Genomic DNA, 64181 nt, shown 5'->3' with positions numbered 1-64181 from the left:
AACTGATGTTTACTGCCAGCTACTAAAGGTAAAACAAGCAAATCCTTGTGGATCAACTTGATCCACTAAATTCAGTGAGTACCGGCTACCAGAGAAACCATCTCATGATTTACGGAATATGATCTGCCTACCTATCCAAATAAAATCCAAATAACCAATGCAACTATTTCTAATCTGTGCTAAATAGGTAAAACTTCTATAGTTGAACCGGCCATGAAAGGAATTATGATCGGACTGTCATCGTCTGCCACATGCATATATTAAGATATTCATAAAAAAAATAATTATATGATATTATCTAAACTGTTCAAATATCTCTAGAATTTATTCATTTCTCTTTTCTTAGTATCTTAATGTGCGTGCGTAAGTGCATACGGCCATCCATCTTTCGATGGATATTCTCGAAGTATGTTCAACCATAATTTCTTCCATAAACAATTCGATTATAGAAGTTTTATCCATGCTAAATAACGATGTTATGCAAATTCCCACTATGATTCCACTTGAAAGCTATAGCTAATGTATCATTCAAAATACTAAAGGTGAACAAGAGCAGTACCTGTGGTCTGGTCTGCATGCCCTCAAAAGTTTAAACAGCTCCAGTACAAAATGGTGAATGGAAGGGGGACGAACAATAGTTGCTAAAAGGAAAAGCTGTTCAATGCTACAAATGAAGCTGAAGTGTAGCACATCCCAAGGCACAGAATCTTCAAAGCTTCCGCTGCAAACAAAACAAATAAGTCATTCAACAGTTATGTAGTGTCTCTAGATGCATCTACTATCCAATTGGTCATCACTTCCATATGATTGATCCTATTATGTTTGCAAAGTGCATGATCACAACCACTATATACCGTTGAAAGATTGCATGAACACCGCGATTCGGTAAGTCCGCCGAAGAATAGTTCACTCCTCTGATGGAGTCTGGATGTCAAATGATGGTAGATGTTACCTGAGATCAATCAATACTGATTAATCAACTCTGAAGTTGCGTTTAGCAGGATTTCTGAAAGTTTTACACTTCCAGCATAATAATTTGCATGTTTAGCTTTATAAAAAACATAACATTTCTGCAGTTCCATGCATAACTGAAAAGCAAAAAAATGTATCTTAAATAAAGCCCCAAACCATCTCAGGCAAATGGTGGAGTATTTGCACAAGTGTGTTCCATTCTTATGCAATCCAAGAACTCAGTAATTCACCCATATAACTTATAAATACTTCTACAAGCTTCAAGCATCATTATTTATGCGTGCCATCCTTTTTTCTGTTGATAAAAAATCAAGTAGGAAATATTGAAACCAAAATTTGATCAACAATCATGAGAAAATTAATAAGGGGCACAGGCATGCTTTTTCCAGTTCTAAAGCCTGATTTAAATTGATTGGAGGGGAACAAATCTGAATTTTTTTCATGCCGGGATTATGCCAAAGAGCCACCAAAAGTTGAAGCTTTGTCCGGTTTGGGCCTGAACCAAAGTTGGGTGACGCTTGGACCAAGTACCCGTGGGCTAGCTTCATGCTTGGGCTTGATGCAGCCCATTAATATCACGAATTCCAAGTCTTCTCTGTGCCATTTTTTGGTTTCAAAATGTGATCTCTTAACCATCTGTTTAAAGATCAAAATCCAGTCTATAGTAAGTTGCGAAGATAAAAGTCATCAAAAAAAAAAAAATCTTTAAATTTCAGAAGGTAGGAAAGGCATGAGTTGAGCTTTGGATGGCATAAAACTTTGAAGACCATTTAAACAGATATCTAAGACAGAATTTAGAATTTATATCTCCAGTGGTATTCCGATCTTAATCAATCGATCCAGGAGGACTTTTCAGAGGATCATCCATCCTAGTGTTACTCTTACCCAAGCATGTTTTTAACGGTAGAGTTATAATAGGATCTGGTGAGTATGACCAGACCCTTTAATTGGCTGATTTAAATGCGGGACTTGAAGGTGCTTTAGATTGGTTGACCTACAAATTTACTAAAAAAAAAACAATTTGATACAAAGGGTCTGATGGAGAAGCACAAATCGCACATGGATATTTGGTAAACATGCCATGTGTAATTAAATGGTTGGGGGAAAGGCGGCGATCAGTTAAAGATCCATCAAATCTGAACTGTGGTGTGTATGACGTTAAAGCAAGCTCTACCTTAACATGCTAAAAATCAGAAATAGTAACGGAGGAAACGTAGGCTCATGTGCCAACGAAATGGTCAAACAAGAATTCGGTGAAGCACGATCGTGTAGGACTCATCTTGGAGAGCTTCCAGAGCAGTCAAAGCAGATTGAGCATTATTAAACAAGACAAAAAGCATAGGACACGTGAATTAAATCTGTATTGAACTCTTTCAAGATATATGAGTTTCCTAGGGAAGATGGTCGAGATGAAACTTTCAGGTACTTCAACTTTATTTGGAGATGTGATATTTAAAATGACCAGGATTGGTCATGGAACATTGCGTGTAATAAATGTATTCATTTTGGAAAAGTATGTATGGATTAAACGCATCTTTGAGATCACGCAAACCCACCTTTTGAAGAAAAACCCATCCCAGTCCATTACCACAGTCGGCAACTAATTTGATGAGTTAAGTGTACCGTCCACATGAGCTAGGGGTGTCGGCAGCAACGGAAACCCAAATGTTTTATCCATCTCCAAATTAGATGGAGCGGTTTTGACCATGAGGATAATTCCAATAATAGATTTAAAAATTAAAAATTATCTAATTTCTATTTTGATATAATTTTGATGATTTCTCAATCTGAAAAGGATCCAAATAGAACATACCCGGTATTTATTACTCTTGAAATTTTTTATATTTTGTATAAATCCAAAATATTATATTATGAATTTAGTTAGATTTTATGAATTATACTATGAAAATTACGAATGATATGTTTGATTTTGTTATTTGCATGTAAAAGTTTGGAAATGAATACAAAAAAGTTGGCAACTTTCGATTTTTTGATTTTGACTTTGCTTTTTTTTTTTTTTTTGTGACAGTTATAAATTTTTATTTTAAAAATTATTTACTTTTAATTTTGGTTCCAGAGATGGTAATGGATTTCGGTTTCAATTTCGATATTTTATACATTGCATCATGTTTGTCTTTTTGACACTCCTAATAAGGTGTTAAATTATATTCATTTTTAGTGAGACTTCAATCCCAATTTATTTTGCATTTTTGTACCCAAGTTTATCCCATAAATATTATAAATAAAGAAAAAAATTAAGAAGGTGTTTAATTGGAGGGAACGAAGGTCTAGAATCGGAATCGGAATAGGTGACTTTTATTCCAACTATTTAGTTGGGAGAGATCCTATTTCGATTCTGATTTCGGAATAAAATGAAAATAGCTCAATTTATATAGAACTCGATCTCTATTATCTTCTATGGATCCAAATTTTTATTTAAATTTCGATTTCGATTCCGGTCATGAACCAAATGCTTTGAAAGATTTGATCATTCTGATTCCAATTTCAATCCATTTCGATTTTAATTTCGATCACGAATCAAATATTTTATAAAATTATATTATATAAATATTAAAATATATTTATCTAAATACATGTGAGCTGGTACAAAGATCGTCTCATATTCCATGAATATTACCCTCCATAGCCGACATTTTGCTGCAACAAATAGAACCGGGTTGCAGCATCCGAAAATGAGTCTTTTGATTGGACGAGGTAATAATAGAAAAAAAATTACTTGATTGGTAGAATCCGAGCCCTTTCTTCTTTTTCATCACATGCGAATCATGTGCTCTGGAAAATTCCTAAAAGCCCACAATGGTGGCACCCTTGGTGGACGGTATAATTTTCTAGTTTACGGCAGTGATGATAGGATCAAAATTTCTACACGTATCGTTATCATGTCAGGAGGTGACGGGGATCCGAGACTTTCGTCCTAGACATGACTTCTAAAATTCAATATAATGTAAGATGATTGGAATGTGGATTGAAGTGGAGTAAAGCACAAGAAATGATTCGCGAAGTCCGTGGAAACAGAGTGATCATAGACTTTGGCCAAGGCTGCAGTTTCTCTGATGTGATTCGTACTGTGTCAGTACTTGATCATCTTTTTTTCTTTTTGATGGGAAAAAGAAAAAGGAAAAGGAGAACGCTTTCGGAGCAGAGATGATGAATGGGGAAAGTAGAACATGACAATAGTCACATCTTTCTCAGAGCATGGTGAACATTTTCTGATGACTTTCCTGTGATCGGTGTCCATTCCATCCCCGCACATGTCCCTGTCTTGTCAAAAAATAAAATTGAAGCGAATCCTCTGAACTACTAGAAAATATATATATATTTTTTTTTTCTTTCTTCTTAATATCAACGTTAGAAGCAAGCTAGGAGCTTTGAATTATCTTGGCTTGAATCAATCGTGTGATCGAGATTGTTAAATTTAGGCTTCTCTGTTTGCTATTTTTTCAACGAGGTAGGCGTGGACTTCTTCTGCCCTATCTTTTGAGTTGGTGATCCCATGGGCTTGACTTGTTTAAACATCAAATCTTGTGAATTAAGTTTGACTTTATTTCTAGTGGAAAACAAAAACAAACTCAGAGATGAGCTGTTTATGAACTTTATTCGTTCATAACTTGTAGAATAATATTTGTTTGAAAACTCCTTTGAAATGTTCCAAGTTATTTGAATTTTGAATCGTTGCTTCCAGGTGGGTATTCTAAATCATTTGACTTCTAGCTGCAATTAGTGGTCAACAAAAGGACACGGTTTGCTTTCCCGGGACAATTTGGTGCTTTAAGCAAGAAAGCTTTGTGGTTCTAGACTACTGCTTGGCATGCCTCGATGTTCCCAAAATGGCGCCAAACTTGAGTTTTTCTGCACGGTAGGTGGTTCGTGAAGAGGTTTACCGCGTATTTTATTCTATTGTTTCTTTTTCATCCGTATTTTTGCGTGTCCTTTCGTGGTTGGATTGATCCGTCCGTAAGCTAGTGGATTGGCCCAACTAAAAATTTTTCTAAATGGAGCAGTCATGCATGTGATGCATTTTCTATATTTTTAATCACCACCATGAGAGATTAGGGAAACCATTGACTCTTATATAATATGCCAGAAATTACTTGTCATGTATCACCTCTTTACTCGCCAAACTTATTTAGAACTCTGGGCTCCACTGGAGCCACTTACTTTTCCTTGTAATCTTCGTTATCATATCTAACTGGTAAACCAAGTGACGAATAAATAAATAGCAGATTGAGAACAATAGTCAACAAAATTTGCTGAAATCCAAAAACAACAATAACACAACAGGAAATTACAACTCAAAAGTCTACATATGGTTGGATAATATATTGAATTATTTGGATAATTTTGATTTTTGATTAGAAAAGCCTGATCATTAAAGCATTTATTTTTAACTAGTTTACTATATTTTAGTTCTATATTAAAAAATAATAATGAAATAAGAGTTGGATTTAGTGTTCCTCCAATTAGTTGCTTTTAATTGGATGTATGGGCTTTGGGTTGCTCATTGGCCTGCGCATGCACGTGCATGTATCCAACTCTTGTCACCCCAAAGAAAGATCAAAAGTGTCGCTAATAATGATGTCCAGACTTCCTCACTCCAATAAAAGGTTCTGCCTTGCCACACCTTGCATCCTATGAACCATTCAATTTTATGGGGGAAAAAGGACCCTATCAATGATTTTTAGGGAAAAAAGGGCCCTAGGCCTTGCTGAAGTCAACTAATGGTGGTGTTGCACCACCTCTACCCTACAAATGGTACGTTTATGTTTTTGTCTTCAACGACCTACTGGTCTTAGATTGGCCATCAGCACTCCCTGGATTTCTTGAAGGAAGTGATCGACCAACTATGGATGTTGACTGTTAATTTTCTGCTGATGCCAAACCGACCGTTGATAAACTTCTAACCTCTCCCGAGCTCCACAACTCCCTAACTTGATTTGTACGTTTGGATTTTTATTTGACTTTGATTAGTATTAGGTAATTTTTCACTGTCTTTTTATGTCGCATTGGATGCAGAAGCTCTAGATCTCCCCCAAAGATCCTATATATTGCTCAGGAATCAATAAATATCACAAAGAAGGAGCTCAGAGCCTTTGCAAAATCACACTTCTTTAGAATTTCCCTACATTGAAGAAAGTCATGGTTCTTATACCTTTATGCATTTCTGAACGGTGTGGTGGACTCGACGAGGCTTGTAGGAGAAGGTCCGACCTAAGGCCCATCATATCAAAATAGGAGCTTTCTTCTCTTTTCTCTCACTTTTTTTTCTTTTTTATTTTGACTTTTGCTAATTTTCTATATTAAAATATTTTAGTTTAGCTTTGCATACTTTTTTTTTTTTGATTAAATAGTTTAGCTCTTGCATGCTAGCTTTCCCCTTTTCCCTTTTTGGAGTTTTAAGGGAAGGCGCGAATCTTCGGTACATCTCCCTTCTTACAAAATCTCGTGGGTTCGTATCATAGCAATTAGTTTCCTTTCAATTTCCAGTTTATTTTAAAAAAATATATTTTTATGCACTCTAAAATCCTCGGACCGGATATATCATTGTCTTAAAAATGTTGCATTTATATCAAATATCTCAAATGAAAGCAATCTTGCTACCTTGGTGGTTGAAGAAGCACTGTAATAATGAGTAGTCCATTCATAGATTGGATTGGATGGAGTATTACATAATGGCAACCCTTCATTCAAGACGAACAATGGCATAACTAGGTCCTAGCTATGACGTGTGATGCTTGTATCACGAGCTGAGCTAGACCGGCTGTGTGCATGGAAGTCTCTCTCTTGCTTTTAATTATTTTGGCTTGTGTTGTATTATTTTAGTATTTATTTTGTTTTTAAATTAAGTCTTGTTGAAGGATTTATTGGGTTACTTGTTAGAGAGGCTTTTAAGGTCATGCTAAATCTCGAGGGGTTTTTACTAGTACATAACAAAGTGTCCTTCCAAGACATTATTGCAATCTTTACGGGCTAGTAGCTAGCTATTAGAGTTATTTCTCAAATAAGCTATATATAAAGACCATATAGTTCAGGCTCTCTTTTCACTTTGCTTGCCTACCTTTTTTTTTTTTTTTTTTTCCCTATTTCGATTGCTATTTTTCCTCATATTATATACCTTCAAAGTATTAATTTTGGGCAATTGAAAGAGTTAATCAAATCAAATATTCTACATGCTCTTATTGTGGAAGGGAGAAGTTGGATGGAGCTAAAGATCATATATATATATATATATATATATATATATATATATATATATATATATATATATATATATATACATACTTAAAAAGTGCTAAAGCAATCTATCTAGCCTGGAGGGGTCGTGATACTTTTAGAGAAGTCTATAGTTCTTCTAATTTCTTATAAATTATTTCTCTCTAATTTTATTCATGATTATTTTGTCATACAAATTCTTGATATTGTGCTTTTATCAGTTTACATATTCTACATACATGCATGCATGCATACATAGAATATATACAGAGAAAGAGAGAAAATCCATGATGCTCTTAGCTAATATGCAAAAAAAAACAAAAAAAGATGCAAATTAAGGAAGATGCAAATTAAGGATGGCGGGAGACCTCATCCAGGAAAGTGCTGTTGCTCAATCGAGCAATACTCGATGTGGGCTCAAGAAATACTTCTTCAATCCACGGGATCAAATATTCGTTCTTTTTAAGCTGATCACATGCATTTTGTATCAAGAGAAAGAAAAAAAAGGAAATCATGTATTGTAAAAAGTTAATAAAACATATCAAAACTTTTGTTTATGGAAGACCACCCCGGCCAACGGCCATATCTGCTCTTCTGACCAGTGCCAAAACGCTAGTCTAAAGTCTAAAGTCTAAACAGATCCTGATTACAAAAACAAACGCGGGTCTAATAATTTACAAAGAGGCTCTGGAAACAACATGTCACCCTCTTTTGACCCATCTCACATTCTCATCCTTCGTACTGCTCCGTCTCAACCCCCACTTGACCAGAATCTCTACGCAACTCCCCTCCTCCCTTCGCTGCCTAACGCGTATACACGAACACGGAACCTGTTCCGGTGCTCCCTCGATCCCCTTGTCCTAACGTACCCCACACGCTACACGTCATCACCTGACGTCACTCCTCTTATCAACCAGTTGTCTCAGCCGCAGGGCACTAGTTTTCTAATACTATTCCCTCCAACCCCGTAAACGCAAACGCGTGGCCCGCGGTTTACTGGAACTCGCCAGTCGGCGGCCCCGCCCGCTTCCTTCTTCGCGACGCGCCACCAAACCGCGTTCACACGGCGTCGCTCCCCCAACGTATATATTATATATTACCGTCACCGTTCACATTATCCTATCGCACCCGCCCCCCTTTGATTAGCTGCTCTTTCTTCCTTTCGCCATCCAAGTTTTCCAATTCCTTTTGCAACGCCACCAAACGCACGCGTCGATCGATTTATGAAATCCCCTCCCACCCCGACCTCCACCAACCCCCTCTTCTTCCCCCCAGTTGAAGACGACTTCTCCTTTTACCTCTCCGCCTTCCAAGACGCCCCAGCTTCTTTCCCCCCTTCTTCGTCCCCCTCGGCCGACATGGCGAAGGAGCGGAGGCGACGAGACGGCGGAGATGAAGGTGGAGGCGACGACGCCGGAGGTGGTGGGGAGGAGGATGAAGAGAAGAAGAAGAAAAAGAAGAAGAAGAAGCGGACGATTGCGAGGCTATTGACGTCGATCGCCGTCCTCGATGCCCAGGAAGAGTCCGACCGGCGGGCCTCCGACGAGGCCGCCCGCCGGGACCTCTCCCTCCTCCAGGCCAACCACCGCCGCAAGTCCCAGGCCATGCTCGAGTACTACTCCCGCCTCCAGGACCACTTCTCGGATCTCGACGACTCCGAATCCCTCCGCTCGGAGAATTCCCGCCTCGCCGCCTCCGCCACCGCGGCCGCTTCCGTCGCTAGCTGCTCCTCCGCTTCCGCCGCCGACGCAGGCGGCGGCGGGGGAGTCCAGCACCACCACCGGCGGCTCTGGGTGAAGGACCGGTCCCGGGACTGGTGGGACCAGTGCAACCGCCCGGACTACCCAGAGGCGGAGTTCCGGCAGGCGTTCCGGATGGGGCGCGCGACGTTCGACATGATCTGCGAGGAGCTGAGCTCGGTGGTGGCGAAGGAGGACACGATGCTCCGGGCGGCGATCCCGGTCCAGCAGCGGGTGGCGGTGTGCATCTGGCGGCTGGCCACCGGCGAGCCGCTGCGCCTGGTGTCGAAGCGCTTCGGCCTCGGCATCTCCACCTGCCACAAGCTCGTGCTCGAGGTGTGCTCTGCCATCAAGACCGTCCTGATGCCCCGCTTCCTCCAGTGGCCCGACGACGCCGCCACCGCCGCCATCAAGGCCCGTTTCGAGGCCCTCTCCGGGATCCCCAACGTGGTGGGCTCCATGTACACCACCCACATCCCCATCATCGCCCCCAAGATCAGCGTCGCCGCCTACTTCAACCGCCGCCACACCGAGCGCAACCAGAAGACCTCCTACTCCATCACCGTCCAGGGCGTCGTCAACCCCGACGGCGTCTTCACCGACGTCTGCATAGGCTGGCCCGGTTCCATGCCCGACGACCAGGTGCTCGAGCAGTCGGCGCTCTACAAGCGCGCCTCCGCCGGCCTCCTCAAGAACTCCTGGGTAGTCGGCGGCACCGGCTACCCTCTCATGGACTGGGTCCTCGTCCCCTACACCCACCAGAACCTCACCTGGACGCAGCACGCCTTCAACGAGAAGATCGGCGAGGTGCAGCGTGTTGCGAGGGAGGCGTTTGCGAGGCTCAAGGGGCGGTGGAGCTGCCTGCAGCGGCGCACGGAGGTCAAATTGCAGGACTTGCCGGTCGTTCTCGGGGCCTGCTGCGTGCTCCACAACATTTGCGAAATTAGGAACGAGGAGATGGATCCGGCGCAGAGGTTTGAGCTGGTGGATGATGAGATGGTGCCGGAGAACGGCATCCGCTCGGCGAGTTCGATGCAGGCTAGAGACAACATTGCCCACAATTTGTTGCATCATGGCCTCGCCGGAACGGCATTCTTCTGATTTCTGGAATTTTTTTTTTTTTTTTGTCGCTGAACAGTGCAGAATTTTAGCTTAATTTGAATTGGTTGTGGGTCCGCCATCGAAAGGAATTTAATTGATTGCCCATCACTGACTGATAGATAGGTCTCTAGATTTTGTTTGGTTAGAAGAAATTAAGATTGGTCAGAGAGGTGGAGAAAGTTGATTGACATTGTATTGGGGGTTTTCTTACATGAAAATGCTGAAGAAATTTGTGTCATAATTATTCTTTTTGAATCAAGATTTCAATGATCATTGTTAACTTAAGTTGCTATGGAATCCTGTGGTTCTTGGATCCCTGCATTTCAGTTGGTATCTTGTGGCCACCGGATACGGGAACCAGGACAGGAACCTTGTCAGAGTGCAGGAGCTCTATCATATGCTTGGTGCCACTAAAAAGGTGAGCAAGCTGTGACTTTAATATCAAGGTAGACCCCTCGGTTTACTTTCTCCAGTCATACATGTTATGCATTTGAAAACTATTGAATGGTTTTTGAGCTTGTATATATGTCTAAGAACAAAACATAACATTTTTCCATGTCATTTCTATGCATAACTAGCTTTTCCATGCCTTGGGCATTGTAGATCTTGATGTTCTTTGATTCCCATCTGGAATAAATATAGGACAAACAAGAATTTGCTTGTACATGGACATTTTGCTATCAGAAGAATTGTCTGTAGTTTTAAAATGCTAAATAATGCAGGTTGCCAACCATCAGAGTCCAAGTCCAACTTGGTAGACTAGGTTGAAATTTCCATGTAGTAAAGTGCTGAAGGACGATGAAGACCAAGTTTGATGGTAAAAGCATAAAGACATTAGTGGCTGACCAGTATTGTTTTTGTTTCCCAGGGGTTGGTGGCTGAAGTGTTGTTGGGGACGGGTACATGGTCTGGAAAGCTTAAAAGAATATCAATGATGTGAAGGCAATATTTTTCATGAATTTTATCAAATTATTTGTTTGGCACCTTCTTATGTGTATATCACAATAGTTTTCAATGAGTTTTTAGAAAGCATTAAAGACTACTTAATTTGTGAACCTTGGATACAGTACGTATATAAGGAATGAGGATTTCTGATGATTTAGAAAAGAAGAATTACCATATGCTGAATCATTGTGATGTTTCTAGATGGGCAGGAGTACCAAATGATTCCACATAGCATAGGGGCTGACACCTGGTAGCTCCCAGCCATGTTTGTCAAATAGAAGGTTCTCAGCTAATTTAATATAGGAAAGGTTTAAAAGAAACCATTCATGTAGGTGAACATTATTGTGGACCTGATACCATCTTCCTCTTTTGATCTAGAAAACATCAGCTTTTGTATTTGCAATTTGTATTAAAACATGGCTGCTTTTGAGCAGCAAAGGTGGTACAAGCAATTTAGGTTTCCTCTTTTGTTGTATATTATTATAACTAAACTGCCTTACCTCTTGGCTGTCCAATGAGCAACAGGAGGTCCACCCTAACAAAGTCAATTCCTTCTAGAACTCCATGAAAGTATATGATAATATATGACGATTTTTCTGATATTCTTTGGTTTCATTTGTCTCGTTCAAAAAGAGACGTTACCTGGACGCTCCGTTTTTAAAGATTCTAGTTAAGTGTCTTTCGACGATTTCTGAACATCTGGATACTACAAGAGAGGACATAAAACAGCTAGAGATCGGACTTCCAAGTGTCCTACTAACGTCAAACTAAAAGTGCTGACGCTGGGTACTTATGATGGAGCGTTACATTAGAACACTCTTAATTTCAAGTGTTGAACACTTTAACTGAACTGTCGTTTTATTTTAGTATGAAGTTATCATGGTTCTATGGATATTTCAAGCAATGTGTCATTTTATTCTTAATAAAAAAAAGTTGTCATGATTAATTATCAATTTAAGTAACTTAATATATTTTACATTGTCTTCAAGAAACCCAATGTAAACAATTTGCAAACCCATCCATGATCTGTCATTTTATTTGTTAAGCGTCATACATGATATATCCATCTACTGTTCTTTTCAGATACTCTTTTCTGGATAAGCATTTAAACGTCATATATATGTATGCATGTATGTATCTATTCACACATATATGTTGTGTTCTTGTTTTAAATTTTGGAGGCAGTGTTTGAAACTTGCGGATGCTTACCTATTCGGTAATGCAAATAGCAAGGAACCTCGGACTAGTGTTTCTATTTCAGGATATTCCACGGATATTTCAATTTTATTTATTTAAGACTCTCAGGTTGCGTTTCCATGGATGCCAATTGCCATCATAGTCTATCCATGAAAATCAAAAAATCATCACGTAATCTTTGAGAAATTGCAAGATAAACTGAATGCAAGAGTTGCAAGTGTTCGGAATATTTGTTTCTATTTACTTTGATATTCTTATGCATCACGAGGATATACCAGATCACATGGCCGAACTCTTATGAGTATCTTTAGCTGCTTTCTTCACAAAGAGAACTGCTTTCCCCTCCCAATCTCTCATTTGTCTTTAATTATTAATAAGGGATATAATAAACATCAATGCAGGCAATTTTATTAGGAGTAACCGGAGCTATATGAGAAAAACAGAATAATGAACGGCCGGATCATTTTTTTTGCTACTGAGGGCAATTCCTATTAATCTAGTATAACTACGTCAAAAAAAAATCTGAAAGCAAAATATTTTTGAAAGTTCTACGAGTAGATTCAGAGTTAATCCACAACACCTCATCGTGGTGCTCCGTAATAAAAAAAATCATCCAACCTGCAACACTGTTTGTCTCTGATAGACATGCCTTGCGAAGAAAATCTCTTTCTCGCCAAATATTCTCTGATAAGAGGTCTATTACTGTCAAAATCCAGTCCGACCAAAACCACCAAAAGGTGCTTTTAGATCCACGATAGTGGAATATGATCTATCTTAGAGTCGTGGATTATATACAAAACGAATAAAAAATAACTCATCGGATTGGCTCTGACCGAACCTTTCGATACCTAAATCATATCAGACTTTGAAAAAATAATAATAAAGATAATATAATAAAAGATTATAGTATAAAATATTATCATGTTTTGGTCAGCTTCCTTTGGCCTTCTCGGATTGGCCTTAAAATCAATCTTTAGGAGCTTTGCCTTTGGAAGCTCGGCTTATTGGAGCTCGGCCTTCTTGACTTTTTGATGAGCTCGGTCTTTTCAATATTCTAAAGTTTATTATTTGATAAGCTCGACCTTCTCGATTTTCTGAGGTTAGTTTTTTGATGAGCTCGATTTTTTCGATTTTCTCAAACTTTTGAGATCAATTTTTTGATGAGTTCAGTTTTTTCGACCTTCTCTGCCTTCTAAGATCGATTTTCTGATGGGCTTGGCCTTCTCGGCCTTTTGAGATCGATTTTCTGATGAGGTCAATCTTCTCAGTCTTCTGAGGTCGTTTTCTGATGAGCTCGATTTTCTCGGCCTTCTTGGCCTTCTAAGGTCAGTTTTTTGATGAGCTCGATTTTTTTGACCTTCTGAGATCAATTTTCTGATGAGCTGTAGACTTGCAAGAAGGAAAAAAAAAGAGTATGATGGATGAGGGCTTATCAGCTTCTCACCATGAGAGCTTTGAGTTGTGAGAGTCTCTCTTCTCAAAGCTTTCCCTTTTTGGGTCCCCCGGCCATGTTTATATAGATATGGAGTAAGAAATTGTTATAGTTGAAGAAACCAAGGGATGAGACATAACTCCCTCATTATGAGCCATCACTCTTTTATTTATTTATATTTAAATTTATCATAATCATCCTTCCATTTCTAGATTCCTTTTAATTACAAAACTGTAACTATCCGAAATTTAAATCTTTATAGAATTGCTATCCACATGTTAATCAATGATAGAGAGGTGATTTATATGCAATATCATATGCCCTCTACTTTCGAGTCTGAGCCATTTTTTTTGGTTCAGACAAAGAAAGTAATCGGATTGCAATTGATCCTGTTCATGATTAAAAAATTAAACATTATTAGAAAAAAATTTAACGGTGCTTGTACCTTATTTATTTTACTATGTTGCATTTGAGGTTGGGTTGGAGTCCCCCCTAGTTATCAATCGAATAGGTCTATTACCACAGAACTCCAGTGAGGTACTCAGTTTGATGCCGAGTAAGTTACCTTGTCTGTAGTAGAGGAAGAACCTGCAAAATTAAGTCTTCTTATCAAAAGTTATTCGTTGGAGAATTCTCTGATACTTAAGTCAGTTAGAGTTAAAGGAACAGTAGAAAACCATAGGAGCGTTCACTTAATTAGTTAGAAAAAAGCTTATCTTGGTCCTCTCTTACCTTCCTTTATATAAGGGTGGAGTTTGCCGTTGCTCTGTAACTTCCATCTCTTGAAGTACAAAAACATGAGAGTTACTGAATTCCATGTGGGTTTAGTAGGTAATTACTCTGGTCCATGATTTTGTAGTTATGATCAATTAATGTTCATGTTAAGCACTATAATTATTTTCTAATCCCTAATTTTTTGGGGCTATACGTTACTATTTTTTTGCAAACACTCATAAATACTCGGCTAATATCCGAGTAACATAGTCGGTCGGCTACCAAGTTAATGACCTGGATATCCTTGGTAAGGTATTGAGTAGATTACTGAATAAGATTGTTGGGTTTCTATTGAAGTTGGGTGTTTGAGTATATATCCAACAAGGTCCATATTTTGATCTTCAGCTTGAGTGATCACATGATTTTGTCTGAATACAACTTTTCGCTAAATCTTCTCATTGATTCGAGGGTCAGCATTTTAGAAATTTCAGACGAAGCTGAGGTGTCTCTAATAGATCATTTTCATCGATTTGGAGGTCCCAAATTGGGTTGAAGTATCCGCTTGTAGTTGGTTGGTTAGAGCCAGAGCTGGAGCTCGCACCCTTCATTAGGTCGGTTCTCATTCGACCAAATCAAATCATCCAAAACTGGAGCTCATATCTTTCATTAGGTCGGTACTCAGCCAACTAAGTCAAATTATCTTGAGCTGAAGCTCATACTTGTCATTAGATCGATTCTCATCATTTGACTAAGTTGAATCATCTTGAGCTAGAGCTCGTACCTGTCGTTAGATCGGTTCTCATCTGACCAACTCGAATCATCTCGAGCTAGAGCTCGTACTTCTCGTTAGGTCGGTTCTCATCCGACCAAATCAAATCATTTTGTGCTAGAACTCATAGTTGTTGTTAGATTGGTTCTTGTTCGACCAAATCGAATCATCTCAAGCTAGAGCTTATGCTTGTCGTTAGATCGGTTCTTATCCAACCAAATTGAATAGCAATTCATAGAGGTCATTTTCGATTGGCTAAGATCAGCTTCAATTGAGTTGCTTCGAGTTCATTGTAGCTCGATGTGGTCCGAGGTGGATCTTTTTATTGCTTTACATTGAACGTCGATCCCATAATAGAAAAATACAAGTAAAAATATGTAGAAAACTACAGAGTTGAAGATTCAGTCCCTCAACCTAGTGCGCCAATTTGTTGCTGCTAAGCTCCGATGGAGACCTTGGTCTGGAACCTAGTAAGTGCACCTTGTTCTCGATGGAGAATGTACCTGCAAAAATTTCTTTTGTTAAAATTTGTCTAGCAGAAGATCCTTCGATGCTTAATTTAGTCGAAGTTCAGAGAATAGATGGAAAACCACATAAGCAAGAGCTTGCTAAATCAAAAAAAAAAAAAAGCTTACACTGGTCCCTCTCTTGCCTCTCTCCATGCAGAGATGGGATGTGTCGTTGGTTTGTAATTTTCATCCCTTAAAAATATGAAAATATGAAAGTTACTGAATTAGTAGACAGTTAATTTGATATATGATTTTTTAGTTACGAATAGTTAATGTCCTCGTCATGCGTTATAACTGTTTTGTCGATTTCTGATTTTCTGGACCGTAGGTTTCGGTTCTTAGTAAATATTTGGTTGGCATCCGGATTTGACAATTGATTCGGTACCGATGTAGTTATTGGTCTACGAGCAGTCTCGCTGTCCAACTAGTCTTCAAGTATTATCAATAGTTGTCCGAATAAATTTGATAATATAGATGATAATCGGTCCCCAAATAGAAAAGTCGGACCTCTATTAAGGTCGTAATCCGAGCAAGTGCTCCTGCAGAATGCATGCCAACCCAATCGCCAGCCGCCTCTTGTTCTCAAGATGTGACACACGGTCGGACCCAAAACGGATATCGGAACCGGGCCGCTTCCGATCTGAACCGGAAGAAGACGGGATAACCGACATGATGATATCGGCCGAGTTCGACATATATATACGTATAGATAGATAGGCAATCCAAGGGCAAGAGTGGGATTAGCAAGGAGAAGAGGAGAGGGGCATCGGCGATGTCGTCGGTGTACGTGTTGGAGCCGCCGACAAAGGGGAAGGTCGTGGTGAACACGACGATGGGGCCCCTCGACATCGAGCTGTGGCCGAAGGAAGCCCCCAAGGCCGTCCGCAACTTCGTCCAGCTCTGCCTCGAGGGCTACTACGACCGCACTATTTTCCATCGCGTCGTCAAATCCTTCATCGTCCAGGGCGGCGATCCCACCGGCACCGGCTCCGGTACCACTTCTTTCCTTTCCCTCTTTCCCTTCCTCTCGCTCTCTTTTCCTTGTCGAACACCAAATTGATCCTTCACCCTTCTTTTCTCTTGTTTTGTATCGGTGAGATTAGGGCTGTGGGAATTAGGGTTGATGTAAGCTTCGTTGAAAATCACACATGTAACGCGGTCCTAGTTTTTTGCCCTCTTCTTGGACAAAAATAATCCAAGAATTGTTTAGCGCTGATTAGTTGGGTTTGTAGATAACGTCAACGAAGATTAGGTTCTTGTTTCTTTGACAGTGTAAGATCAGATTCTTGAAACTTAAGTGTTTCTTTCTTTTGTTAGTTAGTTAGTTGTGAGATTAGGGTTGATGCTTACTCTATCAGGTATTTGGGTTTTAACCTTCATTAAGAATCTCAGACCACGTAGACCAATGCAACATTTTCTTGTTTTTCCGAGAAAAATGAGTTTCATCAAAGAAGATTGCCTACAGTTTGCAATGATGGTTATAGTTTATCACTATGAGAGCCATTTTCTTGTTTTCTGTTTGTGAGATCAGTACTCTGTTGCAAATCAAGAGTATAGGCTTCGTTTTAGACGATCCAAGAATTAGTTGCAACAATCTCGACTTAGGACATGATATTTAGTAGACAATAAGGAATGGGGCTAGCCATGAGAAATGACTGAGTCTTTAGGGTATGATATTTTTCATTGCTTTGCTTCACAATGGGAACAGCATCACCGATATATTAGAAGAGTCAGGAAAAAGGGGGTGCTTTATCTTAGAGGCTTGCTAAAATTGTGGGACTTCATCACAAATTCCTTTTTATTTGTGAATTGGGGTTTCGATCTATTGGGTGATGATCTTGGACTATTTTTTGGATTCTATCTTGGTATTCTGGTAAACCTTTATATTGCTGTTTCTTGGTTTTCTAATGTTAACATGGTCTTTTATTAATCACAGAATGTAACTTTCTTTCTTTTTTTTTTTTTTTTTGCAAAAATAAAAGGATAGCAATGATCTTTCTATCGAGGCCTTGTTGGCACTCTATGTGGGCTGAAAGTCCCAGGAGACTAACTAGCGTTTAAATGCTGTTGTAGAACTTCTTTGCACATACTTTATTATTCTATTAGGTAATGTACATAATTTTGTTTATTTTTGGCAAATTTAATTAGTTTCTAAGTGTGGAATTTGGACTCTATGATTAATACAGATAGGTCATCATCAGGAGGGTTGACATGTGACATTGTTTCCAACTTTTAGGTGGCGAAAGCATATACGGAAGTACATTTGCTGATGAATTCCACTCTCGTTTGAGATTTAACCATAGGGGTTTAGTTGCATGTGCAAATGCCGGCTCACCACATTCAAATGGAAGCCAGTTTTTTATAACATTAGATCGATGTGATTGGCTTGATCGAAAGAATACAATTTTTGGAAAGGTGATGATCATTATTTTTTTCATCTCTTTCTGACTATTTAACTTATAGCTCCAACTGAAACCCCAATATCTACAGGTCACTGGGGATTCAATATATAACCTTCTTCGGTTGGGCGATGTTGAGACTGATAAGGATGATCGACCTTTATATCCACCTCCAAAGATCCTTTCTGTTGAGGTAGGTCTTTATGGATTTGGCTCTGTTATATTTGCAAATCAACATGCAACTTTATTTTACCCAAGAAATTGCAAAAAAAAAAAAAAATTTGCAATGAATTAGCTTCTTATTTAAAATATTGAGGCACTTAAATTGCATTGGGATTGACATTGTGTTATGTTGAGGAAGGTTGATGGGGGAAGGCTGAGATGTAAGATTATGAAAAAGAGAAACAAAACAACAAGAAGATTGATTGGAGAGGAGGAACTGCATGGTTATACATTGGAGTTTGTTTGTCATTGTAGTTGAAATATGATTGCTGAGCCAACTAAGGAGGAAAGCGTAAAATGTTCTTACACAGGTGGAGACCTTAGTCAAATTTAGGGCTTCTTACATCCAATCTAAAATATTAATGGCCCATTAAATAAAAGCAGGTATAAGTTGAATGGACGAAAGGAGTAGTGGGTAGAGTGAATTGGCTTATCAATGCATGCTCTTCCAAAATTCTCATTCTGAATTGTTGCAAATATATTATTATTCCTATCTTTCCAAGAAAACCTTGTAAAAGAACCTTTCTTCTAATTACTCTTTTTATATCTTTGCATATCTTGCAATTCATTCTAGCAATTTTTTGTGCTGTTCTTTTTTTTTTCCCCGAAAATGATATCAAAGGATATTTTGAACATGTCTTGTATACTATATCATGCTCGATACCTCTGGATGTTCCCTATTTTACGTTCATTAGTGTTCACATATAGTGTGAAATTTACTTACCTGTTCTAGTTCATACTAATTGTGATTTTCTCGTACTCTAAGAACTCATACGTGTGTAGATTCAGTTTGCAACCCCACTACATTAGTTCATGACTTTCTTGCTTTATGATTGTTTTTTTCTTTTTTTTGGTACAAACGGACGGCCACATTATTCTAGTGCAAGAGCAGCCCACAGAGTCAAAATACAAAATATCTTTCAGGGCCTGGAGGCAGATGTCTTTATGATTGTTTAGATAATTAGTCCCTCATATGTTAATTCCCTTAGTTAAAAATATTTGTCTTTGAAACTTGTTTAGGTACTTTGGAATCCATTTGATGATATAGTCCCAAGGAAGGTGCCTGAGAAGCCTCAGTCTCATAGCAAGGTGGATGTTGAGGGACAAGAGAAGAAGAAAGCTGTTAGGTATGTACTTTTTGCATCCCCCTACTTCAATTTTATGGACCGTAGAAGCACATACATTCTTCATGTACCATTTTATATCATCATAACTTAGTTATAAGATATCTCTGCTAATATGACTTGCATTAAATAGGCAGCTAAATGTGCTATCTTTTGGAGAAGAGGTAGAAGAGGATGAAAAAGAGGCAGTAGATGTAAAGGATAAGATTAAGAGTATTCATGATGTATTAGATGATCCTCGTTTTCTCAAGGAAGAACCGCAAAAAGAACCATTGGTGAGAAATTACTTTACTAGATTTAGAACTATTCTATGCTGAAATTTCACATTCCTTTTTCTACCTTTGTAGATTGTCAGTTATTCTTGGACGTAACATGGATGGACTTGTTATTGTGGTTCTTACTATATATTGTAATCAGAAAAATTACTATATTCTCTCTTATTTCACCAAGCAAAGCCAAACTAGAAACTATTGATTATTTTTAAACATGCAGACTTCAGCAGAGCAAGAAAAGAAAAATGATATTTATTTATCTGTCAGAGAAACTTTAAGCTCCAAGAAAGGTGATCCTAAGAATGACCTAGAAGCTATTTATCCTGACACTTATGATCATAGCGATGATGATGAGGCCAAGTTTGATGAACGGATGCGTTTGCAAATTCTGAGAAAGCGCAGGGAGCTGGGAGATATCAGCACTCGTGAAAAGTTATCCACCGGTACTGTGCACTTCCGCATTTCTTTCCACTCTGTTATACGAGGAACATGATGAAAATACATTCTTTGCCAACTCCCTAATATATATGTGTGTGTGTGCACACGTGCGCACGCATGCGTACATATATATATATATATATATGTGTGTGTGTGTGTGTGTGTATAAACAGATAATATGATACTTGTATGGACTAGCTGGTTAGTTCTCCTGACCATTTTTCTTTAATGCTGATTTTTGGTAAATGACACAAACATTTGTTAAATAGAAGTGAGTACAAGAAGAAGCATGTTGCCTTCATCTCATTTTAAGCGGATAAGTTGATGACAAAACTCCATTAGAAAGAGGGAATAATGTGGAAGACAATAAAATACTCAAGAAAAAAAAAATGTAGGTCTGCTGAGTTACTTGTTTTGGTTGGACCACTTTTGGCCTGATTCAAACTTGAATTTTCTAGGATAATCCATGCTTGACCAGACCAAGTTTGAAATTTTTGGCTATGCTTGATCAGACCAAATTTGAGTTTTTTGGGCCATACTGAAGCCTAATCCAAATTCTTTCTTTCATGGTCTGAAATAGCTATATTTATGCTCTACAATGGTAACTTGTTGCACCATTGATCCCATTTTTTGTTCACCTTTTCAATTGGCAATACTGGCTCAGCTACTCAAACCCTAATACCAAGTATGCATCTAGTAGCTGCCCTTTCACTCAAACCTTACACCATATTGCATGAGGGTTGGTGCCGGAAAAACTCGAGTAATTGCATAGGTTTGGCTTCTTATTGAATTCCTTGGTTATGCTCAAAATTTCCATTGAGGTGTCGCCTACATTGGATTCTTGTTTATAAACATTATATGAAACTAGTTGTCTAAAATGTAAATAATCTCCCAGTCAGTGTTACAATTTGTTAGTTGGCTATACTTCCTGAAAAAGATCAGGAAATGCTTGGGGTTGAAATTACCTTTAGTTGCATGATGGGTATTAAGAACACTGGTTTATAATTAGCTGTCTGGGATTCCATCATTTGATGAAAATTTTGCACATCAAACTGCCATTAGTCCAACATCTGGAATGTGGTGTATGTTTTTTTTTCATATTTAAGTATTGAAAAGTATGAGGCCTAAAAATATGTGGTTTCCGTCATAAATTCAGACATATCTTGTATGTTAGGAAGGTGATCGAGTGGTTAGGTAGATCTGGATAGTGTTTGGAACATGGTGACCCTGATTGACCTGTTATGGTGCTGGTCACCAGTACATGGTTCAACTGTGGCTCACCTGCAATTTGGCCATCCAACTCCCATTCTAGTTCTCATATATCCGGATCAATCCACGCCCCTTTGTTATTCTGCTATTCAACCTCAGTCGCCAAAAAAGAAAAAAAAAACAGAGGCTGAGGGGAGGTTGCCTCCTTTCGAAGGTTCATGCATGCAATCTCAGCTTGCTTCTCACCACTTTTCTTGCCAGATCTCCACCTTCTCTCTTGGACTTCCATCATATCCCTGCTGCCTAGCCTTGATTCCCCCACAGGCTTCTGCTTTCATTAAATTGTGTTGCTTGGCCTTGAATCAAATTCGATATGGCTGCTAGGTCTCTAAAATCCACTGATCTGGTCTCCCCACTTGGAATCCTGTTAGATGTAGCTGCATTGGCTTGAATCTCCTTGGATCATGCCACCTCAAATCCTCCTACCACCACTCTTCTTTTCCATTGCCTTCAATGAAGGGTGGGGAACCATAGAGGAGGATCGAGAACCAAAACTCAGCTATCAAAGGGAAAGGAGCCCGGTTAATTTCTTTCCTCATTCATTTTTTCTTTAGATGCATTTTTAACTTGGGGTGGATGGGAACCAGCTGAACTCGTTCCGGACTGATTGGTTCAATCATTTGGCCCGGTGGATTGAACAGATTTTTGGGAAAAGTGGGTCTCTGGATGACCCAACCTGCTCAAGGTTGTGGGTGATAGGCTGGGCAATTCAACCCATTCTTGGGTCAAACTGGTTTCTTGGAAGAGTTGGTCTCCATGACCCAACCTGCCAAAGGTTGAGGGTGATGAGTTGGGCAAGTCAACCTGTTCGCTCGGGTCTATAAACATTGATCTGGATTGATTCTGATATATTGAACACTAATTTTTTGCAGAGAAATCTACTTGGAAGGATCATGAAGTATCACCTTCAAGGTATCACTTCCAATCTAGCTATGTGCTGATATCTTAAGTTTTTCATATTCTGTGCTTTTCAAGTTTTGATTTGTTTCTTGAGTTCTCATCTCCTTATATTTAGATAATTCTGTTATCATTGTTATTTCTTACACCTTGTTTGAGTCACCACAATTATTTAAACAATATTTGTTAAAAAAAACTTGATCATGTACAAAATCTGTGAACTTTCATAAATCCTTTTCCAGTTTCTTTCTTTAATGTAGATGGTGTGTGAGACATCAAGGATTTAAGCGTCTTCTTGTAGTGTTTATGTTGGTCCGTGATGGGTTATTATACTGCACTGTGTCATGCTGACATCTGGTCTCCCTTGGAAGGAGAAATAAGAAACACGTTCACAACTCACACAAAGGCATGCTAGATACGCTAGCAATATCTATGCTTCTAACATGTTTACTTTTAATGATAGATGCATTTGGAGTGCTCTAACTGGATATTTGATTTTTCCTCTATGGCACTTTACACATTTTGCTGATGAGTAATCTGAAAATTGTATGAAACCATCTTGAGAAATCAAACCTACAGACTAATCATGGGGAATTTGATGTCAATATGTTTATTTTGACATGCGTTTACCCATCTGGTATTTTGTATATTTGGAATTTGATACAGTGCTGGTGGATGTGGATGTATGCAATACACCTTTGTTTATCATGCTGGAAATCCTATAAGTAGTATTTCTTGAATGGAACATATTGTCATGGACCACCTACCATATACATGATACGTTGCATTCATTTATACATCTGTGCCTGTCGAGATGTTGTGCTTCGCTAATGAATATTTATTCACTACATTAACTGCATTTGTTTCAGCTCAAGTTCCATGGTAAAATCATGGGTGTGTCCTTTTTGGTTTTTCACATTAACTTTTTCTGCTTTATGTTGGCGACCCTATTATTACTGTTCTATCAAGTTTTCTCTTTACCCATTGACGGTCTTGTTGTTTACATAGAATATGAGATTTCATTCTCCCTTTGCTGCTCAACCATTGAAAAATTGTCAGAATACATGGCTTTAAGTCACCAAAGTTTCTCATTAAAGTATCTCTGGATCTGTGCCTTATGTTTTCCAATGAGATTAACGTAAAAATTCCTTGTTGTGAATAGTTATGAACTTATGATGCTTACGGAATAGCCACTAGACCATCTTGTCATATTGAAAAATCCGATTAGTGTGTTTTCTACGGGCTGTTTGTTATGAACATTACATCCACTGCTAGGTGATATCTCCATTCTCAACCTCTTCATGATCTTGAAACATCTAACAGGGATTTTCTTTCCTAAATTTATTAAACTACTTTATGTGAGTTTCAGCAAAGACTTAGTAGTTGGCCTAATTGATCTTGCCTGGTTATTTGAAGTTCAAACACATTCTAAAGTCTTCCACATTTGTCAGAGAAATCTAGGTGATTGTTTGAGGTTGATCTTGACCTGAGCAAATCAATCCTGGCTTGATCTTTTAGCATATTCTGCACCGCTCCTTCTATTACCTGCATCTGAGAAATTCATCCTGTTGATTTGCATTTGCATTTTCTTTTTCATTTTTTCCTTTTAATTCCTTTTAACCCTAAGAACCTTTGGCATATTTCTGATCCATGCTACCTGGAGTTACGTGTCCACTTTAGATACTTGTTAAAATGCTTCAATTGTTGCTTCTAGGGACTGAGGGAGAATTTGCCTTTCTAACAGTGAGTTTGTGATGTAGGACATTATACACTGTAGGGGTCTCCAGGGTCTAGGAGAGCAAGGCTTAAATTTATCAGCTGCTGGGAATTCCAGCTCAGTAGTAAGTTTAGGGTTTTAAATACAGCAAAGCAATCAGCTGTGCTTTTGGCTAGGAGGGGTCAGTTGGTGGTTTATAAGGGATGGATCTAAGGAGAAATAAAAAAGATGGTAACATCAGATTTAATTCTGCAGTGCTACAGATCTGAGAAACTAGTGGTTTAGGGGCAGCAAGATGAGGGTTTGCAGGGTTCAACCACAGGTTGTGATGGAAGGCTGTTAGGCTTGCTGCAATGCCAGAACAATGTATGCTTGGACATAGCCCTGATCTGACCTGAAATAGACACTGACAGGTGATTGTTTGCCTTCCACACATGGCTATAATGGCACAATGGCAGGGGAATAATTTTCTGCATTAGGTCCGCATGCTATAAGGGTCTAGTATGGTTTTGCTGCAGATTAGTTCACAGCAGCAACAGTAGAACAACAAGGCCACAGAACATAACGAACAGAAGCGACTGAAGATAGTAAGTAGTAAAAGGAGAGGAAGCATAACACTGGACTCAGTAGGAATCACCCCTAGAGTTTGAAGGCCTCACATCTCCGATGCAGAATCACACCACAAGAGTAAAGAAAAACAAAGAGTCCATGCTTTTATTCGTAATCTGTGTAAACTCTGATTACATCAAACCTAAGAATCCCTTAAAAATAGGCCTCATTTGACTCTATTTTAAAATCCCAAAACAGCCCCTAATAAGGCATGATTACCGTTCGCTGTTACTGTAGCTTGAACAATATTGTGAACAGTATTGCTACAGTAAACTGGTCTCATCAAACTAACAATTAAAATATGAAATCTTGTAATCTCAACCTTTGATTTTAAAGTACCACTAAAAACTAAAAATAACTGGAAACAAATTAAAAAAAAAAAAAATTGACATCTACAATTAAATCTAAGAAAAAGCCCATGTTGCACCCCCTTAATGTACCATGACATGTTCTCAATCTTTATCTATTTGGATTTTTAACTACCACAATTACATTGAAGTAGGCTATTAATATTTTAGAGCTTTGTGAAGGTTGTACGTGTTAAAATTAGTAAGTAAATAAGTACACAAAATGTGATCTGTCTTGTTTCCTTAAGTTTACTTGGACCATTTATTTTTTCATTGCTCATATCTTCTGTGCAAGATTTGTGGTTATTATTTTTGGAAGGCATCATCACTAGAAGAAAATCTTGTCTTATTCTTGAGATTGCATGTTCACTTCATATCATCTTTTTTATGCCTAGACATTGGTTAAAGCTGCTTTGTCATACTTGTTCCATTGTTTAAAGAGGCTAGCCTTTTGGTTTCCTTTATATGCTGGATAAAGGTAGCAAGCCAGAACTTGGCCTTCTTTTTGTGCTGAACAAGGATAGTATGTTAAAAATTGAATAAGAACCAGTAGATTGATATGGTTAAGAAATTAGATTGAAACAAATAATTTGTGATGAACCAAATGTATTTTGCCTTTTCTGTATATTATTGAGGATCTCCCGCATATAGAGCTAATCATCATGGATCATTCCCTGGTATGCGCTAATTAATGCTATGCAGGAACAATACTGATGATACCGAGGGCCAAATTACAAACAGGAACAATACTGATGATACCGAGGGCCAAATTACAAAGGTTGAAAAACTATCTGTAAAGAAGAAGGGCATTGGCTCAGAAGCTAGGGCTGAACGTATGGCCAAAGCTGATGTGGACTTACAGCTACTTGGCCATGCGGAGCAAGAAAGACAGATGCAGAAACAGAAGAAGCGCAGGCTCCAGGGTCGTGAAGAAGATGTATGTGTGAACTTTCCTAATATCATGTTAGTTTCTTTAAATATGCTCTTCTATGATTCAATGAAGGAGATCCATCTTCTATTTTATTAGGTTACATAGACATATTTGTTTTAATGAAAATGTCATACCATCTCTGCATTTGGGATAATGAATAAGGTATTTTATGGTTTGATGTTCTTGCCTCCTCTTGCCAATCTGTTCTCACAAAATTTTGTCAAATATCTTTATCATTCTTAAAAGTCACAAGCATCTCTCTTTCTTAATACTAATGGGCTTATTTTACAAGTTAAAAGTGCATGCATTGTTTTTCTTTCTTTGGTGTAGTTTGACTTATTCAGAGAAATTGTTCATGCTAGACACTGGCGAAGCTGGAGAGGTTCAAAAAGGCTGTCTCTGCCAAGTTCTCTGGACCTAGCAACAGTGATTCTAGGGGCAATGACAAGGAAGATGAGTCAGGATGGATGACAACCAAATTGAAGTTCATACCTGAGCCTTCTGAAAAGGTACTTACACCATTCTTTTCATCTCCCATTTTATTGACCCTCCTCCTCCTCCCGTTTCTCTTTTTCTTGTCTGTCTGTTTGTTTGTTTTCTTTTTTAAATATTTTTTTTTTATATATATCCAATGTACTAAGTTTGCAAACTGCTCACAGGATAATATGGCAAGGAAAGATGATCCAAATGAATATGTAGTGGTTGATCCTCTTCTAGAGAAAGGTAAAGAAAAATTTAACAGGATGCAAGCGAAGCTTAAGCGACGAGAACGGGAGTGGGCTGGCAAATCTATCACCTAGTTGTTTAACCAGGTGGGGTTTATCATAATGGTCTCATTTTTTATCTTCTTTCTCATTTTGAATTGTTTGTTGGATTATGTACATGCTAGCAGACATGAGGATTTCTTGAAATTCACAAAGGATATAATACCTGGTGTTATAGTTCTGTCAGAACCTCCATAAGTAGATGCACGAAAACAGCTAAAGTCTACATTTAGATGTTTATCAATTCATGAGAACTGGCAAACAAGTTGAGATTATGCATCCCATGTTCAAAAATTCAGAACTGAACTTGCTGTGTACTTTTGCTGCTTGACTTGTGAGTTGATGCAATTTTTTTATGTCTTTAGACAGACCTTACCTTTGAATTAATTGGACATGAGAAAATCCTGACTAGTGGTTAGCAGATTCATTGATATATTAGTTGTAGATACATTAACTTGACATTTAATTCATTTAAAGATGGAGTTTCGATGGAAACAGCTAATTTGGCAGGTGACTGTACTTGCACGACCATATTACCAGAATTGTAGGCATTACTGTGTCCCTAGTATTGGATGTTTGTTTTATGCATGTCATTGTATACGTTTTATGCATGTCGTTGTATTCGTTCCTATTGGAAGAGAGTTTTCATCAATGATAGGTTTTTGAATCCTTTTGAAAGCGTTCATCTGTGTTATCTTAGGCCTACCTTTCCCAACTTTCAGATACAAATCTGAGCTACTTAGTTTGGTCTTTGGTCATAACTTATCCTTTTTGAACATGATTGTATATTTTGAGCCAGTTCTTCACCACATCTTCCTGACCTTAGGTATTTACATCTTTCTAATACTCATCTTATTCTTATATTCTCTCTATTGCTCAACAGTCTATTGAACATTTTCTGCTTTATTTGTCCTGGAAAGTTTCCAATTGGCATTCCATGTGGCAATCATGATAAGTGCAATAGTACCTACCTACTTTACCATTGTTCTTATTCAATTGCATGTCTTGTCAATACATTAGATCCAGGATGGAGAAAAATGTTTGTTAATGAGAAATTGCGTTGTTATTTCATATTTCATGCAAATGTTCACAAGGACATTGTTTTTGTCTCCCAAAGTATGTGGAAATACAAATGTCTAAGCACATCATTTTAAAGCGAGGGATTTGACAATTACCACATTTGTTTCCCTCGTTATTACATGCACATTGTCAAAAGAACTTGAGAGCCTTAATTGATCTGAGGGAAGTCCTTTTTTGACAGATCTGGCGGTTGAGCTTAGGCGCGTATTTACTTTGTGATCTCATTTGAATTTTTTTTTTTGTACCGTTGGAATCAGGAGATACAAGTCACCCATTGTGACGAGCATTTTGGTTGATGGCCATCTACTAGCTTTAACTTGCTCAGTGAACGCAATTTAGTACAGTTTATATTTGAATTTATTTCCTTGGTATATTGATTACAGACTGTATGATTATAAACCTTTAAGGGCCTAAGCTGTGGAGTTAGACCACATCTGTTCTTTGGTGATTGAAGTTCAATCTATGCCAGTAAATCCTTCATTTAATATTTTTAATTTATCCTTGTTGACAGAGGGACTTCGCTTTGGGCTGCGTTACCATCTATGCAGGAATTTGCTGTCCGTTAACACTTTTTGAGCCTCGGTATATCTTTTGAGGTGTATGCTTTGGAAGATTTATTTCATTTTGACCTCCGGCATACCACAGCTCTAGTACGACAGCAGCGACTCTCCCATGAGCTTGTGATGTATATGAAGTGCCAATGGCAATCCACCTGCTCAACCGTAGGGGAGTTCAGAGCTCTCTCTTGGCGTCATGTGGTGCCAGTATAGAGGGTTTTGAACTTGTGCAGTTAAAAAAAAAAAATTTGCAATGGTTATGTTATTTATATGATGGATGGGATTGTCTTTTTTCTTTCTTTAGCAAAGTACAGAGCATTTAATAATCATGAGATGAAAATTTTGTAATCAAAGGAGGATCCTTTCTATGAAAAATCTTCAAACTCTACAGAATATCATGCTTCTACCAAGATTAAGCTCTCAATATCTCAGGGGATCAACTCATGCTGTCATAACTCGCACAAAATCCTATATGCCTGAGAAGAAACCCAAATCAAAATCTAAGAAGTCCCTTTGAGCTCTCTTAGATGCTCTTCTTACCGCATGTATCCGGAAAAAGAGAGAGAAAGAAAAAAAAGTGTAGAGGGGGAGAAAAAATCAGTCTATGTAGGAAGAGATTTGGTCTATCAATTTTTTTAGTTTTTTCATTATTTTTATTGATTTTTTTATATTTTTTCTTATATTTTTTTTATTTTTCTATTCTTAGAAGCCTTAATTAGGTGGGAGGCTTGGAGCTTCCGAATAGGGAAGTGAAGCTTAGATGGTAGTCAGGGTTTGCAAGGGAAGTTATATATATATATATATATATATATATATATATATATATATATATATATATATAAAATAGAGTTTAAAGGGTATTAATAAATTTAAAAATAAAAAATAGATGAGCTATGCTTGGTAAATTTTAAATCTATCTTAAATTTGAATGAATTTTAATTTTAAATTTTAAATCCATCCTAAATTTTATAGAGTATTGTTAAATAGATTTTATTATTATTAAGGTTCGTGATGGGTTAGATATTCAAAAAAATTAGTGGTCATTGTACTATTGGATGTGACATTAGCTCATTATATTTTTGAGCCCATATGTTTATATTTTAACTTGAGTTTTTGATTTTTTAAATAGATTTTAAAAATTTATGTCCAAATATGTAAAATATTTGAATTTATTATATTTATGTTAAAAAATATTGAAAGATTGAAAAAATAAAGTTGATTGTATTAATTGGATAATAATAATTTTTTTTTTGAGATTTTTGGAGATTAATTTTAAGGTTCTATACGGAAATATATAAAAATATTTAAATTTATTATATGTGATTCGAAAAATATCTAAAGATTAGTATAAAGAAAGTTGATAGTTTTAGTTGTATGAAATTATAATATATATGTACATACATATTTAGTTTAGAAAATTGATAATTAAAAAATAAATTTAAAATTATAGATTATATTTGCTGATTCACTTGGGGTGTTTGGTTTGGGAAAGTTGAGATGGCCGAGAATGGAAATGGATACTCTCATTCTAATCGTTTAGTTGATAGGAGTTTTATTTTGATTTTGATTTTGAGATGGAATTCATCAATTTTAGGATGGAATAGGAATGGTTTAATCCTCTTAAAATTCAATCCCGACTCTTTTTTAAAAATTAAAATCTCCATTTACATTCTAATTTTAGTTAAAAATCAAACACTTTGGGGGATATGTCCATTTCGATTTTCATTCCATTACAATTTCGATTCTGATTTTAGTCATGAATCAAACATCCCTTAAGATTTAATATTTAATGATAAATAATCTATTTATGGGCTTAAGTCTACTTGAGAAATGTTGAGTCAGATTGGTTTTAATGTTATTCTATAAATTGAGCTTGAAAAATCAGTGGCTAAGGTTGGATTAAAATATGGAGTTCGTTTATTTTTTTGAATTAAGTTTGGATATATTGTTGGTTTAATCAGAGGTCAGTTTATGATGAGGTTGATAATATTTCAGGTGCAGAATGATATTTCATTATGTCCAATAATTTGCACGTATAAAAAATCTAAATTATTTAATTATTTTTAGGGGATGAAATTAACATGCAAGATAGATTTAAAATCAATTGATATCTCTTATGGTTAGTGTTATAAAACATGTTATAGTTGTAGTGTTGTAGTAGAGATTTATTATGAAACTTTTTAATGCAATCAATACAGTAAAAATGATCAGTCTTTTATACCATGATAAAGTTGTCATACAAATTTTTGTGCCATTTTTATTTGTTAAAAAATAAGCATACTATTTTTTTATTAAAAAATAACTTGAATATATCTATTATCTTTAGGTATAATCTAAACAGAATTATTGAAGATGAAATCAGTATAATGATCTTTATAATAGGTACTATTTAATTTATAATATACTATTTCCATGTCAAGAAAATGCACATTGGTCGTGGTCTCTGTATCTGGTTCTTACATCAAATCTCCAAGAAAAAGATTCATGAATTTGAAAAATCAACAGCAATTAGCGTGAGAATATAATACTGAGAGGAAAAAAAAAAACCTTTCATCCAAAAAATCTTGCAGAAACACCCATCTCCTCTTGCATGCAGATTTTATTTATATTCAATGACAAATTACGAAAACAATCTCCAACATTTTGAAACCATTCCTTTGCACTATGAACAAAATGAACATACGCAGCATCAAACCATTTCATCTTGACAATATGATGACACACCATCATGTCAAACGCCAGAGTAACGATTAGTGGCATATGGACTTGACGGTGATGGGTGGAGGATTCGGTTTAATTAAGTTGGTAGGCACATCAGGATTTCTGAATTTCCAGCACAGTGCGAGAACATTTGCTACTTACATTCAGAGTTTCAGAGTACATGAGATTTCGCACAACATATGAGAGAGAAACTTGCTTTGTGATTGCATTGCTATTGGAGTTACCACAACAACGTTGTGGATATTGTTGGCAGTGATATAATCCATGATTGCCTTTCAGACATCGATCTTGCCTCCTTCCTCTTCACCTGAAGACAAGATATAGTAATCTATGTGAGACTGCTGCTGCTAGTGAGGTTTCTTTTTCTTTTTTCTCCGTTATTTTGCATTGGTTTAAGTGATTCATTCATGTCCGTATGCGGATTTTTACCGACCCCTACCGGTCCATTGATAGGAGTTGATATGTACATGATATACCTAATGAAATCAAGAAAAACGTCTTAGGTTCTTACTTAGCCAAATCAGGGTACTAACATTGTTTTGTTAATTGTTTGTCAATGCATTTGTACTGACATTTGTATAACCTGTCTGTCAACGGGCCTGACGTGGGGAGCTAGTTATTGTCATCGATCGGTGAAGCCTGCTGTGGTGGTGGATGAGCGTCAGTCATCATGTGCATTTCAAACCCGGACATGGATGCGGGATGGAAGCAACGGAGAGAAGGAGAAAGAGAAAGGAAGAGAGGGAACCTCCTTGTTTCTCCTCCTAACTCCTTTACGGAGGCGGATTCTTTTCCTCTCCCACTGCCAACATGAAGGCGGTCCGTCCCTACAACATGACGCGAAACCAGAACTGGAGGATATACATTGGTTGTAGGCGTAACCAGAGATAATTAAATGTTCAGACTTGGACGACGCCTGCTAAATGAACAAGGTTTCTCTACGTCCCTTTTGCCTACGCAAGCAGCTTCCTCTTAATTAATTTGGATCCACATCCAGCTCCCAACGTCCAGACCGCACTGACTTCTAAACAAACACCGGATTTAGTTCTTGCCTTGCCAATCTCGAGCAGCCTATCAGCAAGGATAGTTGCGAGCGTGAAGGTTCAGGAGCAGCATCTTAAGGAAAGATTCCGACGTGGTTCATCTCGCTGGCAAGATAGCCCTCCATGGTGCGGTTTAGGTGCATGGCGGCTGGTAATTATAGTTCCAAAGCAACCATCGCACCGGCTGCTCAAGACAAAAAAAAAAAAAAGAAAAAAAAATGTTAAAAATTACCAGCGAAATACGACATAACCCCACCCACGGTAGACAGAGCATCAGCACCTAAACGGATAGGAAAGATTAGGCCTAGCAGCAGTGGTTACCGAAGGTTGATAGCCCGATGCTCCGTGAACATGGGTCTGGGGTTAAAATAATTTGAGTCCTTAGAAAACCACGGTTCATGGCCGTACAAGAAGCTGAAAAGGTTAGCGTGATGGACTGCATTTTATCTATTGAATCCAATAGTATTTCCTTGTGATTTTATAGTTTACTAATCTGTCTCCATCCTTCCCTAATACATCCTTGTTTTGTTAACATTTGATCAACAATCAAAATATTACAGAGAAATTTTATGATGCACCATGAATTTCATTTGAAGTATCACTCAGAATTATACATTGCTATCAAATAAGATCACAATGCACCGCTTAACTATGCTGGACAAAGCTAGCAATTATATGTAATAACTGACTAATTGATCACCAAAGAATGCCTGTATAATCCTGGGCTATTGTGATTGCGAGTCTGTGGAAGCATTGCATTGATAATAAAACTCTCTGAGGCCAGATTCATAATGCTGATGACTAGATAGCACTCACCATGCCGATATCTATCATTGAAATGCATACAAAACTGAGTTCAGCAAAAGATGCCACATCAATCTCTGATGGTATACCTCAATCCCCATTGAAGATATCCAATGCAAAGGGAAACACAGGCAAAAGAACATGATTGAAAACTTCACAGCCCCATGCAGATATTAGGAGATCAAGCAGGAACAACTATACACTGCTTTGCGTTTCTGCCGGCACTGACCCTGTGTCATTTTGATCTGTATTAGCAACGCTAGAGTCTTGCCCATCGGCTGGACTTCCATTATCAAGCACCAAAGCACCACCATTTTCAGTTGTTTGCTTCACTTCTGTATTCTCTACAGAGTTTTTAACTGCTTTAACAGGGGAGATCGTCAATAGTTGGCTGACACCATCAAACATACTCCTACATTCTATGACCAAGGTTGCTCCATTAGGATAGCAGCGACCAAAGCAAGTTGCACAATAAGGATAGGCAACCTATATATAGCCCCATTCCCCCCATACACCATAAAAAGGAAGGAAAAAAAAAAAAGTCATGAGCTGGGAAAAAGTATGTAAAGATCAGAAATTAAAATCTATGTAAAGATCAGGTAACCTCGATGAATGCTTGACAGAGTGAACGGAAAAGAGTGGACTCATTCCCATGGAGCACTCGAATAGCATTGTATCTAACTAGAGAGTCAGAAACAGCCTGTAGTCCCTTGACAACCTCCCGAGCCAGAACATGCTTTAGGCTCACTGGGGCACAAGGTCGTAATTCATTCATTGCCGCTGAAACACCTGCATTAAGATGAAAGAAATGAAAAAAATATGTGGCTCGAGATCTCCAAACCAAAGAGCAAAAAATATTGATCAAATTTAAATTATGGAAAACATGCAAGATAAACTACAAGATTACAGGTCAATTTCATGTAATTTTCCGGTTTCACCCATCACAAAGAAAACCACAAGATGCTCTGCACATAAATGATTGATACACATCCAGTTTCAGACAGGTTTTTTCTTTGGAAGACACTCTAATAGGAGTACTCTTGCATCCACATTTACTTTTGTATTAAGAACTTTCACTACAGATAGTGACATGCTGAACAATTTTCTGAAAACTCTGCCAACCCCTTTTGCACCATTAATCATTATATCCACTTGGTTTAAAAGCATTAGTTTTTATTAGATGAATAGAAATGTATATGGTCATGGCAGCATTATCTACATCGCAAAAAGCCTAGAGGAAAACAACCAAAGTTACGATCAGATCAGAACTCTATGACATTTTGAGGCCAGAAGGTTAACATATACAACTTTAACCACCCCAACAGACAACCAAATGGGAAGAAACTCCACCATCTCATGTAGCAGCAGATACATGCTGATTGTCAACTCAAGAAAATACTCCCTTTACTTTTCCTTTTTCTTTTTTTTTTTTTTAAATTAAAATGTGCAGCATGTTCTTGTTTACCCCTAGAAGAAGTGAAGAAAAAGTTGAAGGGGATTCACTTCTAGAGCAGATGGATTTATTTATGACAATATTGGTTCATCAAGATGGATGAATAAGATTTCCCTTGCATATAAGCCTAGACAGACACTAATAAGGATTTGAATTAATCAAGTGATTAACATTAGTTTCACAAATAACAAATTTTTTGACATGTCCTAATTAAGACTTACACATTGTGCTCACTTATGCAAGTCATGAATGGATAATTTCGGGTAGAAAATATAAAACAAGATTCGCTGAACCGAAACCGGACTCCATGCTGGCCGGCCGGTGGTACGGTTTGGTATATGCCTCCATATCGGGTCTGAACCAATACAACAAAAAAAATGGAGAAGAGGGAGAACCAGAGAGAAAAAGAGAGAGTGTATGTCTTGGGGTGGTGCGCTAGAGAGGGTGAACCAAAGAGAGAAAAAGAGAGGAAGAGAGACAGAGGGGAAAAAGGACAAGAACAGCCGGCTGTGGCCAGTGGTGGCCCTTAGAGGGCTGGGGAGGCCCCCGAAGAGCACTCCCCCTTGTTTCTATCGCAAAATCACAATTGATTTTTTTTTTTTGCTGCTTGCCAACTTCATTATGAAGCTGTGAAAAAAAAAGATCGCAATTTCATGATGGAAATAGGGGCGATTTGCCCCTGCTTCAACTGTACAGAAGGAGAGGGCTCTTCGGGGGCCTCACTGGCCCTTCGACGGCCATCGCCGGCTTCCCCCCTCCCTCCCCCCCTCCCCATCTCTCTCTCTCTCTCTCTTCCTCTCTCTAGTTCACCCTCTCGCATGCACCACGGTCACTTGCGGCCCTCTAATGGGCTTTCTCTCTCCTTCCCCCCTCTCTCTCTCTTCCTCTCTTTCCTTCAGTGTTCTGGATTCCATACTGGAACCATACTGATAGGCCAATACAATTCAACACACCCTGAACCACTTGGTTTGGGTCGGTTTGGTGAACCACGTATAGAAGTACAGTATCCTGTTTCACAGTAACTGCCAGAAGACAACATAGAGAAATCAAAAAGCAATAGCTTTCCGATAACAGTCATATAAGATTAGCTTATGGTTATAACCTAGATCAGTGAACAAGTGCCTAAGCATGTACTTTGATTACAATTCATAATTTTCAAAATAGAGGTTTTTGAATAATTCTGACATCATTAGTGGTCGAGGCAGGAAGGGGAATGAAACTCACAATTGCATGTATGCATGGACTGTTTTTAAATTTAAATAAATATAATTTGTTCTCCATCAAGACTAACTTGAATACATTGAACAAAAATTAATTAATTGTAGAAGGAAAAGCAGATTTTCATAATTTCAGAAATATCCAAGAAAAACAGTCAATATTTGATATGTTCTTGGTCATGGATGGAATATGAAAACTATAAATTTGATAAAGAGGGTATTTTCTCTAATTCAGACCTAGAAAATTACAGATACCATATAAAACCTCTAAGATTTTAATTCATACATACAGAACCATATATATCTATTGCTTGCAACATATAACCATCTAGTGTAAATGTCCATCATGTTCATATAACAATAATCAATGATCAAGAGAAAGTCAATATTATTTACTTTATTTGTTACTGTCTGATAACTATCTAGATGTCACCAAACACCCTACATGGTTTTCATTTCATCACCCATCACTACTGCACCTAAATTTCTCTATTTTTCACCACCATACCTCTGTTGTCCCCAAGTTAAATTTATAGGCAAAATTTACTTGCTTATCATCTAAACACTCAAGTCTTGATGATGCAACCGTCCCATGCCATTACCACACCAAACATTACTTTTGATGAATTTCTGCTGGTGACACAAGGCTCACAATTTTATTCTCTACCCTTCCCTGCTGCATCCTTGCCTCTCCATCACCTCAAAACCATGTTCGGTCTATCTTTCAACCACCATGGTAACCACTATGTTCTCCCTTAATGTAGAGCATAACCATTCTTTCAAACTGCTCCTCCATCAAAGGTTGCAATTTTTAACCCAACCTACAATCCTGACCTGATTTGACTCTATACTATGTATTCTTATCTGATTTTACTTTGAGTTAGACTATCTGATTTGACTCCATACTATGTATTCTTATCTGATTTTATGTTACGAGAGCTGATGTGAGTGTGTACATTTCAGATTCTCCATCTATGTTTGAGAAGTCTAGCATGCATGATTAGGATGAGTTTGGATGTAAAGTTTGTTTTGATATAAAAGTTCAAATGTGTCACTTTTTTTTAGTTTACATAACCAAAACCAAAATGATCAGATCTTATTCCAACTATTTGGGGGCTTATTCTAACACTTTATTATAATTTTTGACACGCTTTATACAATTGGCTGTCAACCTAACATCAATCCTCCACCTTCATCTAGACAAAGACCGGGACTGACAGCATCTATTATGAAATAGTCTTTATAAAAAAAATATGTTACCCAATAGAAAAAATGATTACTGGAGCACTTCCTCCTGAATCGATCCTATAAACTACTTCAGATACTTGATGGCTCAATGCCAGTGCATGCCATTTACATGATACCTTTAGATTTGTCCGGTACTAGCATAAAGCATGACATATAGCAAGAGAATAGAATCGATTCTGGACCAAGCAGAATCATATATAGAAAGTACATACCATTAACAAACACAGCAATAGGTGGATGCTCCATTAGAACAGAAGGTGGAGTCACATCATCATGGCTTTCATCAATCACTCCATTGGCTGCAAAGCCAACAGATGGCAAGGGAACCCAGCGATGTGAATCTAGGACAATCTAATAAAGGCAAAGGTCAAAATTATGATGATGAGACAAATTTTATAAAGACAAAAATTGTGCTGAATTACTATGACCATTCTAGGAACTAAAAGATTTGTCAACAAGAAACTTTAATATTGAAAAATGGAGATTGAAGTTGTATGCTCATAAGTCTCTCAAGTTGTTGACTTGAATAGACAATACAGAAAAAATGATAGTAATATTCAAAATCTGGTCAGGATTTTGCTAGGAAGGCGAAAAAGGAAAAAAGGGGCTGGAAGGTGCTTCAGCTAGAGTAATTGTTTACATAAATCTATAAAAAGCATAATGCAGATATTGAGATTGACTATCATCAAAACTTAAAAGTAGTTAGGATATCTAAAGTAACCTTCTATTTGGCAGACTCCACAAGAGCTCAACCTTGCACTATGTTTCCTAGCTTTGGTAATAAATGAGATTACACTTAGTACAGGTGATATGGTGTTGATTGGTAAGATGCGCTAAAATGGAATTACGGAAAGAGACATAGGGATAAGGGTGCAGATACCAGTAAACAATGGAGAACACATTTCTAGTGGTATGGAAATGAATATGAACCTCCATTAAAAGTGATGGCTACCAATTAACAAATGCTCCAAACATGGTAAAATTTTCTATTTTGGATATACTAATAAAAAAAATGAGGATCATGAATTGTATTTAATAGGATTGCAGACAAAATAGGAGAGAAAAATAAGAGTTTAAAAGAATGGCAACATAGTAGGTGAAGTATACAAGTGCATCTGCAATGTCATTGGATCATTGAATACCTTTGAGAATCAAAAAAGAATCGTATGATGTTATCACAAGCACCTATAGTTTTGTCTGGATTCAAATGTTGGGTAATAAAGAGAGTTTAGGCACGATATGAATGTAAAAGGTGAATAGACTCCAGTTTTTGATTCACAAATCCAGAAAGGATGGAGATTGAAATGTGTTAGTCGAACTGCTGGACTTGCACAAGTAGGTGCAATTCAAATAATGGAGGACCAACCACCATAAAAGGATGGGTAATAAAGACCTAAGGATGCCCTGCTGACGATAAGGACTTGAATTTGGGTAAACGGATGAGAAGGGATAAGGTCTGCCAGTTGGCTAGTTGATAGAAAGAAATAGCAAGACCATTAGCCATGATCAATAAATAACACAATACTTCATGAATGAAATTTTGTACAGTTGCAAGCATACCCGAAAATTTTCAACTGCTGTGTTCATATTCTTAGAGAATAAGTTAACAACTGCACTGAAGAGACGAAAGAATGTCAGTTCTAAAATGAAACTAACAAAATACTTAAAACGATCTCATAAATTGTTTGGAGAAAAATGTATATGTTCATTTACTCTTCAAAAAGTGGTGGAAGCAAGCCTCGAAAGTCCAATCCAACCAAGCCAAGACCCATCGCACAATACTGCAGAGAAGACAACAACTTGACTATCAACACTAAGTCTACAGGAAAGGCAATGACAACTAGTTTCATCTCTGACAATTAGAGGCATTGTCGTACAATTATATAAATGACTGTGTTTCGTGCAGTCCAGAAGTCATGTGGTGGTGTGGAAAATGGTGGTCTGTTTAGAAGGTATAGAAAAATTCTCACCATGCACTGATCAAGTATATTTGACAGTGATCCACCATCAGTGATCTTGGGAAGCATAAGCTCCAGAGTGCTAAGGTGAGTCTTAATTTGATGCATAGCCCAACTAAAAAGAAGTCCACCATCATAAATCTCCTCGCTCCCAGACTTATCATTGTTGAATATTGCTCTGTATTGATTAACAACATCAAACAGATGCATCCTGTGGCAATTTACCATTCCTTTCAAATATTCATATGCATTCCTCTGATCCAAGTCATCAAGAATGCCTGAAAGCCATGCCTCTCTACATCTTAAGAACTGCCCACAAAAGAGATGGTCACTAACAGATGAACGGCAATTAAATGTGCAGAAAAATCACATAGCAGTTCTGTCATAAAGTATATGGTTACTTCAGTTTTTTTATCAGTACCTGTGATTATGGATGGTAACCTATCATCCTAATCTAAATTCAACTATTCCCATCATTTAACTACAGTCAGAGGATTAAAAATGTTACTCAGTATAGGCAGTACGTCTACATCTTTTAAGGCCTGATGATGAAATTCCTATCATTGCCACTCATGACTCTGAAAATCATCAGAAACCCATAATCCATGATGGCCAAGAACATTAATAAGACATCATACTTCCAATAGTGTGGCTGAACATAAACATTGGAACAATTTAATTAGCTATAAGATGCTTTAGCTCTAATCTAGTTTGCAAGGAACTTTTTCCTGTTTTGCAGGAATAACTGAAGACACACGATAAACCAAAAAATGAATATGACTGAATACTGAACACACCTGTAAACGCAATTCAGATTCACTGAATACTCCCATACGCCGCAAATGTGCAACAATACGGAGACACTCAGGCAACTGCACACCATCAAGAAAGCTCAGCTATACACATCCATTGAAAAAAAAAAAAAGGAAATGCTTTTGGAGTCAAAGTAAATCCTTCAAAACATTAATCTCAGGTAGAATATAATATGAGAAGCTTATTATTGCAGGCATCTATAAGGAAGACTCAAGGCTTTCAGCATGCTATACAGGCTACCTGAATATTAGATCGAAGTTTCTGAAGAAGCTGAGATAGTAGAGATTGTGTTGTCTTCCTGATTTCCATAGCTAGTGCCTGAATGACAGGTAACCTTGATGCCAAGTATCAAATGCTAGCTATTATCATGGCATCTATAGCTAAAGACAGTATTGGTTGGAACAGTTTTAATTATCAAAAAGCAAGATGTAGGCACTTGGCCTCGATAGGCAAAAGGGACTTACTCAGCATGCATCTTTGACAGCTTTTGAACAAAAGCTTCTAAATCAAGGGCCTCATCATAGTTACCATTCCTAATACATCTGTGAAGCAAAATTGGATTGTTTTTTTAAGTAGACTTCAACCAGACAAACAAAAGGAACAATTTTATAAGTACATGTAATTAAACAATCTAAATAAACAATATATTGTGGCAATCTAGATCAAAATGAACCTAGTAAATAGGTGATGAAAATCATCTGCCAGAAATAAACTCTGCAAGCAAGATGTTTTCTCATAACTAAAATAAGAAAAAAGAGAGAGAAAATAATATTCATGTAAAGACTAAACAAAAGAATGGAACAACCAAAGCTACAATCCTATGGGACCTAAAGCATGTGTTTTGCACGTGAGAATGGGAAATGCAATGGAAGTATATGTCCTAAGATCATGGCATGACATGAGAATAAACAAAGCCATCAGCTTAATTAAAGTAAAGAGAAAACAAGTATTATCTTGGTCTGTCACACCAGGTACCATCTCTTACTTAAGGAATTAAATTTACTCAAAAAGCTACCAACCATCAACTAATGCCCATATTATCAAACTGTATATAGCTATATTTCTTCCAAAACAAACATGAGCATTGATTAAAAGATTCAATAGCAGGTGGACTGGAAAAATAAGAATGAAGGAAAATTCATAAACAGCAATCAGCAGAACCTTGAACTGGTTATCTTGGGTTGGCCATATAAGTTTAAATCTCCAACATTGGGAGGGACAATAGTCACCATTTATCTTTTCTTACTCTAGAGAGCAACACAAAAATAAAAGCTATTTCACCAATCATAACTAGACTTGTTTTCAAATTAGCCTCCTCTGGTTAATGGATGCACGTGGCCATCGCATAACAATCATCAAACCAATCTTATATTTGATTACCAGTTTATCTAAATTAATGTCAAGTTTCAGCGAATGATCTGATGGAAAAAATAAATAAAAAAGAAAATGAAAAAATAAAAAATGAAAAACAAGAAAATCCAGACAAATTAGTAACATAGGCAAGATCCAAAAACCTTAAATCCAATGACAATATATATATATATATATATATATATATATATATATATATATATATATATATATATATATATATATATATATATATATATATATATAATTTTCTTAAAAAATCCCCATATGCTGAAGAAGGCACCTCGATGGAATAGTATGTTGTGTCCAACAATGAAAGCAGTAAAAGATGCAAAAAATGCACTTGCTGAAATTTACAGTCCATAATTATTCCTAAGTACCATAAAAGGTAAAATCATGAGAATTTGCAAAGACTCAAGCTACAAGCAATGAGACCTCATTTAGCATTTTAATAGATTGGGAATTGTTTGATCATCTTTCTCCAAGGAAGAAGTGAAACATAATCAACTTGAATTCAAGACAGCTATTCGAAATCTTAGGGAAAGACTGTTTAGGAATCAAGCACATACGTGTCCATTAGCTGTGGAATTTCAAGCAGGTCAAGCAAGGTACTGTGATTGGCAAGTAATGTCTGATTAAGCTCTCTCTCCTCCAAAATTTGCTGTGCGGAATCAATAAATTCAGTACAACCAGATGTAAGATTTGGAATCTCCATTATCTGCGATAAGTAGATAACAACTGTCAAGATCCGATCAAAAGTGCTTTGGGGTACAATCTCTTGGAAGTATCAATCTCTTGTGATTATCACACAAGTATATAATTACCGCATAAACTTGCAGGCATAAATAACATGTTAGCTTTTCTTCAGTAAATGCTATTATACATATAGAGAATCAAACTTTGATAACGTGTTGTTTAAGAAAATTGAATTTATAATTTCATAACAGTTCCCAATTTAACTAGATTGCTATTTAAGCACAAGTCATGCAGGCTTCTACTTGGAGGTGCAATTTGGTGTCAGTATCTATAAACGATAAAGAAAAACCCTATTTTGTTAAGTTACTCCGTTTCTTGTTTGCAGTTGCCCTTCCAAGATAACCTGAATTCTTGAAAAGGCTTAATTGATTCCGGCATCCGTATGAACAACAATTCTTGAATCAAGAATAGAAAAACAAAGAAAGAGGAGAAGAAGTTAACGAGGTCCGAAGTTTTAAAAGGTACCAAGGACTCGAGATGCTTATCGAAGTCGGTGAGCTGCACCCGGATGAAGGAAAGGGCATCAGCCGCGGCGATGAATGCCCGGTAATTACCGACGGCCACTTCTTGCATTTGCCTCCGAATTCGCTCAGCATCCACGCGGAGAAGCTCCGGCTCCTGAGAATCCATGACCAGATCTAGGGTAGTTTGAGATCGGTGTTGCCAAAGAATGCGATATAGAGAGAGAGAGAGAGAGAGAAGGAAGAGGCAAGGAAATGGACCTTGTGGAGGCGATCGAGGGTGAAGGAGAGGAGTTCGGAGACGTAGGGTTGCTGAGAAGCCCCGGAGAGGGGGAGGAGGCTGGAGGCCATGATGGCCTCCTCCTCCTCCTCCACGCCTCCCGGGTTCCTCTTCTCGATCTCCATGGGAGGGGCTTCGGGATCTTTAGATCTACCACTCCTCAGGGAGTCTTGCTGGAGACTCAGAGAGAGACAGAGAGAGCGAATGAACGCCGCGCGTCTGATGGGCCGCTGCCCGCTGGATCAAAGATGAAGTTATGGAACCGCCGTGGGAGTCGGCCCGCATAAAACAAAGAAAACGGCTTCGCAACGGCAACATGTGAATCTTGTGCGGGCCCACTCCGCTGGCAGCCCGATGCGGGACACGAATCTGAATGCATTAAGTACACCGTGCGCCGGGTTCTCTTCAGTAATTTGATTTTTTTAGTTAGTCGGCAATTATTGCCGACTTTATGTTAAGATCTAACCGAGGATCTGTAACTAATATATAATGTACTTCAACAGGGATTACAACTAATATTTCGACGTATTGACTATAGTCGGCCTGTCCATGTCTACAAGGTGGCAATTGAGGGGCTTTTAAGTAATTCATTCATTAATTAAACTAGATAATATTACATATAAAAGAATTTTCGTAAAAAAATAATTGTGGAGTCGGAAAATATCGATGATGCAGCTGGTAACTAGCCTACACATATATAGGGTACCGCGCAGTGGGAGATGCGAACGTTGGAGCGAGGTGCCAAGGGCGAACCCGAGATGTCGTCCGCTCTCCATCTCCTCCACCGCCATTGCTGCCAGCGATTGTTATCTCCTCTCCGTCTCGGTGGTGCTCTACCTGTAGACGTCGCTCTGTCCTCCGCTTCGCTTCAAGCCTTTCATCTCCTCGAACGACCGGGGGATCCAAAGTACCAGAAGCATGAGAGAAACCCTATCAAGTATTGGAACACCTTCTACAAAAACCACCAGGATAAGGTCTCTTTGTCTGTCTCTTTTCCTTCCTTTCTCTATGGTTCTTCCGTGTGCGATTGATCCAAGATTCTTGGCCGTAGTTCTTTAAAGATCGGCACTATTTGGAGAAGGATTGGGGACACCATTTCTTGGTGAGTGTAATCAACTTGTAAACACCCCTTCTTTGTAATTTTAGATTCTTGGATTCCAAGATTTTTTGGATTTTTCTCGTTTTATCCAGCTATCTGGTGAGAAGGGCCAGGCTTCTACTCATCCTAAGGTCGTGTTGGAGGTAAGTGTGTGGAATTTTCTTGTGGACTGCGGGCGTCTTGATTTCGTTTCTTGTATTAGATTTTTAATATTGTCAGCTCTTTTTTACCGCTCTTCTTTGGTTGATTTCTTATTTAGATACTTCAGATAAGACACTAATGCAAATTTGACCAAATTTTATGGCAAATTTTGATTTGATTTATAGTATGAATCAAGAATGTATCTAGGCCCAAAGCAAGGCCTAATTGCAGGGATACTTTATATTGCTTTGTTTGACATTGTGTTGGCCGGTATAACATGTTACCCATTAACCTACTTGCAGGTGTATTTTCCATCAAAACTTTGTGCCGTGTACCATCTGATGGGTTCTCTTGCATTTGCATCTTTAATTAACAACTCTTTGCTACATCATCTCGATCTATTCTTCATGTTTTTCATTTATTGTTAAAACTGATATGTTTATTAGAACCCAAGGCTTTAGCATGTCCTTACTTTCTGCAGCAGTTAATTATATTGCATTTTTTTAAAACTTCGAGGCATGTGGTTATTGGGAAATCCAATATCTTAGTGTTTTGCTTTAATAATTTGATTTTTCTGGTTATTTTATGTAATTGGCTTTTTTTTTTACTTTTTTATTTTAAGGTGTCATATATTGGGAAATCCAATATACCATCAGATGTTTGTGATTATATCAGCCATTTTCTACATCATCTTGATCTGTCCTTCATGTTGTTTTTTATGGTTAAAAGTGGTCTGTTTATTAGAACTGAAGGTTGCAGCATACCTTTACTTTCTCTAGCAGTTACTGATATTGCTTTTATATATATGTGTGCGTGTGTGCGTGTCTATATATATAGACACTTATGAGGCATTTGGTTTTTGGAAAATCCAAGATCTTATTATTTTGCTTTAGTAATTTGATTTTTATGGTTATTTTAGGCAATTGGCTTTTTTCTTATAACGTGTCAAGCTATAGCCGTGATGTGATATTTTTGATACCTACTGACACTCTGCTTTAGATTATCATAAATTTTAAGTATTTTACAGACACATGTAATCCATATATTTTTAAATGTGGATGTTAAAAATAATAAAAAAGGATGTATTTAAATATGTTAATTATGTCATATTTTATAGAGTTGCAGCTTTAAAACTGTACCTGGAAAACATTCTATCCCAAAAAAATATTAGATTTTTTAAGTGGAAAATTTCTGTAAGATTAGGTTTTGTAAATTTGAACTCAGCATGTGTCATGCATGATTAAGAAGTGACGATTTAGTTGCTGATTGCAATCTTATTAACCATAAATGATTTACTAAGCTTGCTTGTGCAATGCACATAAATACTATGTATGTTTAGTGCCGCATAGCATATCTCTTTTAAAAATTTGGTTCTATCATTTCTTTTTAATTCTATCTTCTGTTTTGTGTTCATTGTTTACCTCTATTTTTACTTAACAAATTTGGTTTTGTGTTTTCTGTTCTTATGTTTACTTTTTTTTATTATTATTTGTTTTATCTTGATGGTATTTGGTTCTCTTGCTTTTTGTTACTTAGTTTTATAATCTGCTTTTACATATTTGTTTGGAATATTTTTGTATTTTGGAAGAGTCATATGGGTGGCAGCTTTGTCATGCAAAAAGTTCTTTATCCTACATGGTGGAGCGATTGGTGAGACCCAGTGGAGCAGGTGGTGTAATTCAAGAAAGGTTGGTCAATGATGTGACAGAGTGTCACCTCATAGCATCTTCCGATCCATTTTTCATTTTACTTTCTTTGTATTTTTTGTTTATTTTTCATCTTTACACATAAATTTGGTTTGTACCAATTGCTGTTTCCCCTTTTTATTCTTGTTATCATTTTTTTTATATTCAGTGTTTCACTTTATTTTATTTTGCATCTACTTTTGTAATCTTGTCTTGTATATTTGGTTTAAATTTCATATTATTTGTCTTCCTGAAGGAGCAATGCTATGGCTGGTCCTGATCAAACAAAAAGTTTCCTGTGTCTTGTGGTAGAGTGGATTGTTGTATCTGAAAGGGACTGGTGCATTTCATAATGATTCAATCAAATTACAATGTGCCATGTTAGAACCATATCAGCTCTGGGACCGTTTGCATGATAATGGCATTCTATAAAAATTTTCATTTGAAATTTCATCTTTGTATTAGCATTTTTATTCTGTTGTGTTCCATTTTCTGTTTTTTCTTCATAATTCAATTTTATATTTTTCTTTTTTTAATTTTATCTGTATCATTAATTTTTTTATATATCTAGCTGGTCATTCTTTTTGTTTCTTTTATGTTATTTAGTTCTGTCAACTGTTTTGTTTTGTTTGGAATTTTATTTCATTTTCTTGATAGAGGAATGCTATGGGGGATTGTTGATTTATGTGAGTTCCTTGTGCCACATGGTTTAGCAGATTGATGTGCTCTGCAAAGGCTTTTGCTATTAATTGAGGGGTCAAATAATCATGTGCCATGCCAATGCCATATAGTCCAGGAAACTCCTTTGCATGACTGATGGAGCCCAAAACTTTTTCATTTGGAAATTCAGTTTTGTATTTTATGTTAGTCAAATTTCTTGTTTTTTTTTTACTATATTTGTATAATATTTCTTTTTTTTAGTTTTTTTTTATTAAGAAACTACCATCTTGCTTTTTCTTTCTTTCACTCAAGATTTCTTTGGAAGTTCATTTAAGAAATAATAGTCTTCTAAGTTGATTGCTATATTTCATTTAGCTTTCAATGTATCCATTAGTTCTTTAATAGGACTTGGTCTTGAATTGGAATTAATGGTTGAAGTAGGATCCATTGATGTGTATGATGGCTCATTAAGGGTGTTATGAGCCTATTTAGCATTTCGATATGAATACTTGTATGTGCATTTAGAGATAATGATGATTTTAAAAATGGATTTCATTTATCAGCTTCCCACATACCAAGGAAGCATAGAGAAATTGCATAGTACAACCCCAATTTTTAGTACTTTTATATGATACTGTTGCTTCTTGTTCAAGTGTGGTTTGTTAGGTTGATCTTTGCTCTGTCCATGTTGGTTGTGGAGCTGGAAACACTCTTTTCCCACTTCTAGCAGCATTTCCAGATGTCTTTGTTCATGCACGTGATTTCTCACCTTTTGCAATTGCACTTGTCAAGGTAAGTACTTTTGGTGATACTAGCTATAGACTCTTCATCTTTTTAACACAGTTGAATAAGCCTTTCAGTAGATTAAATTGGTAGTCTAGATTTTTTTTCCCTTCTATTTTGTATTTTTGATGTTCTATTCTTCTGTAACTATCTTATACTTGGATGTGCCCATCGGCTAGACCTTTATTTGAGTGAAAAGTTCTGGTCAGAGTGGATAATCTCATGGTGGATCATTACTTTTTTTATGTATCTCCTGAATGCATGAGAGATTAGTTGTTTTGCTGAACAACTAGAATGATGTAAATTGTCTGTCGAGGTAACAGACATGTGTTGATGTCTTGTGGGATAGTGCTGGCTTTGGCAGACAAATGCATCATGCTTCTTGGTTCTTGCCAATTCTTTGATTCAGTTGCGCTTCTTCTGCAATAGTATGCTCTCTTTTTTTGTGTGGGTGCAATATATTTTTGAAGTAAAGGTAAGGTTTTAGGACATTAACCATCCTATGTTTTAGTCTTTTTTGCTTGAACACATATACATATCCTATTGTTTTGGTGACAGATGATTAAATTTTTTCTGAGCTGTATAAGTTACAAATGCAAGTCATTTGTAGTGCGTCAAGGCTAAAATTAGAAACTTATTTAATCTGCAGTTATCATTTTATTGTCATTGTCATATTTTTGAATGTCATCATGCAACATACAATTTGTGACACCTTGAGATTTTCATTTCTCCTTGTAGGCAGAAAGTTGGGCAATGTATTGCAAACTTGTGATCTTGCCATGAATAGCAATATACCATATGCAATAATTTAGAAGACTTAGAAAAAAATATACTCTTGTTTCTGTTTGAGAAACTTTCTTATGCCATTCTCTCCTGATAAATAACATAATATGTTCTGAGTATTGAGAATACATCTGATACATAACAGTTAGCATATCTTTTGATGATAAAATGGCCTGATTCCTGTTAGAATCTTGTAGTTTATAAATTGACAGGAACATGGAGCTTTTATGTCTGATCGGGTGAATGCTTTTGTTTGTGATGTCATAACTGATGATCTTTGCAAGATCATTATGCCAGCATCTGTTGATGTTGTTACCATGGTATTTATTAATCTAATTTTGTTGGATGCTAGAGGAGAAGTTTCCTGTTCAGAATCCTTTTTTCAAATTAATCTTGCTGCATGTATCATCTTTTGTTTATGTGGTCTGTATTTTGTTTATTTGTTCCTATTGAGCACTTGAATTCTGATTTACGAAATTAAGATGTTAATACCTATGAAGTGATTCTATTGATATGCTAATTTCTATAGCTGGGATCTCTAGATTTCTGAATTCTGATGCTTTATGCACTTCGTTACGAAGTTTAGATCAATGAGATCTCCAACAGAGGGTTGAATTGGCAGTACATTATGCCTTTGATTTTGGGTTTATTCTCAACAACTGAATATGAGATTTTCACTTGGCGCTTACTTTAATTGCTTTTATTTATTTATTTTATTGATCTAAACTATAATTTCTGTGGAGCTTATGGTCCACGTCTCTAAAAGCCACTCTAGTTTTGAATAGTATTTATTTTTTTAAGTGTGTTGAAAGCAAGCAAGCACAGTCCATGCTTATTATTAAAATATAGGCTTCTATTTGTAAGTGTTTTGTGCTAATACTCTAGCAGAGATCTGACATGTGTTGTTTAGAGAGTGCTGTTTCTTGGTATGTTTAAATCATGTTGAAACTTGGTACAAGGGATGCTTATCCCTTCAGTATTCTTGGTTGTTTTGGCTTCTGGGAGGTTTTCTTTTTGAAGAAAAGAATTAGGTGCACTTGAAGAATTATCACCCTTGCGATTATGTCAGTCATCTGGAAAGAGAGACAAAAAAAAAAAAAAATCTCCACAAGAACTTTTTGGTCAATATCACTTCAGTAAGTGGTTTTGAGTTGCATTACCGTGGGTCACAGGGCTTGACTACTAGTTTGACCATCATATTGTCAAATGAACCTTCATAATAAAAAATATCAAAGATTGTAAGATTGTAATGTAGCATTAAAGGAGGACCAGCGATAATTCTCGTAGGACTGATTAATAAAGGAAGCTTTTCAATCCAATAGTGGTGGTTTCCTGAATAAAAACAGTGGTTGATGTTCTTCATCCAAGCTCAAGCATGAGTAGATTCAGCAAAGTGCAGGCCAACTCAAGTGGTATGTGATGTCAGTGTTCACATTTTTTATATAGTTATTTTGTATCTGTACACTCAAATTTGGCATGTTAACTGGACTCTATTTTTTTTTAAAATTATTGTCATGCCATTTCCTTTTGGGTGTGATAGTTCCATGTCTTGTCATAATTCTTGCGTCCTTTAGCTGTACCAGACTAGTATAACTCTCTCATCCTGCTATTTTATTTCCGGGGTGAATATTGAGTGAGATCCTGTGGGTGGTCAGCTGATGCATTAGCAGATTTTTATGTTGTCTGCAGTGTCTCCAATGAAGATGCCTTTGGCATTGCAGAATGTCAGAAATGTTCTTAAGGTGAGATACTCTCACAAGGCTACAATAATTCATGCTTATCTCTTCAGTTTGGATAATGGCAAATTATATGGCTTTCATTACTTTTCAGCCAAGTGGTACCTTACTTTTCAGAGACTATGCCATGGGGGATTTTGCTCAAGTAAGTCTCATGATAATTGCCACCTTATATGGCTACTTTAGATAATTCGGTCTGATTGGTTTATGTTTATTTGTAATTTATTATTTGTTTATTACTAAACATTGCCGTTCTGTCCACTGAGATCAGCTATTATTTTATTTTAGCTTCTGCATAATTACTAACAAAATATACATCGTTGTACAAGGTTTGCATATGATTTCATTGCATAGGTGGAAGATTCATTTGGTTTCAACATTAATCTATGAACCATTATACTTTTTTTCTTACCTTGCTAAATGCGTTTAATGTTGATAGCAATAAGCATATGATTAATGCCTAGCAATTTTGATAGTAATATTAGATGGGGGAAGCAAATCTTTTAATTGCCTAATCACATAGTTGTCAAATAGCTGGGGCGACCATAGGCAATGGACCCTCCCACAGGCAATTAGGCAGCCCCCCATGTGACACTTTCTACAAAATTTACAGGATAATCTAAATCTTCATATATTTCAATTATTAGTTAAACCCTGCCTTTTTTCCAATAAAGTATTCATTAGATGGTCTAAGGATACTACAGTAATAACTAATGCATAGGTAATAATTAATGCATGAATTTTACATATTCATAAATCATAATACTTCAGACACTATCTCAAGTTTATGGTCGGTCTAAACTTATAGATCTTTGCAACATCTGGAAATCATGTTAATTATACATGATGTTACTACTATGTTAATAGTAGTAGTACTAGCTTGTTACTACTTACTAGTATGATGATAATAGCAGTAACACTAATATGTTACAACTTTCATGATATTATGAATGACAGTAGTATGTCAGTGAGTATAAAGATTATGAAAAACATAGAGCATAAAACAAGGGAAAAATAGTGGGAAGATGAGATAATTGTTTCTTATTTTCTAAAACAATGAACAAGACAACACGTCAAAAAAGAATAGAGGCGATAATAAAGCTGAAAAATCACCAATCTATATATCCGATTTTGACACATTTTTATATTTCTAATCCAACCCAAGCTAAAAGAAGAACAGAAGCCAAGTTAAAAAATAATCCATCATCAATCAATAGAAAATATCTTAAAGAAATATCCTCTCAATAACATAAACTGTAACTTCAAAGCGAAAAAACAAACAGATAAAGGGATAGAGTAGGAGAATGTATGGAGTCTGGATTGCCAGGACATAACAGGGTAATGGCTTTTTTGCAGTAATTGTATCGTTACAATGTTCTCCAAAGACTTGTATTTCAACAAAGATTAATTTGCATGTATCATGCTGCTTTTGCTAGTAAAGTGTCCCATCACCTTTGAGAAGGAATATATCATTACATGGATCTTATAACTTGTATTGAGTATATACCCTGTTTTAGTACATATTTTTATTTTGAGTAGGTTGCCTGTTGGGTCTGATATGTGGAAAGAATGCTTCTTAGATGTTTCTATTTGGATCAGTGGCAACAGCTTGATCTTACTCTGTTCTCCAGATAGCGTGGTTCTTCATTATGTACATTTACTTGTTTTGTGCCTGTCAGATATTTGTCTTCCCACATAGGTACAAGGATATTTATGTGTCTTTTATTATGTTATCGTAATTGCTGATCGAAATTAACAGGACAAACTTGCCAAGAAAGGTCAGATAATTAGCAATAACTTCTATGTCCGTGGCGATGGCACTGTGGGTGGTTTTTTTACTATCTGGTGGTTCATTTCATAATAAAATTTATTCTATTATTAATTGCAGCCTCATCTAAAGCTTCAGTATGGTGATTACAGTGCGCTTTCTACTTCTCTGAAGATTCATTGTCAACCTTGTTTGAAAGAAATGGCTTCAACACTGTGGAAGTCAGTGTGTACTGCAAACAGATTGTGAATCACTCCTGAAAAGTAAGCATGGATCAGTATGTAAACTGTTACTGTGAATTACATTTCTTCTCTAAACCTCGATAGCAATTCACATGTAAAGTATCATTTGATATAGCTATATTCCATGCACCTTTAAGGAACAAAAGCATGATTTGGCACCTAATATAAGATAATTTAATAACCACTCTCTTTAATTTTCATTAATCTTTATGATCTGTAATTTAGTTGTAATTCTTGTCTCCTGTATATGTCAGTTAACAAAAACCAAAGGAAACAGAGTGATAGTTGTTGTGGGCACTTAGGAAACTAATTAAGGCTACACCACAAGTGTTTCATGTCTCTGAAGCATTCTGAGGTTGTGCCATAAATTTGAATTATAATTTGGTTCGTTTTGCTGCTCACCAAATGAAATTTGTTCAGATTTTGTTCTGTTTTTTTCGAAAACATCATTTCTTCTGATTCACCCCAGAAATAAGTGCTTTATTTGGTGCTTTCTGAAGCCAAAACATTTTGTACCCTTCATCGTAAAATGTGGAAGCATTGTGCAAAATTATGTCACAATATTTTGCACATGTAGGACTTGTTGTAGATTGATGACTTGATGCTTAATAGCTTGTGGTTACAGCAGGAGTGGTGTGGCAGGGCATTTTTACACCTAACATATGAGGAAACATAATCATGTTTATTATTTTTAAATATCATATGACATCATGATTCTGGTGAAGAAAAATTATACAAAATCTCAAGTTTAATTATACAAAATTAATGGAAGATAATCTTATTTGTGCAGAACTACATTGCTAATGTATGAAAATATATGATGCTTTGTGAAAGAAGGGTTTAGAGGACATCAAGCTTGTTTAAAATTGGGACCATAAAGCACAGGGAAAGAAAGAGATTTAGCCATCATTCTGATAATTTCTTGACCAAAGAAGTTGATGGTGCCAAAAGTTCCTGTATTAGTTAATCCATAGCACTTAAGTCTCTAAGATTTGTTGTCGTCATCATCATCTGTGCCATTTTTGTCAGAATGAGGCCAACCATGGAGCGCGGCTGTAAGATGTGAAGCTGCATTTGAAGTTGGATCAAATTTTAAGAACTGAAGTCAATCTTAAAATACTGTTTCCAGATTTCTACCCAAGGAAACTTAAGGTGATAGTATGATATTTTAAAGGCCAGTTGAGGGCAAGAAGATTTACCTTAACCTTGGAAATCTCTTAAGACTTGAGGCAGGTCTAAAAAAAGATGGGAGGTAAGGTTCGATGTGTGGAACTGTAAAACAAATGTGATAGATATGGAAGTTCATGATGATGTTTGTAGCTATTCATCTAGATAATGAAGTGGTCAAACAATACATGAAGCTCACTGTGACGGTGGGCTTGGCTAAATAGGAGTAAATGGAAGAAAGAACTTCTGAAGGAGACCCAGATCTATATATTTAAAGCAATGCTGTTTACAGTTACATTATCAATATATATGATCTTTTTTTTATTTCTTCCTAGTTTAGCTCTGTCGATGATATAGGATTTATTTTCATCATTCAGTTTTGTATGTTGCAGATTTTGAAGATAAGCATCTGGTTTTCATTTTTCTTATAAATTAAGTTTGGAACATGTGAGATTGTTGATTGTAGCACTGCCTGCAAAAATGGGATGCTATCATTTCTGTTTATGAATAATGTCACTAATTCTAATATTCATCTTGGATGGAAGAAATTGTTTAAATTTAGAAATAACTTCTATTAAAGAATCTGTCTTCATTTGTGGTCATGTATGCTTGTCCTCTACTTGCAATATTTTTCATCTCAACTATGCATTTTTACTGGTCTCTCTCTGTTTAAGCTAACCTTATTTGTCCTGTTGTATTTTATTGTCACTATTTCTGCAATTTACAATGGTAGGCGCTGGATACGTGCCACATTCTGCAATGTGGGTCATTCTGACCACCAAGTATTGCCTTCAACTAGTAGTTGCTAGCTTGATGGTTAAGTGGGATAACCACACATGGACCCGTTTTATGGCTTTGGAAGGTCAGCTGCATATGCCTGGAGTTTTGGCATTTTTGAAAGACAACAACTTTAGCAACCTGAGGTGAAAAATCTCATTTTTTTATGTTACTTCAGGTGAGTTATGCTTTTCTAATATAGGAAGTGAATAGGTGATGGTTTATGTAGTTATAGCTGCTACTTTGTAGCCGCCAAACCTCTTCAAAATGAGAATGAGCGAATCTGGGGCTTGATACTCAAGATGAGATTATGACTTGCTGATGCAAATTCTTGCTCATTCGATGTTTGTATATATTTCTTGATTGTATAATTTTTATAAGCCTTTGTTGTGAACTTAGACTGTAAGTTGTTCTGATTATATAATTTTTAAAGCTTGCAGCAGCTTTAATCCACATGCGCTGTTCCTTAACATTCTGCTGCAATTTGATGACAGCCAGAACTTGTAGAACCATTCGTGAATTTTTAAGCTCTCAGAGCTTCTTGGAGTCTGAAAGCTGCTTTGAAATAAGTTAGACGTACTGAAGACGATAGGAAATGCAGAGAGAGAGAGAGAGAGAGGATAAAAAGGGCGGTCTAGTGCATGATCTCACGTTATTACGAGGTTAGATGCATGTAACTTTACTCTTGTGTGCGGAGAAGTTATTTCTGTATTTTGAATCCGTAGCTTTCAAACAACCTTATCATTGTGTCAAATCTCAGACTAAATTGAGGATGGCACCCAAAAATTTTCCAAATGGAAACTAAAGCTTGGATATCTTTCATATATATTAAAATTGATGATAAGTCCAATCACCTATGATTGGTCGGAGAACCATCTGGTCGAATTTCTTCGCAGGTTCTAACCTAGTTTGCTAATAAATGCCTCAACCAGCAATTGGTGATTCGCTGGATCTCACCATTGTATTCTGTTCAATCAAATGTGGAAGTAGCAGACAAGTTACTTGAAAAATCGGTGTCGCTAAATGCTATTAAACTGGTGTCGCACCAAACCTGTTTCAAGAAGATGGGATGGGAACACTTAACGGTATAGGGCTGCAAGAAAACATTGCACTTGGTTCGGCCCGATGGTGACCTTAGAGTTTCGGTCCTTGTTTCACTGTCAGTTTTTCAGGTTAGTATTTATTTTTCACTTGTCAGCCGCAAGGGCGTATATTGTTTTCAAGGGCCTTTTTTAGTGGTTGATCAATTGGATGGATAGGGCGTCTGAGATTTTTCAAAGGTTGGTTTGTACGCTCACCCCGTGACACTACGTCGACCATTGGATCACGTCACATCACAAAGAGTACTCCGAATTTTATCATTCATCTGCTTGCATTAGACATTGAAGCGATCATCGGGTGATCCAACGGTGGATCTGTGCGAAAGGAAGGCGAACACTCCTTCCGCACGAAGGTACAAGTGTCCGTGCCAAACGCGCAACCAGTCCTCCGCGAAAAGGTGGTGCAGTTTCGTTTCCCGATTGGAAGTTGCGGTATTTGGTAGGCATTACAGACACAAGAAATTTATTTTATAATTATATTGTCAGATTTTTTTTTTTTGAGGAAAAGTTTTATATTCTCAAATAATTATAATTCTATTTCACCAATTTGGTGGAACAGGCTTATATTGTGGGAAAGAGGAGGATTGTCCCCTTCAGTTTTGCCTCTGTGCACTCTACTACCGTAAAGTTTCATTTATTTTTTACACTTATTTATACAATCTGTAGAATAAGTTCTATTGTGTAGAATAGGCATTCGTGCTTATAATTGGACTGAATTGGATAATAGGAAATATCAATTTTTCTGAAAAATAATTTTAAATTAAAAATATTTTTGTAAATAATTTCCACAGTACTATAGGAAAATGATTGGTGTAACCCTTTTGGTCCACTACCATCCAACGTGTACGGAAACAAAATTTTTTTTTACAATAGATGATGCATTTAATGCCACTTTCATAATTCATTTCCGTGAGTGCTTATTGGCTGATTGTCACCATCCAGCTCGTGGAAGAATTTTCTAGCGTTATGACTTATTACAAGATTTTTCATCATATAAATCATTTTCATATACGAAGGTTTAGACTGTGTTTGATATTGTTGTCACTTTTTTTTTTAAATAAATAGACATATAAATTTTATTTCTATTTTTTTCGTACGTTTGAAAATAAAAAATACATTTGGTTCATTTGATTTTAACTTTTTTTTAACAATAAAAGAAGTTGGATGATCATGTTGAGACCAATAAATAGCACTGTAAGAGGTCAATGAAGAGTCAAAGCATTATCGATGGCATCATAGTTAGAGTACCATTTAGGATCTTGGGGATGAAATAGGTTTGGACGATGTCGGAGAGAATGGCATAGGAGGAGGCATAGGAGGAGACAAAATAGAGGAGGCGAGAGAGAGGATTCGGGACCGATGGAGGAGGCCATTGGTGGACTCAATCTAGTCACTGATTAGTTGGGAAAGGCCGATGTACTCAAGAGCAGTGATGTGTTTGATGGCGGTGACATGCCCGATATATCCAAAGTAGACATGAGGATGCTGAGTTGAGATTATGGGAAGATTGGGTATTGAGAATGAAAGAGGGGTAACAATTAACCTTTTTTTTAAAAAAATAAAAATTTTTATTTTTATTTTTTTTAAAAATAAAAAAAAATATACAACCAAATATGTTTATTTCATTTTTTTTATTGAAAAAGAAAAAAGATAGTATCTGTTGGTGCAGAATTCCGTCGAAGTTGGAGAAACTAGAGTTGGAATGACCGCGGCCACCGCCGGGACCTGCAAAGAAAGTCTAGACCGGAGTTGGGGGTGCTCCGGCAAGACCCTTCGACGCTCAAGTCAGTACTCTGCTTCAACAGAAATGAAGTACTCAAGTGAAAATTTTGATAGAGTTTCGAGATAGAGTTACCAGCTTAGAGAAGAACGTATCTGGGGGTCTTTATTTATAGACGGAGGGCATAACTGACCGACAGCGACGTCTATAATCGTCTGATCGTGGACCGCTTAGAGCCGCGTGGAGTTTGTTATGGAGAGTAGTGGCGTCAGAGGTCGTTCAGGGCCATGTGGAGCTTGTTGCGGAAAGTGGAGTGGTGTCCGTTATCGGGACTTGCCAGAGAGTGGTGGAGCTGCATGGAATCCGTTGCAGAGAGTGGAGCAGGATGGCGGCTCTTGTCGTGGCTTGTCAGAGAGTGGTGGAGCTGTATGGAATCCGTTGCAGAGAGTAGAGCAGGATGGCGGCTCTTGTCGTGGCTTGTCAGAGAGTGGTGGAACCGCATGGAATTCGTTGCAGCGAGTGGAGTAGGGTAGTGGCCCTTGTTGTGGCTTACCAGAGAGTTTGGATTCGTCGGCCGAAGCTCGACTGGGATGCCTGATGGAGCAGAATGGCTTTTTACATCGTCGTCCTAGGAGAGGCTCGGATATTCCGAGGTCGCTGACGAATCTACTATTGTCGGATGCTTCGGGTGCTGACCTGTCAGGTGGGAGTCACCTGCTGTAAGAGCTCGGAGGGAGATTTTTTGTTGACAAAATCCGGAGAAGTCCGATCGCTAGGGAAGTCCGTTTGGAATTTATCTGATGTGGAAGCTCATCCGAAGATCGTCCGTCGGGGAAGTCCGATTTTATAGGGAGTCTGGTAGGAGGTCGGCCGGCGATGGACTTCGGATAGCACTGGGGAGGCTCGGCAGACATCGGAGGCGATCAGCTATCGCAGGGACCCAGTTGCTGGAGCTCGTCCGTCATAGAAGCTCATCCAGAATCCATCCCCTAGAGAAGTTCGGACGGGCTTCGGTTCTCACGAGAGGTCGAAAGGGGGCCATTTATTGTAGGAGCTCGGGCGAGGACCAGTTGTCGTGGAAGCTCGGAGTAGTGTCCTGCTGTAGAAGTTCGTCCAGAGCCCACTCGCTATGGAGTAGTTCGGCTGGAGTCTACCTGTAACAGAAATTCGGAAGAAATTTGCTTACAGTAGATATCTGGGATAGACAGCCCGCTGTAGGAGTTCGGAGTAGACCGTTCGTAGCAGAAGTTCGGCTCTCGCGGGAGCTCGATTAGGATCTGGGAGGCGGTCGACCGCCGTAGTGTTGGGAATAGTGTCCCAAAGCCAATCGTCAGCCCGTTGACGGTTGTGCTCCTTTTTGTATTAGTACATGAATTATAAATAAATAAAAGTTATTTTGATATTTTTTCATCACAAATGTTTCATCTTCTAATGAACTCCTGTGTTGTGGTGAAGTCCTTAGGACTATTTAGACTCGACAAAAGAGGATTTGTCGCTTAGTCCTTAAACATGTTCGCGACCAAATGATACGTTGTTACCAAGGACGACAACGTTTATCGAGCATAAGTCGTTGTGTGCCATATGGGTTGGTTGTCCTCATAACCAAAGAGTGTGGAGACACCGGTATGGCATACAGGTGAGATGTAATGGTACATCTGCACTGAACGTGACCAACTTCTAAGCTATTTCTGCTGTCAAGATTTGCTCCGATGGGATATGGGTATAAATGTCCCTCCGACCTGAGACCGCCACGGTGACTTGCAAGCAACTCACTGCACTTAGGCACTGGACTACCTGAATTTCTAATTCAGTGACGGAAGGTTGCTGGGTGTAGTCAAGTACTTGACTTGTCGGTGCGTGTGTCAAGATGGGATTGACCACTCCAGTTTAGGAGCTGTGTACAGTCGTGTTTCAATTTAGCAAAACCTTGACCAGGGTAGTCCTAGTGAGGAGTCACAGGACTAATTGAGTTGAGCACGATTCGGATGATATCATCAGGGTGGACAGTTTAACCCTGAGTCGTCCTAAACACAGGGATCAAAAGGGATGAATTATACGGTAACCATATTCACGTAGGTTCTGAATGTTGCGATTGCGATTATTCGACCTATCCGGTCGTCGGGTACCATTGCTGGATGGTCACTTCGATTAGTACAGGAATTGGTTCCTGTGCTACCGGTTTAGGTTCGAACCTGCGGGGTCACACACATTAGAGGTTCCTTTCTGATCTGATGGCTGATTATGAGTCTTATCTATCTGGGACTCTATGATTGAGAATTAGGATTCTCTAATCATGAGTTCCACACATTTTGGGTACCGGGGTCAAAATTTTGAATTTCAAATTTTGAATTTGAAATTTGAACTTTTTGATCAGGGTTTCATATCGATGGTCTCTGATGCCTGATTGCCCATCGGATTTGGACTCAATATTTATGAGAGATTTAATTAGTGATTTAATCACTAATTAACTCAATTTGATTGAGTAATTATTTTTAGATCAAGTCCAAATTGAATTGGATTCAGTTTGGATTGACCCAATTAGGTTAAATGTTGACCTAATCGCTAAGGTGGTTTAGTCCCTGATTTGATCAGGGGTTATGTTTAGTTAATTTTTGATTTGATTAGGATTTTATTGAGCCTAATTAAGCCTAATTATGTTGGGTTTAATCTGGTCTAATTGTGCTTAACCTATTTTAAACTAGGTTGGCTCAATTTGAATCAAACCATCTTGTTTTAAATTCCCTGCGACACCCAACTTCCTTGCACCCATTTGAATTCACGAGAAGAAACTTCTCGTGAAATTTTTCTCACGCAAAACCCTTCCCCACACCCTCATTTGTGCGCCATATGGATGGATAAAATAATTAGTTAGCCATTCAAATTCAAAGCATGTTTGAATTTGAATGGATAACTTATCACTTGCCCTTTCATCCTTATCCATTTTGTGCGCCACATTACTTACACGAGAAAAGGTTTCTCATGAAATATTTTCACGCACAAAGAGCCACGCCCCTTCTCTTCTCACACCCAAAAGGATAGGGATAAGTTGGTTTTCGTTTGAATTCAAATTTGATTTGAATTCAAATGTGTAACCTCTTGTCTTTATCCTCTCACGCGGATAAGACACGTTCGACGTTGTTTTAAAAAGAGGAGAAAGGTGGGACGTGCGTAGAAATTTTAGGAGAGAAACTTTGAGGCATGAGGAAGGCTTCTGCGTAAGGTGAAGGTCCAAAACCTTCCGAGAGAAAAAGAAAAAAAAGAGAGAAAATTGGGCGCAGGGTTTTTGGTGTGTACCCTAGGATTTCTACCTAGGGTTCGGGAAGTGAGATTGGTGTGCCACGAGTGTCGTGAGTCCACCAAATTTCAGAGAGAGATCCATCAGCCTCTCAAGCAACTGTGCAGACGATCTGGAGCATCCAAGAAGTCAGCATACATCGATCGAAGGAGTTCGATCAACATCTGCCATCAAAAGGATGAAATCACGAACTAGCATTCGTGAGGAGCTGATCAGACGAGAGCTTCGTGTGGATGATCCGCAGAGGCCAGACATTTGTGTGGCTACGACGTGACGATCAGAGCTCCCCGACGGTGATCAGATTGCGGTGATCGACTACCCGCAAAAGGTGATGTGTTCTGAACACAGTACTGTAAAACGTTTACTGATTCAAATTTGAATTTCAAATTTAAATGCATGCTGTTGTATCATATTTAGATCCTAGTGTAGGATTAATTAGTATTAATTAATGAGATTAATTAATAATTTCGCTGTAAAATAGTAATTTTGAAAAAATTTTAAAATTATCATTTTGCCCCTGCACTAAATTTTCGCTTCACGTAGAAACTTGGAAGGAGTCTGGTTACTGTAGAAATCTCGTTGTCGGGGAAGCTCGGATGCTGACGAAGCTCGAAAGAAGTTCGGAGTAGGATCGTCCGTGGTCGGAAGAAGCCCGGGAGAGACTCGGGGAATGGTTGGCTGCTGTAAGAGGTCGACTGTCAGTGAGGCCCAGAGGGCCTTTGGGACGGCTCTGTGGGTGAACGTAGAAGTCCATTGTCGGAGAAGTCTGGACGGTCGAGGAAGTTCGGAGAGGCGCCACATACAAGGTCGGGAGCCGGAAGAGCCTCGAAGGATCGGCCTTTTACAAACTTCGGCCAGGAGGGTATTTTATACCCAACAATATCAAATAAGGTTTTAGTTATTACCTATTAAGTGCCACCATTTGAGTCATAGCAAAGTGATCTAGCTAAATGCAATAAACTAAATTAGCAACAATGAACTGAATTTTTATCATGCGACCGTTTGTGATAGAGTGGATTTGTAATAGACAAGATGGGCCTTGTTATCCAGTAATGAAGAAATGGATCTCTCTAGTTTAGTAGCTAGCGAAATTCTTTGTACATCACCTATGGTGCAAAAAATCCGACGTGAAGCGCACCATCTTATCCGATTGGATCATATAACTATTGCTTTCTAATGCACATTTAATGCCCACAGTTCTATTTTTTTTTGTTTGAAATTTTGAATGACGAAAATATCTCTTTCCTTTTGAAAAAATTATGATATCTTGTGTCGATATTATGATATCTTGCGTTGAAATTATGATTTTGTTCACAGAATGTCATAATTTTGTAAGAATATTTTTGTTATTGAAAAATTTATATAAAATTTTTCAATAATAAAAATATTCTTTTCTCTTTATGACATTCTGTAAAAAAATTATGACATCCTATGCAAGAAGTCATAATTTCAATGCAAGATGTCATAATATCAGTACAGAATATCATAATTTTTTTAGAAAAAAAGAAGTATTTTCGTCTTTCAAAATTTTAAATAAAAAAATAAAACTGCGGACATTAAATATTTGAAAAGCGATGGCTACGTGGCCCAATCAGATGAGACGGTGTGCTCTATATCGAATTTTCTACATCATGGACGGTGTATAAAGAATTTCTCTTAGTAGCGAACAAGAGAGAATCCTAACTAAAATGATAAACCATAGCGAACTTCATTTCAAAGTTTATTTTCATAACAATATTGTTGCTATATAGTCAATAAATCTACTGCAAACAAGCATGCTAGATTCAGAAACAAGTGCATAATATCAGACATGGAAATTGGAAACAGCATAGATACCTATTGCAAGAGAAATTCTTTGTACACTATCCATAGTGTAGAAAATCTGATGTAGAGCGTATCGTCTCGTCCGATTGGGCCATGTAGCCATCACTTTCTAACGTGTATTTAATGCTCGTAGTTCTATTTTTTTTATTTAAAATTTTGAATGATAAAAATATCTCTTTTTTTTAAAAAAAATTATGAGCTGATATTATGATATCTTACGTTGAAATTATGACTTCCTGCACAAGATGTCATAATTTTTCACAGGATGTCAGAATTTTTATAGAGGTATTTTCATCATTGAAAAATTTCATATAAATTTTTCAATAATGAAAATGTCCTTTCCTCTTTATGACATTCTGTGAAAAAATTATAACATCCTATATAGAAAGTCATAATTTTAATACAGGATATCATAATATTGGTACAGGATGCCATAATTTTTTCAGAAGAGAAGAAATATTTTTGTCATTTAAAATTTCAAACAAAAAAAAGTAAAACTATGAATATTAAATGTGCCTTGAAAAGCGGTGACTATGTGGTTCAATCAGACGAGACGATATGCTTTATATCAGATTTTCTACACCACTGGCAATGTACAAAGAATTTCGCCCTCTTGCAATGTATATTGGACCATTTCACAGTGATCTATGGTAATCCCGAGAGCATAATATCTCTTACATAGAAATTGTGAACAGCATAGATACCTATTGCAATGTGTAGTGGACCATTTAATGGGGACTTATGGTAATCCTAAGTGCGTGATATCACTTGCATAGAAATTGTGAACAGCATAGATAATTATTGCAATATGTACCGGACCATTTCACAGAGACCTATGGTAATCCTATATCTTCATGTATTTCACACTTTTTGCAACTTCCATATGTATTTAACTAGATAGAGACTCTCAGAGTTCGTTTGGATGAGGAATGCTAGATTACAGGATCATCCGATGATTTTTGAACATTATTTATTTAAAAAAATATTTATAAAAAAATAAATTTGATCATATTTTGTTATTTTAAAAATGATATCGGAAAAAAATTAATATGTTGGTTCAAGACAATGTTATATAGAAATATTATCAAATTTCCAGTAATACTTTTGAATAAATAATTCAATTAATATCTTTTTTTTAGTCCATTTATTGAGAGTTTATGATCCACTTAGAAAGGTTATCTATAGGTTATTTCGAATATTGAAATATATTTATATGAGTTAAATAAATATTTTTAAATTAACTATATATATATAATAAATTTCTTATTATAAGTAAATTTTTAGTATTTTCAATTTCTTATGAAACAAAAACATATTTAAACACAACCGTACTGTTAATTGATTAATTTGAAAAAATAAATTATCAAACAAAAATTAGAAATTTGGATTTAGTATAATCATGAGGTTATTTGAGTAGGGATTAATGTGGGATTGACAATATTAAAAGAGAGTGTATATTGATTTCAACAAAAAAATGAGGGCATTTCTATCAAACAACGGTGCAAAAAGGTATATAGACATTTTACTTGTAAAATAACTATTTATTGATGCCCTTAGACAAAACTTCAATAAAAGATGGTACTAAAAAATAGAGAACTGGAGGATATACATGTATCCATCTATATATCTATTTGTATAGTATAAATATATAATAAATAATTTTTGTAATGTTATATATATTGAGGCTTGTTTGGTATTATTTTTGTTTTCAAAGATCCAAGAAAAATGATAAAGTACTAGAGTGAACAAGTAGTGGCAGAATCTATCTCCAAATGTTATCTCCATCATTTTCACTTGATTGCTGGAAAAAGAAAACACAAAAATGAAAAATTTTAATTTTTATGATTAAAGCCTTCCGGCAGTTACCTAATGAATTTGGACGATCCGCCCATATTCCACTGCACAAAACCACCGGCCATATTCCACTGCATAAAACCACCATAGCCCTCCATATTTAAACATGTTCCACCATAGCTACCCAAAAAAAAAAAAACCATTCACTGAATCCAACCCTCCCAGTCCATCTCCTCTCATTCAAGATTTCACACCTCCCATCCCTCCTCTCCCCCACCGTTCGATCTGTGCAGACGAATAGAATAGAAGAAAGGATGAAATGCTTTGACAGCCGCCACCAGTCGTTCCTCTCTATCCCCATTTCCCCTCAACCAAGCGGCAATATCCTTCACCTCAAACCCACCATGTCGTTCGACAGCTACCAGTACCAGTCGAAGGCCTATCGCCTCATGCACAGAACACGGGACGAGGCGTGCGACGCCACCCGGATGGCGGCGTTCCTCGGGCACTGCCTGATGTGGATCGCCGTGGATTTGATGGTCACGACCGATGACACCAATGCCGCGGTCGAGGAGTGGGAGGAGATCGACACCGACGGGGAGGATCTTCCTCCTCGGGGACGATGAGGAGGTGGTGGAGAACCGGGAGGGGGACATCGAGCAGCATGTGATGGTGGCGCGCTTCTTGGTGCCAGGGGCCATGCAGATCTGCGCAATTTGTCTTGATGAGGTAACCAGAGGGTTCGTGGCCGGTTGATTGCCATGCAGCCGTGTTTTCCACCCCCAGTGTATCACTACGCGGCTGTCGAGGAGGGGAGATTGCCCGCTTTGCCGGGGTGCCATACCGGCAAACTGATTTATTTGTGTTCCTTTTTTTTCCTTATAAGGAGATGCTGTCTCTATTTTGAAGAAACGATGGGATGGGAGAACCAATCACTTCAAAGAATTATATATATATATTTTTTTCTTCAAGCAAGAAAGAGGAATGTTTTTGCTGTGTTTTTCTTCTTTATTCGACGTTGCAGCGTTTGCCGGCTCGCTAGATTTGTTATTTCAACTCCAGCGACTCCCGTTACTATCTTCAGTCGCTAGCAATCAAATAATAGACTTTTGTGGAAGCTATTAATAGACTTTTATCGAAGCAATAGATATCACTGCACGAGGAAGTTTATATTTTTGCAGTTAGGTTGCTTTCTTTCCCGGTCGAAGATCTTTGATCTCTTGCGGCAGATACCATAGATGGATAGA

The 64181-nt window shown here is 37.3% G+C and overlaps 4 protein-coding genes across 4 annotated transcripts; 3 read left to right on the top strand and 1 right to left on the bottom strand.

The window, feature by feature from the left end:
- Nucleotides 1-8312: 8312 nt before the first annotated feature.
- On the top strand, nt 8313-10328 carry LOC105057231 (protein ALP1-like). Its single transcript, XM_010939795.4, has one exon. The coding sequence runs from the start codon at nt 8427-8429 to the stop codon at nt 10041-10043; it is 1617 nt and encodes a 538-aa protein (XP_010938097.2). The 5' UTR covers nt 8313-8426; the 3' UTR covers nt 10044-10328.
- A 5997-nt stretch (nt 10329-16325) lies between these two features.
- LOC105057300 (peptidyl-prolyl cis-trans isomerase CYP57) lies at nt 16326-28675 on the top strand. The gene is made up of 11 exons (XM_010939916.3): nt 16326-16601; nt 17846-18024; nt 18100-18201; nt 19251-19357; nt 19488-19629; nt 19847-20069; nt 22206-22245; nt 25606-25840; nt 26197-26343; nt 26494-26646; nt 28190-28675. The coding sequence occupies exons 1-10, from the start codon at nt 16382-16384 to the stop codon at nt 26632-26634; spliced, it is 1536 nt and encodes a 511-aa protein (XP_010938218.1). The 5' UTR covers nt 16326-16381; the 3' UTR covers nt 26635-26646; nt 28190-28675.
- A 3878-nt stretch (nt 28676-32553) lies between these two features.
- Nucleotides 32554-42609, bottom strand: LOC105057382 (conserved oligomeric Golgi complex subunit 8). The gene is made up of 12 exons (XM_010940013.4): nt 42342-42609; nt 42085-42237; nt 41433-41581; nt 39957-40034; nt 39733-39826; nt 39477-39551; nt 38692-38988; nt 38435-38502; nt 38282-38336; nt 36934-37072; nt 33408-33592; nt 32554-33289 (listed from the first exon to the last, which is right to left on the bottom strand). The coding sequence occupies exons 1-12, from the start codon at nt 42483-42485 to the stop codon at nt 32999-33001; spliced, it is 1728 nt and encodes a 575-aa protein (XP_010938315.1). The 5' UTR covers nt 42486-42609; the 3' UTR covers nt 32554-32998.
- A 424-nt stretch (nt 42610-43033) lies between these two features.
- LOC105057472 (tRNA(Thr) (cytosine(32)-N(3))-methyltransferase) lies at nt 43034-51273 on the top strand. Its single transcript, XM_073250943.1, is given in 10 exon segments — nt 43034-43334; nt 43422-43462; nt 43552-43602; nt 45189-45288; nt 46612-46737; nt 49182-49253; nt 49342-49392; nt 51007-51069; nt 51168-51185; nt 51187-51273. Coding segments are annotated over 10 exon segments (855 nt in total). The 5' UTR covers nt 43034-43079; the 3' UTR covers nt 51265-51273.
- Nucleotides 51274-64181: the final 12908 nt, after the last annotated feature.

Source organism: Elaeis guineensis, chromosome 2, assembly GCF_000442705.2.
Source record: "Elaeis guineensis isolate ETL-2024a chromosome 2, EG11, whole genome shotgun sequence".
In the NCBI taxonomy this organism is placed as follows: domain Eukaryota; kingdom Viridiplantae; phylum Streptophyta; class Magnoliopsida; order Arecales; family Arecaceae; genus Elaeis; species Elaeis guineensis.
The sequence above is the reverse complement of the archived record's forward strand: the minus strand, read 5'-3'. Positions and strand labels throughout refer to the sequence as shown.

Coding starts and splice junctions, on each gene's coding strand:
- LOC105057231 (XM_010939795.4), top strand. CDS start 8,427: ATGAAATCCCCTCCCACCCCGACCTCCACCAACCCCCTCTTCTTCCCC.
- LOC105057300 (XM_010939916.3), top strand. CDS start 16,382: ATGTCGTCGGTGTACGTGTTGGAGCCGCCGACAAAGGGGAAGGTCGTG. Junction 16,602..17,845: donor TCCCACCGGCACCGGCTCCG/GTACCACTTCTT, acceptor TCCAACTTTTAG/GTGGCGAAAGCATATACGGA. Junction 19,630..19,846: donor AACCGCAAAAAGAACCATTG/GTGAGAAATTAC, acceptor TTAAACATGCAG/ACTTCAGCAGAGCAAGAAAA.
- LOC105057382 (XM_010940013.4), bottom strand. CDS start 42,485: ATGGAGATCGAGAAGAGGAACCCGGGAGGCGTGGAGGAGGAGGAGGAG. Junction 39,827..39,956: donor CTGTCAAAGATGCATGCTGA/GTAAGTCCCTTT, acceptor CTTGGCATCAAG/GTTACCTGTCATTCAGGCAC. Junction 39,552..39,732: donor AACTTCGATCTAATATTCAG/GTAGCCTGTATA, acceptor GATGGTGTGCAG/TTGCCTGAGTGTCTCCGTAT.